At 35.0% G+C, this 69,712-nt stretch overlaps 8 protein-coding genes and 1 long non-coding RNA gene across 15 annotated transcripts; 6 read left to right on the top strand and 3 right to left on the bottom strand.

Annotated features, from left to right (window-relative positions):
- Window positions 1-1,120: 1,120 nt before the first annotated feature.
- Window positions 1,121-3,648, top strand: LOC122316855 (F-box protein FBW2). 2 transcript variants are annotated; one of them, XM_043133676.1, is made up of 3 exons: window positions 1,121-1,230; window positions 2,183-2,525; window positions 2,828-3,648. In XM_043133676.1, exons 2-3 carry the CDS (start codon window positions 2,218-2,220, stop codon window positions 3,489-3,491), a joined length of 972 nt encoding a protein of 323 aa, XP_042989610.1. In that variant the 5' UTR covers window positions 1,121-1,230; window positions 2,183-2,217; the 3' UTR covers window positions 3,492-3,648. The 2 variants fall into 2 exon arrangements, with proteins under 2 accessions (XP_042989610.1, XP_042989611.1); XM_043133677.1 differs by lacking the exon at window positions 1,121-1,230 and adding an exon at window positions 1,256-1,497.
- Window positions 3,649-15,468: 11,820 nt separating this feature from the next.
- LOC122315674 (phospho-2-dehydro-3-deoxyheptonate aldolase 1, chloroplastic-like) lies at window positions 15,469-19,883 on the top strand. Its single transcript, XM_043131737.1, has 5 exons — window positions 15,469-16,160; window positions 16,260-16,537; window positions 17,334-17,610; window positions 17,973-18,218; window positions 19,408-19,883. Exons 1-5 carry the CDS (start codon window positions 15,603-15,605, stop codon window positions 19,672-19,674), a joined length of 1,626 nt encoding a protein of 541 aa, XP_042987671.1. The 5' UTR covers window positions 15,469-15,602; the 3' UTR covers window positions 19,675-19,883.
- A 1,282-nt stretch (window positions 19,884-21,165) lies between these two features.
- On the top strand, window positions 21,166-32,465 carry LOC122315673 (F-box protein At1g78280). The gene is made up of 16 exons (XM_043131736.1): window positions 21,166-21,583; window positions 22,443-22,553; window positions 22,779-22,834; window positions 23,191-23,333; window positions 24,219-24,416; window positions 24,509-24,708; window positions 25,406-25,505; window positions 25,621-26,196; window positions 26,361-26,483; window positions 29,294-29,374; window positions 29,450-29,781; window positions 29,909-30,166; window positions 31,069-31,153; window positions 31,284-31,509; window positions 31,875-32,040; window positions 32,123-32,465. The coding sequence occupies exons 1-16, from the start codon at window positions 21,435-21,437 to the stop codon at window positions 32,259-32,261; spliced, it is 2,943 nt and encodes a 980-aa protein (XP_042987670.1). The 5' UTR covers window positions 21,166-21,434; the 3' UTR covers window positions 32,262-32,465.
- A 506-nt stretch (window positions 32,466-32,971) lies between these two features.
- Window positions 32,972-35,950, bottom strand: LOC122315676 (40S ribosomal protein S6-like). The gene is made up of 6 exons (XM_043131741.1): window positions 35,806-35,950; window positions 35,612-35,676; window positions 34,269-34,326; window positions 34,089-34,197; window positions 33,606-33,878; window positions 32,972-33,428 (listed from the first exon to the last, which is right to left on the bottom strand). The coding sequence occupies exons 1-6, from the start codon at window positions 35,809-35,811 to the stop codon at window positions 33,190-33,192; spliced, it is 750 nt and encodes a 249-aa protein (XP_042987675.1). The 5' UTR covers window positions 35,812-35,950; the 3' UTR covers window positions 32,972-33,189.
- LOC122315675 (serine/threonine-protein kinase SAPK2) lies at window positions 35,647-40,242 on the bottom strand. 2 transcript variants are annotated; one of them, XM_043131740.1, is made up of 11 exons: window positions 39,825-40,242; window positions 39,641-39,715; window positions 38,848-38,949; window positions 38,668-38,703; window positions 38,453-38,545; window positions 38,272-38,364; window positions 38,061-38,165; window positions 37,820-37,918; window positions 37,131-37,383; window positions 35,806-36,681; window positions 35,647-35,676 (listed from the first exon to the last, which is right to left on the bottom strand). In XM_043131740.1, the coding sequence occupies exons 1-10, from the start codon at window positions 39,942-39,944 to the stop codon at window positions 36,599-36,601; spliced, it is 1,059 nt and encodes a 352-aa protein (XP_042987674.1). In that variant the 5' UTR covers window positions 39,945-40,242; the 3' UTR covers window positions 35,647-35,676; window positions 35,806-36,598. The 2 variants fall into 2 exon arrangements, with proteins under 2 accessions (XP_042987674.1, XP_042987672.1); XM_043131738.1 differs by having other exon boundaries at window positions 38,668-38,721; window positions 39,825-40,240.
- Window positions 40,243-44,152: 3,910 nt separating this feature from the next.
- Window positions 44,153-46,327, bottom strand: LOC122316891 (plant cysteine oxidase 1-like). The gene is made up of 5 exons (XM_043133723.1): window positions 46,005-46,327; window positions 45,723-45,874; window positions 45,367-45,511; window positions 44,997-45,200; window positions 44,153-44,796 (listed from the first exon to the last, which is right to left on the bottom strand). The coding sequence occupies exons 1-5, from the start codon at window positions 46,126-46,128 to the stop codon at window positions 44,708-44,710; spliced, it is 714 nt and encodes a 237-aa protein (XP_042989657.1). The 5' UTR covers window positions 46,129-46,327; the 3' UTR covers window positions 44,153-44,707.
- Window positions 46,328-55,930: 9,603 nt separating this feature from the next.
- On the top strand, window positions 55,931-57,221 carry LOC122316395 (zinc finger BED domain-containing protein RICESLEEPER 2-like). The gene is made up of 3 exons (XM_043132915.1): window positions 55,931-56,224; window positions 56,330-57,074; window positions 57,160-57,221. The coding sequence occupies exons 1-3, from the start codon at window positions 55,931-55,933 to the stop codon at window positions 57,219-57,221; spliced, it is 1,101 nt and encodes a 366-aa protein (XP_042988849.1).
- Window positions 57,222-59,220: 1,999 nt separating this feature from the next.
- On the top strand, window positions 59,221-61,849 carry LOC122316810. The gene is made up of 2 exons (XR_006244311.1): window positions 59,221-59,786; window positions 60,029-61,849. It is a non-coding gene; the product is annotated as an uncharacterized LOC122316810 (long non-coding RNA).
- A 1,725-nt stretch (window positions 61,850-63,574) lies between these two features.
- Window positions 63,575-66,265, top strand: LOC122316809 (14-3-3-like protein). 5 transcript variants are annotated; one of them, XM_043133607.1, is made up of 5 exons: window positions 63,575-64,197; window positions 64,756-64,878; window positions 65,268-65,384; window positions 65,490-65,606; window positions 66,088-66,265. In XM_043133607.1, exons 1-4 carry the CDS (start codon window positions 63,721-63,723, stop codon window positions 65,556-65,558), a joined length of 786 nt encoding a protein of 261 aa, XP_042989541.1. In that variant the 5' UTR covers window positions 63,575-63,720; the 3' UTR covers window positions 65,559-65,606; window positions 66,088-66,265. The 5 variants fall into 5 exon arrangements, with proteins under 5 accessions (XP_042989541.1, XP_042989539.1, XP_042989540.1 ...); XM_043133605.1 differs by having other exon boundaries at window positions 65,914-66,163; XM_043133606.1 differs by having other exon boundaries at window positions 65,869-66,163.
- The last annotated feature ends 3,447 nt before the right edge of the window (window positions 66,266-69,712 follow it).

The following is a 69,712-nucleotide window of genomic DNA, read 5'->3' as shown; positions in this document are numbered from 1 at the left end:
GCGGTGTTACTTGGATGTAATATTTAAGGCGTACGAGTGATATTTTTCTATTGAAAACATTACATGACATCAATATAAAGTCACGTTCTTTTTTTTTTTTTTATTCCTCGCAAGGTCACTAACATGGATTTTTACGATCGAACCTTTGATGCAACTTCACTCACACATTTATAATTTATTGATGTGAATACAATTTTAAATGCAAGCAAACACATAAATGGATTTTTCTATTCTTTACTGCATATTTAATATTATTGAGAAAATTTATATGAATAATAATAAATATTTTACGCTTCTATGTGTCTCTCTTTGATTTTATATTTTATTTTTTATAAAGTATACATACTAGAGTTATCAACCAGAAAATAAAATGTAAAATAAACAATAGGAAGTTTTCTTAAGAAAGTTTTTTTTTTGTCACTCTAGTCAAGAGTCTCAACACTTTAGCTCCATTTAAATGTCAATTTGAGTTAAGAAGAGTTAAAAGTTTTTATAAATAGTAAGAAATTGAGATATTGAAATTAATTTTGTAGGATATACTTAAAATGTATTTAAATATTAAGATGATATTAGATATATTTATAAAAAAATAAAAAAATATTATGATTCATGGGGAAAAGGGTATTAAGTTGAAAAAAAATTTTTAAATCATATATATATAAAAATTTTAAATTGAGATAAATTTAATAATTTAAAAATTAAATATTTAAATATTAAATTTAATTTAAAATTAGAGTAAATCAAATTGTACCACTTTCGAGTTCCAACCACTGATTTCGTGAGTTTCACTGTTTCAGCACCTCCATTCAATTCCTCTAAACTACTTACCCGTGTCGGTCTCTCTCTCTCTCTCGTCAAGCACACAATCACACGCATCAAGTTTTACAGTATTTGAGTGTCACAATAACACTACCATTATTGCCTCTCCGGGCTCTCGCGCTCTCTCTCTCTCTCTCTCTCTCTCTGGGGTTAAAATCTACGGCCTTAATTTTTTTGTATTTTGATCTCAGCATACGTATACGTTTGCTTGTATTCTTTGTTTTTACTCTTGTTATATCTATTGTTGGTGCTAGTGGTTGCATTCAAGCTGTGGGTAGGTGGGGTGGATAGGGCCATCCGTAGCTTTCATTTCTCTCTGCCTTTTGCCTCCCCCCCCCCCCCCCCCCCCCCCCCCTTCTCCTCTGCCCCTCTTTCCTCTCCTTCCCCCCTGCGTTTGAGGCGGACAAACCGGTGAGTATTTGCATGATCCAAATCCCCATAGGCAGGGATTTTTTAAGGAATGTCTTATTTCTTTTGGGTGTATGTGTATTTTATTGGAGTGTTTTTTTTTCTTCCCACCTTTTGTACCTGAGGAAAAGAACATGAAGTTGAATCTGTGACTTGCATGCTTGATGTTGTCTGTGTTTCCAAAATATCAAAGTCCGGTACTTCTGAGTGAAGTAGTCGTTACCTGCACCAGTTCAGTGGGGGCTTGTGTTCCTTCCTTCAGAAATGATGGTAAATCTAGGAAATTAAAGTTGATTTTCCTTCCTTCTGCCAAGTTTTTTTGTTCCCCAGTAACTCACCAGAGTTATAGTTTCTCCCTATTTTCCTGTTGAGAGGTGCCGATTTTGTGCTTTATCTGCAATGGCTTAAATTACGTTATTTTTTTATATCTTCAGGTTATATATTTTCTAATATGACATTAATTTCTTGCTGATAAACTCATATGAGAGTTGACGGATCTGCAAATTTGCATCGTTTATTTTCTTTCCCCAAGATTTTGTTTTTGCTTCGTTTTTATCGAAAATAATTCTATTTTTTCTTGAACCGTTTCTCGGGCTGCTAAACCGGTATAATCTTTTAGGTTTTTCCTTTTTCTTTGCACTGTTCTTCTGGTTCTGGGTGCTCTACTGGGGATCTTTTCTATTGGTTCCTCTGGTTTCCTTCTGTGGATTTTACAGCCCCGAGTATCGTACTCTCCAAGTTTGATTACCAGCAATGATTGTAGATATGTACTTTTTTTGAACTTCTGCTCGTAGCTTTTATGCTATACTCTTTGTTGTTCGGTGTTTTTCCAATGGTTTCTCGCAAAATGTTAGGATTGGGTCCTATTTTGCATTAGAGATACCCCAAGGCAGATTCATAATGCCGTTTCCATTCTTAACGGAAGGGACTAAATGCGTTGTCGTTTTTTCCCCAGTTTATTCTCTTCCATTTTCTGAAGGCGGACGATAGATGGAAGAGGGAAATAATTATCGGCGCTGGGACGAATTGATACCTGATGCTCTGGGGCTAATCTTCAGCAATCTGTGTCTCCAGGAGACACTGACAGTGATTCCCAGGGTTTGCAAATCATGGCGCAAAGTAGTGGTAGGACCTTATTGCTGGCAAGAGATAGACATTGAGGAATGGAGTAACCGATGCCAATCGGACCATCTTGATCAGATGCTTCAGATGCTAATCACCAGAAGCTGTGGATCACTACGAAAGCTGTGTGTGTCTGGTCTCCACAGTGAGATGATTTTCACTTTCATTGCGGAGAAGTAAGCAGAATTGCACAGTTTAAATTAGAATTTCAGTTTTCATTCCTTGTTTAAGAATATATGCTCCTTACAGTTAATTTGTTCTGGAAAAAATATGTATGAATCCATAGTTTATAGTGATGCCTTTAGGTATACTTCCTTGGTACGATCAGGAACAGACTTGATTGGCCAGTTTAATGCTCTCAGTATGCCTTTGCATTTGAATTTATTCAAATAACTCCAGTACTGAAATTATAGTGGTGTTTGGGAACCTTTTCCAATTTACATTATGTAACTGGGTATCAATCTCTTGGTTTTGCAAGTGCTGGCTCCCTTCAGACATTGCGGCTGCCTAGAAGCGAAATGAGTGATCCAATAGTGGAAAAGATTGCTGGTAAGCTCTCTACGATCTCATTCTTGGATGTGAGCTACTGTGGTAAAATCGGTGCTCGAGCATTGGAGGCCATCGGAAAGAACTGCAAAATGCTTGTGGGGCTGTGCCGCAACTTGCACCCATTAGATACTGCGGGCAAGCCCATGCAGGATGATGAGGCATACGCCATTGCATCCACAATGCCTAAGCTCAAGCATCTTGAGATGGCTTACCATCTTATCAGCACTCGAAGCGTTGTTGAGATACTATCACGATGTCCTGAGCTTGAATTTTTGGATTTGAGAGGGTGTTGGGATGTGAAACTTGATGACAAGTTCCTCAAGGAGAAGTTGCCAAAATTGAAGGTTTTGGGGCCCCTAGTCGTTGACTATTACGAAAGGAATGAATGGGATGATTGCTCGGATTCCTCGGATACTTTCGAGTATTTAGCCTGGGAATTTGTTGCCGGTGACATGGGGGATTTTGATGAAGATGATGATGACAGTAGTTACTATGGGATGTGGGATGATGAGGGAAGGTTGGAGGAGCTTGAGCTGAGGTTTTATGAAGGAATCGATTATGCAGGGCTTTATGGTTGGCCTCCATCTCCATAAGTTATGTTCTCTTTCTTGTGAATTCTCTGTTTTTTATTTTTAACCTTTTTACTAATATCTGGGAACGGAACTTATGATTCTCGTTTGGAACTCAAAACTTCTATGTCCTATATTGATGTATATGTTTCAATGGGAATGGAGAGGTTTGTTTGTTGTTCTTCCATGAGTAGACAAGTGTTCCTTGACTGCCATAAGTCTATCTACCTTATCTCTTGAATAAGAAAGCCATTTTTCAGAAATCAAACTTGCAGATTAAGAAATGAATCTTTATAAGCATTAATCTACATTTTCTAGCATTATTATCCATACATACCGAGATATCTGCATCTACTTTAGAAAGTACTGAAATATAAAATTTGCACAGGCGGCCATCCGCTAGCCTCAAAGCCAAAGGGTTATTTATTCTCGAAAACATCCTACTTTATGGCCGAAAGTTGTCGATATGGATTTTGAAATGAAATAGGTCTCGAAGTGGCCCCCGCTTTGATATTTTGAAGAATGGGTCGTGTCAGGTCATGAGTGCCAGTCACTTTACGAGCATCTTATTTCCTTCTTTCTTTGTCACGGCCACAGTACGTCAGAGGGGTTATAAAGGATTTCATATATATTTAATATAATACAAATAAAATAAATAAAATTTTTAACAATAGTTTGAATATTAATATTATTTGGAAATAAATAAACTAAGATTCTACTGCTGTCGTTTAATCTTGATTCTCTAACCTGTTCCTCGATAATTTTTATTTTTTATTTTTCATAAAAATGAGTAAAGTATGTAAACGTTGTGTAATTTTTTTATAAAAGATAAAAATTTATTATTTAAAAAATTTTAAGAATCTTATATTTATTTATTTTTTAAAAAAATTTATACGAGATTTACATATTTTTCAATACTATTTCTCGAGTTTATATGGACCAATTAGGAACAACATTGTGGAAATAAAACATTTTTGAAATTATCATTACTTTTGAAATACCATGTTATGAATAATAAATTCAGAAATAAATGGATAGGCGCATGTGTTTCTAATGGAATAGGCAACAAAATCTCTTGCAGACAAGTCCTGATTCTGATCGCATAATTCAAATAAGAGAAGCAAAAACCTGTTGTATCCTTGTGGCATCCACTCGTGCCACGATATATAGGGAATCAATCCATGGGTCCTATACCATCAGAACAGGTTATCTTTTTCAGTTTTAAAATTCACGTGGTTCGGAGCGAGCTGTCATTTAACTTGTGACAGATGGTTGTCGTGTTAGCGAGATCATCTTTCCAAATGATAAATGTTAGTACATATATTGACGCGTGCGTCAAGTCGTCGAACAGAGCTCAGCTACTCAATAATTTATATATTAACCACATGCTGGTTCGTCCATCTTTGCTTCCTCTCTCTCTCTCTCTTAAAAATTTTATTTTTTGGAAAATTATTGAAATTTCTAAAATAATGACAATTCAATAGAATCAATGGCATGGATGGGGGATTCCATAATCGGAAGATGGATGAATTACAGCTCGAAATAGTCTTAGATGCATATATATACTGGCATGCGCACATTAAGCTGGAACTTTGGGAAACTGAGATGTTTGCTTGTTCGTTTTATGGTTTTGTTCTCTTGTATTTGTCATGAGCTCCGGGCGGGGTGGGTTTTCACAGATCTATATGAATCAGACCAGATTTAATGGTCACATGATTACATGTGACTTTCCTTTGGATCTTGCACCCCGACAACTTCAAAACACCATTTGAGATGTGAGTGAGTGAGTTTGACCTCTTTGTCTTGGAGGGCTCTGCAATTCTTTCCTCACACTTAGTGCTGCACAAACTTTGATATCACCTTCATCCCAATATTGGAATCCTATTAGGTTTTCATCCTACCATATTATATCAAACAACTAGCTCTTTTTGTTGGTACTACCCCTTTTTTTGTCTAATAAACCCATTTTTTTTGTCTAATTATTAGGAATACCAATGAAAAAATTTCCATACCTAACTTAGTTTACCAGTTCAAAAAAAATATATATATATTTGTTTCAACCTTATAAACATACTCAAAATTTTGTCTATAAACAATATAAGATTTATTACTCAACACCCTCTCTCACATGTAGGCCAATATTTTTTCTGATCATTGTCGCGAGATAAGTAATGTGGATTCTCATTTGTCTTATGACAAGCTCTAATACCATGAATAAATCTGTGGACTTAATTCATCTGATAAAACCAGTTCAAATAGAGGAATTTGCTCTAACCTTATTAACATGTCCAAGACTTTATGTAAAATTTATTACTCAACAACTAACACATGCTCTATTTTTGGATCAATTAACTTTAATATGGAAAATATGTATTTTGTTATCCACTTTTATTTATTTCATCATCATGATTGTTATGGACAATCATCCTTTCATCATCATCATTTGATACATCAAGTAGGTAAAATAATTGACAGAAAAAGAAAAGATAACAAGTAGTTCGAATCAAAATAAAATAAAGTGATATTAGTTCTGATAGACTCCGCTGGTCACGGTGAATTATTGAGACAATTATCATCACTTGGACCAAACAATACTCTGCCTCTTAATTTCTTTAGTGGCATTCACAAAAGAGAGATGCTATCTAACAACCTTACAGAAGAAAAAGATGCAAACTTTATGATATATTAACATCGTCAACACCAAACAAATTAAATAACATGATGTCCAAGATTGACCCTTCATTCCAGTTTTCATTAAACCATTCTTATATGGAGTTCGGATTACATAATTTATCCTATCTTTCTTTTTAGAATTTGCATCTAACTAATACCATGTATTTATTTCTTGTTACCAATCTCTCTCTCTCTCTCTCTCTCTCTCTCTCTCTCTCTCTCTCTCTCTCTCTCTCTCTCTCTCTCTCTCTCTCAAGCATATGGCATCTGAACTCGGTTGTGATCCTGAAGACCCCAGGTTCTATTTAGAGCAGGAGGGGTCCAATGCTGTGCAGGTTACCCTGTTGCAGGATTAGCCAAGGGATTATTACATGCACCTTTGAGAGACCTTTCATAATTCTTATCATAGATCGGACAATGGTCCCCCGTTTTCTTTCGCCTGACCCAACCACGCGCACGTCTTTTTCTTTCCCCCACCCCTTTTTACACCTTGTCAAATCCTTTTTGTTTTTTTCCCTTCCAATTTTTTTTTTTTTTTAAAAAAAGGGTGTGATATTACATAAAAGTGTGCTAGATTAAGAGATATAGACATATAAAATAGATCCCATAAGTTTTATAAACCAAAAGGGTGACAATAATTAATGTAAATCCTTCTCAAAAGGGTAAAATCGAACGGTAAGGGTTCAAAACAACCATGAATTATGATCAGCAATTGAAATGCCGGCATCATCGGCCGTAGAAATGAAAACCAAACCAGGGGGTAAGTGACAGAGACATAAGATGAGATTCGTGCACCCTTTCCTCAATGATCAAACTATAAAAGGGCCTACCCCTCCTCCCTTCCCTTTTCACTTAATAATTTCGCAGGACCCATTTGGGTACATCGTTGGATGGGCGTGGTTGCTAAATTTCTTGTCAACAACTACCAACTGAAAATGACTTGCACCATCCTACCCGTGAGTGAAGCAGCAGCTTTGGAATTTTTTCTCATGTCTTGCCAATAAAAAATCACTTTGTTTTTATAATCTTTTCCGAAGAAATTTTATAGACTATGCTTTCTACGAATGAAGTTAAAAAACAAAGGAATACCTGTGGATTTTTTCAACTTTATCATGATTTACCTCCCGATGTGCTGGTTATTTAGGTAGGTTCAGAGTTGGAATATCCGGTAACTCCATGCTATTATGCTATATTATGTCGTTAAAATTTAATGCTACTATGCAAAAAGATTTTAATAATATTTCGTTTTCTATAAAATGAAAGTGACGCATCTGTATATAATATACTGATAATTTTCCTAAAAAAATGACTATCATTTTCGATCAAGTAAATGAAAGACCTTAGGTTAGATTTTGATAATCAGTTGAGATGAGATAAATTAAAATGAAAATTAAAAGTTGAATAAAATATTATTATTTTGAAATTTAAAAAAATTAAGTTATTTATTATATTTTATATATAAATTTATGAAAATTATAACAATGAGGTGTTTCTCTATCTAAACTTAGGCTTAGTTTGGATACATGAACGATTTATTACAATTTTCTAAAATTTACGTATAAAATATAATAAATAATTAAATTTTTTTAAATTTTAAAATAATAATAATATTAAAAAATATATTATAATAACATTTTATTTAACGTTTAATTTTTATTTAAAACTAAATCATCTTATCTTAATATTTAAACTATATCGTGGTCACTTAATGCTGGTTTGAAGCATAAAGGCACAAGAATGGCTACCGATAAAGGTTGGGATACTCGGGCCTCAACCCGGCCCAGCAAATGAAATGACCAAGCCGCAATGTCTCGGCCTTTCGGGAAGGGCAGCCGGCTCCACCAACCCATTCGGGGTGGGTGCTGTTATTGCAAATTTTCCAATCGACAGACTTCCGATAAAAGCCGAAGCGCCTTTACCTGACGTGGTTTATTACATTGAAAAAAAATAAAAATGAACACCTTTATTTCAGTGGACTGTGACCACTACGTAGTTTATTAATAGAATAATATTATAGATCATATTCTTTATTATTTAATAGTAATAAATATTTATATTTTATATAGAAAAATAATATTTATAATTATAAAATATAAAAATATTATACAATCACTTAAAAAAAAGGTAAATACATTATTTAAATTATATAAAACTAATTTTTTAACAATAAATTTTATTTTATTTTTTAAAATTATACAGCATTTATCTAAACTATTATAATAATAATAATAATAATAATAATAATAATAATAATAATGTGATATATAAAATTTTATTTATATATGTATTATTTTTCAACCAGTTGAAAACGTGCTTTTGTCCTCGATCGCGTACCTACGTCACGTGCGTCTCTACTGCTCATGATACCTGACTCCTGTTATAAAAATATTCCTTCCCAAGCACTTGATCCTTGTTTGGATTTATACCGACGATCGGTCTAAACGGTAAAGAGTTTTATTAGATATAAATAAAATCGTATATTAATTTATATATTAATATTAATTTATTGATATTTAAAATTTAAATTAATATTATTTTTAATAAAAAAAAAAATTTATCTATCACATCAAATTAGTATATAGATTAGTGCATAATAATACTTACAAGTATATTTTTTCACAGGTAAAAGGAAGTGAAAAAAATACAGCTTCGTGTCGTTGTAATGTTTGTTATATGAGATATTTGTTTCTTCAAAACTTTATAAAAAAAAAAAATTTGAAACCCAACATCTACCTATAAATCTTGACCAAAACAACGTTAAAACAAAAAAAAAAAGGAAAAATATTTCAGCCCTAAGAGCATCAGCATCAATTTATTCAAAGTACTTTTCATCTTTAAATTTGAAGAATTTGTTCCATAAATCTCATACGTCAGATTAGTCAAGCACTTTTCATATAAGTTATAAGGTACATTAACTTCATCTTTTTTTCCAAAAATAAAAAGTTCTATACCAAGTCCATGCGCACTATTTAATAATTTCAGATGCCTCTCTCTCGCGTTTATTCATTTCTTTTCTCTCTCGCATCTCATCACTTCTATGATTCTTCACTCTTTCTTTACTGCGTCTCATCCTTTCTCTTTTTCTTCTTCTATTTTTTTTTCCCTTCTTTCTCTTCTTCTTCCCTCCTTCTCTCCCGCAGCTTTGCTTCTTCCCTTTTCACTTTATTCTCTCTAGCACGGCACCGCAACAACTTCTCATAAGGAAAAAGTTTCAACAACACAGTAAAATCTGAAACTCTAGCTTTGATTGTATTCTTGATTTTTTTGTTTAGGTTTGATTTTGTTGATGCATTTTGGATTTGTTTGGCGACGATTTACTCTAGTTTTAAGGCTTACGGATACTCATTCTTTATTTACTCTGATTTGTTTGGTGAAAATTTATCCACGATGTATAAATCTTTAATTTTTGCACAATCCCTGATCAAGAGATTTTCGAGTGGTATTGCACAGCTATCTTTCCTTACTTCCTCTTCATCGTCTTTATTTGTGACTTTTTTTAAGACTTATGGCAATGATAGTTGCTTGTACAACCTGTGATTTGGCTTTGAATTGTTGATCTTGTTTGTTCTCCGATGTGGGTCTTGCAAAAGATCGGAGAACTGGTTTATGAGGAAGATGTTGAGACTGATTTGGCATACTTATTTTCATTGCCATGTGAAACTGTCAAAATGTTCTTTCACATTTTGGGTTTTAAATGTTGAACTTTAAAAACCAAACTTCAGAATTTATTGAAGATAAAAATGAGTTTTATACGGAAGATGATTTCAGAATTTACATAATAATCTTCTTTTGTTATATTTTGTTGGTGATTGAATTCAATAGATTTACTAGACTCTTAGTGGCAGTGTATGCATGGCATATAACATTATGATATGGAGGGGAAAGATCAAACGCATCAAACTTAGCTTTTTCTTTTGTGGGCATTTTCCAATCTTTATTCAATGTGAAACATGATCATGCTAGCTAGTAAATTAATGTAGCCATTTCTTTCTCGCGATCTCTTTTCCTTTCCACTAGTACTTGAGTATTTTATGTTTACTAATTAAAGTAAATAAGGTTCAAGGAGCCAAGTGTGAAATTTAGGAGGAAGCAGTATCATATATATATATATATATTTGTTTCTAATTATTAGATTGCATTATTCTTAAAGAGCATTTCTAAAAATTCTATGCTCACAATAATCAATAGTAAAACACCTTCATGGGAAAGCATACATCTATATTCAACATATATCTATGTTGGATTCCAAGTAACACAATTGGCAAGTGAAAAAAGGCCTCTTAGTAAGAAAACACAATGAGGTGTGTCTTTTACCGTAGAGGAGGACAATCTCCTCGTGTTGATTTGGCTCAATATTAGCGTGGATGCTATCCGGGGAACAGATAAAAAATATTCACAAATGTGGAAGAGAATTAGTAATTATTACAATGAGTATAAAAAAACTGGCATGACAAATCGTTATAGGGGTCATTGACCAATCGATGGTCGATGATCTAAAAATGCACAAATAAGTTGTTTGCTGTTGTGACCCAAGTATAATCATTGCATTCAAGTAGTGTAACAGAGCAGGGCAAGGTATGAGTTTCTAACTATATTTGGTTTTTGATTTTTTTACTGAAATTCTATTATCACATTCTTACTACATTCGCATATTTAGATTAAAAGAGCCAAAATGACAATAACATGTTTCTATATTGTCAATGAGGAGGAAACCACGTGAAAAACGTGCTGCTGTTGCGGACTAGACTTCACTAGGAGACGACACTTTAGATGACAACGTAGAAGTCATTTCTGAGAGACCTTTAGGCAAGAAGGTTGAGAAAGAAAGGGAGAGAAAGAGAAAGGCTAGAGAAACTTATGGTGATGAATTTGCTAAGGACTTAAATGGCATGAGAAATGACAGAGCCATATACATTTCTGAGAAAAGATAGGAGATTAGCAAGATTAATTCTGAGAGGACTGAATTACTAGTGGAGAAAAAGTTGAAGAATGATATATTAAAAATGAAGATCGATATGAAGTTAATGAAATTAGATTTTGCCGGGATAAATAGAATGCAACAATAGTATTTCTTGAATATTCAAAAAGAGATTTTCAATGAATCACAAAAGCGATTTTTATCTACATTTCCACCTCCATATCCATCTTTTGATTTTGAATATGTGTAGCCATCTCTTTTTCAACATGTTATTATCTACTTAATATTATTTTGTTAACATAAATACAATTGGTTTTAGTAGTTGGGCAGCCACATGTGGTGTTAAATACATGTGGCTGGGAATCAACTATTGCTAGCTATTTCGAGGCTTTTTGTTATTTTGGGTTGTTGGATTGTATAGATATTAGCCTTTATTCTGTTAGGTTGTTATTTTGGACAGCAACTATTGTCACATGTAATGCTTTTTTTTGTCATATGTTTGTAATAATGTTGGATTCTCATATATTATTTTGTTATATGCTTGTCCTTGTGATCACTCCATGTCTTAGAATAAATGCAATCATCTATTTTGAAGTGATTGTTGGGATGTTAGACTGTTATGGAGGGTTGTTGGACAGACATTTTGTTAGAGATGCTGTTATTTTGTAGGGCTGTTGGGCTGTTATTATGCATGCAAATGCACACAAGTGATTGTTAGAGTTAGAATATTGTCACAAATCTGATGTTGCTTATACACACAAGTTGGGTTGTTATTTTGGGTAGCATTAAGTTGTCACGTGTAAATGTTAGGTTGTTATTTTATTATATGTTGTTGGACTGTGATTTTCTCATATATTATTTTGTTATATTTTGAGATTATTATACTATAGATATGAGATTATTATGGATTGTACACATAGAATTTTTATTTACATATGAGATTTTGTTATTTATATACATATAAAATTATTATATTATAGATTATTAGATTATGAATATGAAAAGGAATATGATTATGGGAGATTATCGAACATTATAAAAATAAAATAAATAATTAATTAAAAAATAAATAATAATAATATTTTATTATTATAAAGAATGTAATGTGTAATCTAATATAGATTTTAAGAGTTAAATAATTAGCTAAAAAATAAAAATTTACATATTTTTCAAATGTTAAAAATTAAAATAATCAATCTAATGTAAATACTCTAACAACTTAGAAGATAATCCAGCTACCGTTTTGAATTTGGTTCGTAAGTTAAGCCAGCATGTGAAAATGTTTTGAAAGCTCCTTCGAGTTGTTGACACGTCTAATAATTATTAGCACCTCTTTGTGTCGAATGATAACAGATACATGCACCTTAGCAGGAGAGATGTAAGAGAGAGAATATGCCAAATCATGTACCGGAATCAATAACACGTATACATAAAATGGAAGAGTTTATTTAATTATTGAATAAAGTTAGTATGTCGATCATTTTATCTCTTTATTTCGACTGCTTACGTATTTAATTCTTTTTATTTTTTTTAATTACTAATTGTTTTATAATTTTTTACGTACTAATTAATTTTTTTATTTTTTAAATATGTTTAAAAAATGCTTGAATTAAAAAAAAAATATAAAGTATAGTTTGCAAGTAAGTAAATTGAGAGACATAATAGCACTATCTTTATTTATTTATAAATGAGGAAGGATACACATCATTTTTATTTATTACATATTATATTTATTTTTATTTATATTTTTTACAATTAATTGAGTTTTTTTATTTATTATTTATATATTATATATTTAATAAGAGAAATAAATAAAAATATAAAAGATTCTGTGTGGTACGAGAATAAATATAACTATTTTTTTATTTAAATATATATATATTTATAATAAATTATATATTAATATATAGAGTAAGAAATGATAATAGAATTTTTCTTTATAAACAGGTGGGGGGGGGGGGGGGGGGGGGGTAGGAGAGGGTGAGAGATGTGCATGAAATGAAAGTGGGTAGGTGTGTGCGCGTCGGTGCGAGTTGGGATGGCTGAGTAACTGAGTTGGACTTCTTCCTAATTGTCCAGCGTCCCAGTGGAGGGGCGCTTTTGTCAATTTCCAGGAAAAAAGAAATGAGAACAAAGTTGTGGTCTTCAGGTCAATTGCGTACTCGGGAATCATGTTTTCGTATAATTATTAATTACACCATGCCATACTTGACATTATCCACTTGGTTTTTATTCTCTCTCCCTTTTGTTTTTTTGGTTGATGAGTACCTACCACATTCTCATATGTATATATATGTTTATATTTATATCCGTTGATGATCGGCCTAGTTTGTATGGATTTGATTAATTTTATAAAACCCTAAAATTAATGATTAGGTAAATCTACCGTGATGGTAAGGGAATTTAAATAAACTTAAAGTCTGACTAATTGAGATATCCATTAAAATTACATTTTCATATATTTTTATAAGAACATTTTTATGATTTTCATTCTCACATGATAATTATAATCTTTTTTAAGAAAATTTTATTTAAAATCCGCTTAAACAATATTCTCTCACGATTTATTTATTTATTATTAAATAATTTAATAATAAATAATAGATGATAAACAATTTTCTAATTATTTAGTGACACATTTGAATATAATAACAAAAATGAAAAACTGAGGGAAGGTCTCCCAATAAACATCACCACTGTCTTGACACCACGAGATGGTATTGGCCACTATTATAATGAGGAATGTTATATATAATCGTAAAATGCGTAAGCGTCATTCAATTGTTTTGAAAAAGAGTAAAATTTATTATTAAAAAATTAATTTATTTTTATGTTGATCATATATTTATTTATTTTTTAAAATAATTATACGGTATTATACTCATAATTGTAACTATAATTTCTTTTTGAATAAATGTTAGTGGAGATCCTTCATCACTAACGCATAATGCGCAATGCCTATTTAATTGAATTGCATTTTTTGCAAGAATATGCACCAAAAATAAAAATAAAAGGAGGAATAATGAATAGCACCGAAAGATTTTGCTAGTTTTGTAAATATGAATAAATTATTATTAATGTCTTTTTATTTTATTTTATTATATATTACGCATGAAAAAGAGGAAAAAACATGCGTTACCCATCCATCTCTCAGGGAAAATATGAAAAATACTAAATGAAAATATTCTATCTAATTATTATAAATTTTTTAAATTTTTATATAAAATGTAATAAATAATTTATTTTTTAATTTTAAAATAATAATAATATTAAAAAATAATATTTTAATAATATTTTATTTAACTTTTAATTTTCATCTAGAACCATCTTACCTTATTTTTTTATCCAATCAATTCATTTATCTAAATCCCAACCACCATTTCAAAATTAATGGTACGACACATTAATATTTATAAATTTACAGATTTATCATTCTTTGTCTATTAATTAAAAAGTTGACGGGATAAAACTTTTTCTATTAAATGAGTAATGTTATTCATTATCTTAATTTTTATTATTTTTTTGTTATCTTATGATATGATATTAAATGACTAAAAATTATTAAATGAAATATAATAAATAATCTCTAATCATCTAACATCACATCATAAGATGATAAAAAAATAATAAAAATTAAAATAATAAATAGATTTTTTTTCTAAATTTAAAAGGAGATGATGAAAAAGAAAGCGTCCACTTATCTAAATCATAATAACTTACTTTATTCATGGGTGACCACTAACCAGGTTGTTAATTAAGGAGAAATTTTATTTGCTGTTTTGAGTGGGGTATTGCGTATGTAATTTATTGATAAATGAGAGTAAAATTAGAAAAAAATATAATTTTTTTAAAATGATATTATTGTAAATTTTTTTATTTTTTATTTTTAAAATCTGTGTGCAATTTATTGCACGAATACACAACTTTATTTTCTCTTATTATTAGAAAAATATTATTTTTTATCCTAATTTTTATCATCTATTTTTCACAATGTGATATTGGCTAACGTGATCTTTGTTTGCGTGACTTGTTTACTGTTATAATGAAAAGAAAAATATTATTTATAATTATTTAATCATCATATTCTCTTCTCTCTTTTTTTTTTTTTTTTTTTTTTTTTTATAATTTAATATATTATAATAAATCATATTAATTTTATTTGTAAAAAAATAATAATTAATATGTAATAATTTTAAAATAAATAAATATAAAATTTACATAAAAAAAATTTATAAAACCTTTTGAACATGACGTTTCTTTGGACGGAGAGGAAGAATTAGAATGGAACGGCATTATTAACCCTAAAAAATATCCTTTCATGTAAACGAATTTACTATAATATCCCCACGTTCAACTACCCCCGTCCCTCTCTTTCTACCCACCAACCACCCCAACCCCTTTGTCCTCCTCCTCCGACCCACATAAGCGAAATCCTTCTCCTTTATAAAAACCCCCAACATTCGTCTCTCTATCTCTTCAGGTACCTCTGCATCTTCTCTGTCTCTCATATTTTTGCAGTGAGATATTGAGAGAGAAGCACAATAATGGCTCTCACAAGCAGCAGCAGCTCCGCGATTCCCACCAAATTTTGTATTCAAACTCAATCTTCTCTCCTGTTCTCCCCCAAACCCCACCAGCCATCCATCACCGTCAAGCCCAGATCACTCCCTTCTATCTCTGCTGTCCATGCTGCCGAACCCGCCAAGAACCCCATCGTCTCCGATAAGCCGCCGAAGCAGCAAATATCACCAACCCCAGCGCCGTCCCCGACAACGACCCGCAATGCGGTTCCCGGGACATGGAGCGTGGACAGCTGGAAGACTAAGAAGGCTCTCCAGCTGCCCGAGTACCCGGATCAGCAGGAACTTGATTCGGTGCTTCGGACCCTCGATGCGTTCCCTCCGATCGTGTTCGCTGGAGAGGCGAGGAGCCTTGAGGAACGGCTCGCCGAGGCCGCCATGGGCAACGCTTTTCTTCTTCAAGGCGGGGATTGCGCCGAGAGCTTCAAGGAATTCAATGCCAATAACATCCGTGACACGTTCAGAATCCTCCTCCAAATGGGTGCTGTTTTAATGTTCGGAGGTCAAATGCCCGTTGTCAAGGTCGAATTTTGTTTGTGAAATTCTTCGTAAATTAATTTAAAAATATTGTTGCCATTGGATTGGATTTGTGAATTTTTTGTGATGGTTGTTTTTGTATAGGTGGGGAGAATGGCGGGTCAGTTTGCGAAGCCGAGATCGGACCCGTTTGAGGAGAAGAACGGTGTAAAGTTGCCTAGTTATAGGGGAGACAATGTGAACGGAGATGCTTTCAACGAGAAGTCGAGGATTCCGGATCCTCAGAGATTGATTAGGGCCTACTGTCAATCTGCAGCCACTCTGAATCTTCTGAGGGCCTTCGCTACCGGAGGTTATGCTGCCATGCAAAGGGTCACCCAGTGGAATTTGGATTTCACGGAGCACAGCGAGCAGGGAGATAGGTATGTGCCATCTCAGAGCTCAGATTCATTTTGAAGTTTGGTATTGCTTTGATGGAAGAAAAATTATAAGCATACACACCACTTTTTTATTTTTATTTTATTTTATTTTATTCTTTTAGCAAATGTTTGATATATGGATAATGAATAACTAGTACAAGAATTTAATTAGTTTAAGAAGAATAAATTTTAAAAAATAAAAAAATTGTGGTGTGCGGTGTGCAAGTGGCAAAGCTTTATCCAGAATAGCCTTCAAGTTTAATCACACCTTTGTACTTTTTTTTTTGGGAAAAAGACCTTATTAATTGCTATTCTATGATTGGTCATTTCTTAAAAATCTGTCTCATATATATATTTTCTTGAAGTGAAAAATCTGTCTCATATAGAATAATGGACTGTTTCGCTTGTTTTTTAATTTTTGGCCTTTTATATGGTTGGCGAATGGACAAATTGTGCTATTAAGTTCATTTACCATCCCATCGGTACTCTATGTAGTTAATTTGTTCGGAATTATTGCCTATAAAAAAAATTGTTCGGAATTATATTTCGCTATGAAAATTCTTTGAACTTTTTTTACTTATCAAAAAAAAATTCTTTGAACTTTTCAAAACCCCCTTGTATTTTTTTCAAATATTTTTAGATAGGTCTGTTTCTCTAATAAAATGGATAACTAGATGCTTAAAAGTGTCGGGAGTTGAATTGAATTGGGTTCTGAGATTCAAAATTCAATTATGTCAAGCTTGGTTTTCCTTCTTGTACTACAGATAAATTTAGGTCATTCATTGTTTTGACATGGCAGGTACCGGGAACTAGCCAATCGGGTCGATGAGGCCCTTGGATTCATGTCTGCAGCTGGACTCACTGTTGACCATCCTATTATGACGACAACTGAATTTTGGACATCCCATGAGTGCTTGCTCTTGCCATATGAGCAGTCGCTTACTAGGATGGATTCAACTTCAGGCCTTTACTATGACTGCTCTGCTCATTTTCTTTGGGCCGGGGAACGTACCAGGCAGCTGGATGGTGCCCATGTTGAGTTTCTAAGAGGGATTGCTAATCCCCTTGGTATTAAGGTTACTATGCCTTTTATTCTTCTTATTCAGCAGTAAACATTTAACTGATAATTGGATTACTAACAACATCAACATGAACAAGTGAATGAGTCCATGTATTTTGAGAACTTCAGGTTGGATGTAACACCCCAGCGAACTTGATTTATATCTTCGCCCAAGCTCTTCTTAATTTTTTTCACGTAGTTCTGTTCCAAGATTGAACTAGTAATAAACTCGAAATCCTGTGGATCATTGTTCTAGTCCCTACTCTTAAGTTGAATAGGATTTGTATTCAATACCTGTATATGTGTGCAAGTTTCTGATATTATTTTGGGGTGAGTTTCTGAGGTGAATAACATGGTATATGGCACTTGCCTCTGCAGGTCAGTGATAAGATGGATCCAAATGAGCTTGTCAGGCTCATTGAAATTTTGAACCCTCAGAACAAACCTGGGAGGATAACAATAATCACAAGAATGGGAGCTGAAAACATGAGAGTGAAACTTCCCCATCTAATTAGGGCAGTCCGCAGAGCAGGTCAAATTGTCACATGGGTTAGTGATCCAATGCATGGAAACACAATAAAGGCTCCTTGTGGTCTCAAAACTCGCCCTTTCGATTCCATCAGGGTACGTTTCTCATTGTTTGCTTCTTTTTAAATATGCTCAAAATTATTAGGAATTACATGCCTGCTGCAAAATGGTCTCATTTGTTGAATAGAAATGAAACCATTTTTGTTTCCAGGGCATATTTGGAGGCATCATCCTTTACAATGAAGTTCAATATAAGAAAGGGAGAAATTAAAAAAAAAAAAAAAACCACAACGAGAAGAATAATTCTCATAACTGGAATTGATTTAAAATTAATTTCCTTAATGTAAATGCAACGCCTTCATTTATTTTTTCAAGGGCTATAACAACTATAATAACTCTAGATGCCCTCCAAATTGAAATCATTCTATGGTTTCTGAACCGCTTATGATGATGATGGAGTTACCAATACTTTAAACCCGGTATTCTGGCATCTGGCATTCGCTATAGTGGTTGTTACCTATGCCACTTTTGTCACGAGTTGATTTTGGTTTCCTTAACGCATATAGATAGACACAGTCACCAATCAGTGTTTGTTCTTAATATGGTTGCCGGTTCATTAGTAAATAAGAAAATCCTTAACATAGCAGCACAATCTATTGTCTGTCCCCCAGGATAGCTTTTGAATAGCTAGAGGATTTAGCGAAAGGATCATCATTACATGGGGCAAAGAGTCAACTGTCCTGATTAGCGAGCATCCAGTAACTTAAGAAAAGACAATTTCACCTGAGACTTATTTGAAGCAATACAATTAGGTGTAGTAGGTGGGGAAAGGGACAACTTGTGTAACGTGCTTGGGTGGAACAGTCAGGTCGGCTTTCTTAATAATGTTACGTAAGAAATGCCTTTGGTAGGTAGGTGATCATATTTTCCTAGCTGTGAGTTTGTCTTGGACCTTGAAAAACATTTTGCTGTATATAAAATCCTCAATTTTGCTGTAAAAAAAAAAAAATCGTTTGACTGCTTCACTTCCAGTTCAAATTTGCCTTCTTCCTATTGCTGTATGTATGCCACCCAATTATTATTGGGCCCAACTGAAGTTGGGCTACGCTGCAATGATTTAAGACCCTTTTGTTCTTGGTCTTTTTCGATTTGTTAGTAACTGAAACTGTGAAAATTTTATTGTTCCGCACCACAATTATTCTTGATTATCTGTGTCGTGGTGAGTCGGTGACTCTCTTTTAATAATAAAGTAAAATACAATTAATCCTCTGTTTGGTCTGGACAGGCTGAAGTGAGAGCATTCTTTGACGTGCATGAGCAAGAAGGAAGCCACCCAGGAGGAGTTCATCTAGAGATGACGGGCCAGAACGTGACAGAGTGCATTGGTGGGTCTCGAACTGTGACATTCGATGACCTAAGTTCGCGGTACCACACCCACTGTGATCCCAGGCTCAATGCATCACAATCTCTTGAGCTTGCTTTCATCATCGCCGAGCGCCTGAGAAAGAGGAGGATCAGATCTCAGCAATCTGTTGACTCCTTGGGGATCTAGAGGGGCTTTTAAGTGCTCTCAACAACATGTTTGTTCTCTAAATAGTAGCTGTGCTAGCATTATCACTTTTGAATCTTTTTTTGTTTTGTTTTGTTTTCTAGTTATTTTATGTCGTGTATTGTATGTGTATACTGAAAGAAATCGATGGTATGAGACTATTAAAGGGAAGCGGAATAAGTGCAAAAGATTTGACCGCATTTTATACTTTATTTGTTATGTTTGGTTGGTATGTGTCTTGTATACAGTATGCTAGGCTGTGGTTATTCTAATGAAGATAGCATTGAGCATAATGGGGGGTCTACCTTTTCGCCACTTGGACGAGCTGAGGAATGGGCCAAAAGTTTGTTGGATGAGTACCAAACAATACAAATAAAAATGACGAATTTTCTTTATCCTACGTTATCACTCTTTTCCTTCTTTGGGGGGTGGTTGTTTCACCTCCAAAGTCAGATATTTTCTCAAGGGACCAGGCCAGCAAAAAGCTATAGAAGGTTAGAGAGATATGCCGAGCGTGTAACCATCTTCTTGTTGTCAGCCTTCCTCTATTTACAGTTAATTTATCGTGAATTTTTCTGTTGTTGTAATGATCACCTTTATATCGGATGGCATGGCGTTGCATTTAATGTGGTCGCTTCTATCTACTACGAGAGTCCAACGACTTCAACCTTGGGGCTGGCCGCTCTGAGCTACATTGATCCTGCAGGGGATAGGATATTGGCCTATCTATTTTTTGATTAATGTGTGTTGATTGAAGGAACTGCCTATTGCCTTATCACTTCTTGGGCCCTTGGATTCGCTTGAGCTTCTCCTCGTTAGGGTTCGTGGGCCTCAACGCAAGGAGTTTGAGCCTAGCTCGGCTAAGTATGAAAAATCTCCTTTTAAGGTCATTCCCAAAAGGCTCTCTTTCTCTAAAGCCTCATCGGAATCCATTCTGGACTAGTGTAGCACGGTTCTAACCACACTCACTAAAAATGAATAAATAAAATCTAAATCGAAAATTAAAAGTGTTTAAGTGACTGCCATCCTTTCTAGGTGCGGCTTGGCCACCCATATTTTGGGTGCAACCGGCCATCACATGTGGAGAGGCGAGAGAACCACCACCTTGACCTTGGGGTGTTTGTTTTTGTGGCCACCCCGCCGTCGGTCACCTTGGTGGAGACTTTTTATTTATTTATTATTTATTATTTTGCTGATTTTTTTAATATTAATAAATAATTAAAAATAAGTTTCAATTTTTGGAAAGATTGAACTTTTTGGTGATTATGAAAAAATCTTCACAATCTCCCAACATTTCAATACCCCACATTTTTTTAAATTTTTATTATTTTATCTTTTATCAAATATTTAATATATAAATAATGAATAAAATAATTAAATTAATTTAAAAAGAATAAATTAAAAAAAATTAAAAAATTAAAAAAAATTAAAAAAAGGTGGAGTGTTGGGGTGTTGGAAGGTTGTGTAGTAAAACCCTATGATTATATGGCGTAAAAACACAGCAATCGGTGCCCTCAAAACCAGCCTGTGAGGAAGCGTGAAATCACGGTGCAGGTGCACGCGGTTGAACCGCGCAAGGAACACGTTCCACGCGTGGGAAGTTGCAAGCTTTCGAAAGCTCGTCCTCACTGCCAAGCTGCCGCGTTGTTTCCAAGCAAGAAGCAAACTGAAAAAAGATAAGAACGAACAATGCCCGGAGACGCCACCTTGTAATTCAAATCGCATCCAATTTCTTCACTTCGGCGACTTCTCAAAGGCCACCGATGGACAATTCTCAGGCCCAGGCTTTCGGGCCCAGAGATCGCAGACCAGACGCCCTCGGAGACCTTCGGGTACTTCCTGATGAAACCATCTGCGCTATATTGGAATACCTTACTCCTCGAGATATCGCTCGCCTCGCTTGCGTCAGCAGGTTCTTTGCCGTTTTCATTCCAATTAACCTGCTCTGCAATTGATATCTCTAGGGTTTATACGTTAGATTATGCGTAGTTGTTTCAACTCACAAGTATTCGGGATTTTACACAGCACATTTGTTTTGTTTCTTATTGATTGCTAAATCCGTATCCTAAATTTGATTTTTGTTACATAAACGAGGAACTAGACTATTTTGACTAATCGAGAGCCAGTTACCAGGAGTTCTTAGAATGTGAACAATAGGAGATGTAATTTAGGAGATGTTAGAATTGGTGGTTTATAGAGGATGGCAAATGAGTGAGACATTGTATCGATGATTACTTGTTTGCACCATAATATAGTCGTCTGATTATGGAAGATGAATTCGATCAAGTGAGAGAGAATTGGCATATCGGCAAGATTTAAATGCCAAAGTTAAGCCTTATAACAGTCATTAGAGATTGTTGGGTTAACGTTCTGTACTGATGACCATGCGTTTGTAAATATGCAATGGATTAGGTACAGTTGCAAACCAAGTTCCTTTGCGTATGGAATCTTTGTCCATATTCAATCTGCAAAGAAGTGTTGACTATGTTTTGAATACCTACAAGGGAAATTTAACTCGTAGGTTCTTTTGAATCAAGTTTTTATCTGGGGAATGCAAATATCGTAAATGTAATATCTTCACGCTCTTCAGTTCAGAATAACCATGGAGATCTCATTATAATCACAATTTTCATTTTGATCAATGATTTTTTTTGGTCTTGGTTCACCTATTTGTATGTCACTTGCTACCTTAAAAAAATTGTTGAAGTTAGTTTAGGTGGCAGATTTATGTTCTCCCTAATATAATTTTTTTTCCCCTTTCTGATATGCAGTGTGACGTACATACTATGTAATGAAGAACCACTGTGGATGATTCTATGCCTTAAAAGACCAAATGGTTCGCTCCAGTACAGAGGCTCATGGAAGAAAACAGCTCTGCATTTGTATGCCTCACAATTTCTGCTTGAGTGTTTCTGATATCAGGGTTACTTCTTTGGATTTGAAACTAGGTTTAGTTATTTATTTATTTTATAAGTGAAACTAGGTTTATTCTTTTGAATCATTTTATTCTTGTGATTTTAATGAGCTATAAAAGTTCTAGTCCAAGTTTATTTTACATGTTCTGTAAATGACTCTTGAATTTTTTTTTAAATTTTTTTTTTATGTAGGGAGAGTCTGCCCAATGAATGTGAAGAACCTTGCAGAAAACCACTACATTTTGATGGTAACTATTTCCTTACCATAGTATCTTCAGTACTTTATCCACTCATGGTGTTGATCTTTTTCAGAAAACCCAAGTTCAAGAAACATCATTTAATTCATTAATTTTTTTTTTTTAAAAAGGTATACTGATATTTTAGGACATCCCAAAATGGTATAGAGGAGTAACAATATGTGATGGAGGGGAATTGTTCAATAACTATTCCCAGGGATTCATTTTTTGATTTTTTTGGTCATGATATTAGTAAACTGACATGGAGGAAATGTTTCTGAAGCCATTATGTGACTATTGTCTGAAGTATCTTTTGTTAATTGTCTCTGAAGTGTTGAAGTCATTGTTTATAATATACCTTTCTGCAGGATTCAACTCTCTGTTCTTGTACAGAAGATTATACAGGAGCCATACTTCATTGTATGGGTTTTCTCTTGACAATGGTACCGTGGAAAGAAAGAAGGATCTCTCTATAGAAGAGTTTTATCACCAGTATGATGGGAAAAAACCGGTAATGTGATAATGGTTGACATTTGATTAATTAGATTTATCTGGGACCATCGTCTTCCAAATCATTATGTGCAGACATTTCTCATTTAGATTTATCATGGCATCCTCTGGGCCATTTTGCTCTTGATTCCTTTAATCCCTTTTTTGTGACAATGTCACATACATGGACCCTGATTGCAGTTGTTTCTTCTTGTACTTTATACATCCATGATTGTGGGCTTTATTTATAAGTTTTTATGTTGCTATAGTGATACTTTCCCTGAAATAAACTGTCACTTTTGCCACCAGCGCCATACTGACCTCCAAGATAGTTGTTACTGCCACTGGAGCCATTGCCTCACTGCTACCACTGCTGGCACAAGTGATCAGCACGTTTCTGTAACTAACAATGCCTCCATTATCATTTGCATCTTACCACTAATTTTTGGTGCCTACAATCAACAAAACTGCGTCTGTGCCACCTTTACTTGGCACACAACATCACCACCAGACAACCACATTTGCTAGCATTGCCATCAGCCCCAACACCTGTACCAACCGAATGACCATTACTCTCTGGCCTACCTCTGCCATTCCACTGGTTTTACAACTATGAATACATATGTAACAACTTCCACTATCTGTGACTTCAAAAATTTGTTGCCTGCACTTACCTATTATGCTAGTCTTGTTTAAATTCCAGGACCAAATTTCCCTTACATCTTTTTTTCAATGATGAACTTAGGTAAACAGTAGAAGAAATGATAAAACTTTACCAAGATGTGTTGGTTTCTTTTCTGTAATACACTCCTATATTATATCAGTCGGCAAATTGGGAATCATTCCATGTGATTCCTAATGTGTTGTTTATTTTATTCACATGGAGTTTTGTTGAAAATTCTACCAGGTTTTGCTCACTGGACTGGCAGATTCTTGGCCTGCGAGGCTTACATGGACAACTGACCAGTTTTTACTGAACTATGGAGATACGGCATTCAGGATTTCTCAGAAGAGTTCACAGAAAATCTTGATAAAATTCAAAGATTATGTCTCATACATGAAACTTCAGCACGATGAGGATCCCATATATATTTTTGATGACAAGGTGCCCCTATATTTGTGCTAAATTATCAACACTCTATTATGATGTTTCTTTTTTTTTTCACATTTTTGAAAATATTTTTATTGTTTTTGCAGTTTGGGGAAGTTGCACCAGGTTTGTTGAAGGACTACAGTGTCCCACATCTATTTCAGGAAGACTTTTTTGATGTCTTAGATAGAGATCAACGACCTCCATTTAGATGGCTTATTGTTGGGCCAGAGAGGTCTGGTGCCTCTTGGCATATTGATCCAGCTCTTACCAGTGCCTGGAATACCCTTTTGTGTGGTCGTAAACGGTAAATCTCATACTTAACTGGTTGTTAACAGTGAGTATTTGTGCAGTGGTTCTACCCAATTTAATTCATGGTTGTCAGTGTAACTATTACCTGTCGCAGCTTATGCATGTGTACTTGGTAGTTGATGAGTATGTGCACATAATGAAACTATTTTACTGTTTTGTTTGTTGGTACTCCAGGTTTGTAAATAATTAATTACTCAAACAGCTCTAGGATAGAATATATTGTCAACACCGCCCCCCCCCCCCCCCCCCCCCCCCCCCCCCCCCCCCCCACAAAAAACCCTTCTTTCTTTCTTTTTTTCGTAAAACAGAAATGGAAATTCATGGGAAAATGTAAGAATTGGATCCCACATTGGGGAAAACTGAAGCCTGTTGAATTTGATTCATGCTTGGTGTCCTCCTCCATGTGGAAGTTGATGGATTTGAAGTCATCTCATTCTTAGGTTGTAAGGAATACCATATAATCAAGAGGTGGCTATTCTTTATGCGCTTAATTTCTGGAATATCACCCAACAAAATTATCTAGTATTTTCCTTAATCCATTCAATGCTTAATTGGAGTTCCACCTTTATGATTTCTCTGCCATGGGTCATGTGTATCTTATCCAAGTTGCTTCATGATATCTTTTACATTTTGTTTCGCTTTGCTATGATCGGAATACCTGGCTTGAAGCAATATGTCTACGTGTTGAATAGGTGGGCATTGTATCCACCAGGAAGAGTACCCTTGGGAGTAACAGTGCACGTAAATGAAGAAGATGGTGATGTCAATGTCGAGGCTCCATCGTCACTGCAGGTATTCAATGCAGAATGTGGTTTACTTTGTGAACTGTTCTGATATTCTATTATATCTATTCAACTTACAATGAATAGCCTTTTTTTTTTTTTTTCTTTTCCTTTTGTTTGTATAGTGGTGGCTTGATATTTATCCATTACTTGCTGATGAAGACAAGCCATTCGAGTGTACCCAATTACCAGGGGAGACAATTTTTGTTCCAAGTGGATGGTGGCATTGTGTCCTGAATCTGGAAATTACCATTGCTGTCACACAGAATTTTGTGAATTCTACAAACTTTGAATTTGCTTGTTTGGATATGGCCCCTGGTTATCGCCATAAAGGAGTTTGCCGTGCTGGATTGCTTGCTCTTGATGAAGGCAGTTTCGAGGATGCAGATAAGAACATATGCTACAATAATGATGATTTCAGTTGCTCCGACCTGACTAGGAAAGAAAAGAGGGTCAGAGTTCTGAAACCTGGAGATGATCCTAGTAAAGAAAGAACTACCAATGGTGCCTCTAAAAGATATCATTTGTGGAAACAAGGTTTTTCCTATGATATAAAATTCTTATCCATGTTTTTGGATAAGGATAGAGACCACTACAATTCTCCTTGGAGCTCAGGCAATTGCATGGGACAACGAGAAATGAGAGAATGGTTATCCAAGCTTTGGGTTGGAAATCCAGGAAAGAGAGAACTTATATGGAAGGTGAGTTTTTAGCCAGTTCGGTTTTCACATTTTGTAGCCCACCTTCTTGATCTATAGTTTTGTCTGCTAGATATTTCTGGACTTTCCTTGTTGCTAAATGTGAAGTGCCTGATTTATTTATCTTCTCAACTCCCTTGTTAAATATTCTCTCTGAAATGTCTTAGGGAGCATGTCTTGCACTAAATGCAGACAAATGGTTACAATGCCTGGCAGAAATTTGCACCTTCCACAATTTACCTCCTCCCACAGATGATGAGAGGCTTCCTGTTGGCACGGGTAGCAATCCTGTAAGTTAGTTATCAATTTTCTGGTTAGTCATTATTCTCTAAAGATCCATGTGTTTTTTCTGTACTGTAATGCTTCAATTATCTGTATTTCATATCTTATGGTATACTTTTTTTGATCTTATAATTCATGAAAGATCTCGTGATGTGTTTGTGGGATCAACTAGGTCGTGCATAGATGTCATATAAGATTGGAATGAGGGAGCAGTATGTGGCTCATGATAATCACATAATGTTTAGAATCAGGTTGAGAATCAGATATCTTCTGATGTGTGGGATTCAGATGTTTGATAATTTGGTACTTGAAATAATTAAAGGAATGAGCAATTTAACAATATATAATTTTTACTTGGCATCAAATTGCAACCGAGCAAGTGATTTCTTATATAGTGGCATTTTGTGCGTTTTATTACTATTTTAGTCTTTTTTTTAATAGTTAATAAGAGTTTTATTACCATAAATAGGCAAAGTCCAAGTACACAGGAAGTATACAAGAGGAACTACCTACTTACAGCGGCTAAGAAAAAAGGAAAAACTAGAAAAGCTCCAACATTTCATCACTATCCAATAAAAAAGTCTTAGCCTAAAGACAGAGTTTTAAGAAAAAATATCCCTAATATCTTCCATCGATCGTTCTTTATCTTCAAAACATCTACTGTTCCTTTCAAGCCAAAGACACCACATCAAACACAACGGGATCGTTCTCCAAATGGAAGTGAAAGGAAGACAGCTAGCTAATAAATTCACCACATTCTTTGGCATCACCCAAGAAATACCCGTCCTTCCAAAAATATCATTCCACAAACTTAAGGCCGCCTCATAAACAAGTGATTAACTGATTCACTGTCTTTCTTACACATAAAACACCAATCAACAATGCAAAGACCACGTTTTCTTAAATTTTCAGTGGTCAGAATTTTGTCATGAGAAACAAGCCAACAAAAGAAAGCAACCTTATTCGGCACTTTGACTTTCCAAATACGTTTCCAGGGGTAATCACTTACACCACGACTGGTTAAGACATTATAATAGGAATGAACAGAAAATCAGAAATTTCTCTTGGGAGTCCACATCAAACTGTCAACACTGCCTTGGACTAACTTCATCCCGCATAATCTGCAGAGAAGGTCTGAAAATGCAGTAACTTCCCAGTCATTAGCATTTCTCACAAAGTCGACAGACCATTGCATGCTATTGTTCAAAAAAGAGAAATAATCTGCCACTGTTGCATCTTGCTGCCTTGCAATTTGAAACAGAAAAGGAAATTCATTCTTGAGGGTTAACTCTCCACACCAATGGTCATACCAAAATCGAATTCTTGATCCATCCCCCACCTTAAATTTGACATGTTTAACAAACTCCCCCCAGCCCATACGAATAGACTTCCATAATCCCAACCCATGAGCACCTTTTACTTCATTTGTACGCCAGCTACCCCTCATACCCCCATATTTAGCATCTATCACATTTTGCCATAAAGCATCTCTTTCTAAGTGGTATCTCCATAACCATTTCTCGCAAAGGGATTTATTAAACAGCCTCAAGTTACACATTCCCAAACCACCATATGAAATCGGTTGACATTCCTTATCCCATCTCATCAAATGAAATTTCTTTTCCTCCCCTTTACCTCCCCACAAGAAATTCCTATAAATCTTTTCAATTTTCAACGAGACCCCAGCCGGTAAAGGGAAGAGAGAAAGGAAATAAGTTGGAAGATTGCTCAACGTAGTCTTGATTAATGTAATTCTGCCCCCTTTAGACAAATATATTTTTTTCCAGCTGGCTAATCTCCTCTCAATCTTCTCAATCATACCTTCCCAAATTGAAACTGATTTATGCTTTGCACCTAGAGGAAGACCAAGATAAGACATAGGCAGTGACGAAATTTTACGCCCCAGAATATTAGCCAGATCAGCAATATGAGGAACAGAGCCCACTGGAACAATTTCAGATTTAGATAAGTTAATTCTCAACCCCGACACAGCTTCAAAACATAACAAGAGAGCTCTTAAAGACTGAAGTTGATCTGGATTGGCTTCAAAACTTTTTTTTTTTTTTTTTTTTGATAACTATTTTACAGGTGAGTGATGTTCATCTCATCTTCTTGGGGTATTGTACCTGATACTCCTAGTGTTCTGGCCTGATTTTAGTTTTTTACCATGGCTGTGGCACATGGTGGAGGTTGGTTGAGAGAGTAGGGAGGAGAGCTTGAGAAGGGAGAGAAGAAAAGTGGTCGTGGGAAGGAGGGAAATTCAGAGGGTATAATTGGAAAGAAAAATGTCTGTTAGAAAGTTAATGGAGGTCTTTGATTAGAATATAAGCAAAGTATGAGGGGTGTAAGCTACAATTTGCCTATCTTCTCCAGGGAGAGAAGCAAGTAACTAAATTAAAATTTATTTCTGCATGGATGGTGGTAAGATACATTTCTCGCTTGACTTTTCTTGAGTAAAATCTGACCTGTTATTACCAAGAAAGCCTCTGAAATCATAGCATGTTAACATCAAATGAAGTTGATGCTCCAGTGACAAGTAGTTTGGTCGTTATTATCTGTAAGCCAGAATGAACTAGCTCTCTTAATATTAAGAATGCATGTGACCTACATTACTTGGATGCATTTTTAAGCTTCTTAATTATTATATTTAACTTTTTTAGCTAGGTGATTATTAAAAGGATCTCCTCCAACACTAAAATAAAAAAAATAAGGGAAAATAAAATGACAAATGCATATGATATTTAGTCAACTTATAATTCGATACCACTACAGTGGACTTGTGTTCTAACTCTGGTAATGTCCTGAATTTTCTCACCAGGTTTATCTCATAGGAGACTCTGTAGTCAAAATTTTTGTTGAAGGAGGGCTGGAAGCTTCAATGTATGGTTTAGGCACTGAGGTATGGTCTTACATTTTCTTTTGAACTTGAATATTTTTATTTTCATGCATCTAATGATTTTTCTGCATTTAACAGCTTGAGTTTTACAATCTAGTACATAAAGTCAACTCCCATCTGAAGAAGCACATTCCAGATGTTCTGGCTAGTGGGATTCTTTACCTTGAAAATGGGTCTTTTACAGTTGTTCCTTGGGATGGCAAAGGAGTTCCGGATGTGATTGCTAAGAGCAATCTTATTCCAGAAAAGTGTGAATTAGATGGATTTGCTTTTGGTTTATGGAGCAAGAAACAATTTGAATATAGAAAAGCGGCAACTTCAATTCATGAATCAATTAGTTCAGCAGGATGCATGACAATATGGCCATATATTATTACAAAACGATGCAAAGGCAATATTTTTGCTCAATTGTAAGTTACCATGAACAATATATTTTTTATTTTTTGTGAAAAAAGCAGTGAAATTTTGGATTTTAATATGTGAAAATCAGCATAGTTCCAACTGATTGGACTTGATTTCATTCTGTTGTCTTTGCAGGAGAGAGAGATTGTCATGGGAGGATACACTAAACTTAGCTTCTTTTCTGGGAGAGCAGCTCCGTCACCTTCATCTCTTGCCCCTTCCACCTTTTAATTATTTAATTTTTTCAGATATCGGAAAGGACTTGGAATTGACCTATACTAACAGCTGTATGGAGGTTGTGCCTAGTAAGTCAAATGCTCCAGCAGAATGGGAAATTTTTGTCAGAACTTTAATCAGGAAGAAGAAGGATGTAGCAAGCCGCTTGTCTAAATGGTATGCCTATGTCCTTTCACATAAGAACATATATCTACAACTGTTATTAACAAATAATGAAGAAATACCAAAATTGAGAGGCAAAGACTATTGTATCAGACACCTAGAGCCTATATTGGATGCTGAGACCAAGAGTGTGTTCGGTTTTTGGAGGTTGTCATGTTGGACAATCCTATGCCCTCATAACTCATTACTAGATGTTCAAACTTCCATATCTAGTAATGATTAAACTCAAAAAACAAACATCTTTTGTGAAAAAGATGGCGTATTGGTTCATTTGAAAAAAGGCTACGGTTCCAGAATTATTCAGTAATCTGCGGTAGTTTTGATTAAAATTGTGTTTTGAACTCCCAACTTTAGCTGAAATAAAGACGTTTTGGTTAAACTTGTGAGTTCAAAACACAATATTAATTGTGTCACTAACTGTGAGATCATGCTTCAAAACATGATTTTTAAACAAGTTATGCTCTAGTTGACCAAGGGTGTTCAGATCCGATCATTATTCTGTATATTCTTGAGGGTTGTAAGTCTGCTTTAGTGGACTCTCTAGGAAAAGGTTAGTCGACTGAATAATCTCTTGCTGTAGGGGTCGTTAATTATATTGAGATAGTTACGTCTGAATAACATTCATCAGCTGCGAGCTGTACAGGCGTACCTATGTTTTCTTTCTTTCGCTGATATGCACAGGCGTACCTATGTTATCTTTTGCAAGCTATTTTTCCCGTACTGCTTAAGGATTAGTTTTTAATTACAACTGATCTCTGTTTATTGAATCTGTGTCCTTGAGATAATGCTGATTTATATATCAGTATGAAAATTAAGCTACATTTATGCATTTTGTAATATGGCATTATACAGCTTATTTTGAGAAACCTCTGATATTCTTTTGTTGCCCTTTGTAGGGGAGATCCGATTCCTAACACACTGATAGAGAAAGTTGATGAATACATCCTGGATGATTTTTCCAAGTTGCTTCATAGAAATGAGGTATCTTGCCCATCCAACCAATCGATTGTTAAAGACATTTTTTTTAATCAAAATGTCCTTTGATATGTTAGTGTATGTTTGTGATGAACGTATATTTAGTCCTTTTAAGTCTTACTTTATTCCACTACAGGGCAAAAATGGTGTAAATAAAGTTGGTAACCCTTGCTCTTGGATACATTCGGATATTATGGATGATAATATTCACATGGAGTTGAGGTCAGTTCCTTTATGCTCGGGTGAAAGTGCCAAAGATGCTGGTGGGGTGGATGATGGCTCTATGAATGGCTATGATGATGGTCGAAAGGGAGACTCATGGAGTCCTAGCCACATTCTTGATTTCAGTGATCTTTCTTTAGGTTAGAGCTTTCTCTTATTCATTTATAGTTCATCATTTACTGCTGTTCAGTAGTCCTATTCACTTGTCTAGGCTTCTCTACCTTCATTAGCATAGAGCCAACTATGGTCCTGATAGCATGAGATCACTGGTATTATTGGGGGAAAAGGATGGTTCCTGTGGCAGGGAGGGGGATGGATCATTGGGGGAAAGAATGTACTAAATTTAAACTATTCTCCGATGGTATTATGGAAGTCTTTAGTTTAGGGTCGTGTAGAGTCGTGGCTATGGAACTTCAAGATGGTCTTCTATGTTGGGAATTGAAAATATAAAAATAAAAAGATGGTGTTTATTAATCTCAAATCTGATTCTCTAATTTATTTGCAGGTGATCCCATTTTGGACTTGATCCCCATATATTTAGATATATTTAGAGGTGATCAGAGTCTCCTTAAACAATTTTTGAATAGCTACAAACTTGCTTTCAGAGGAATGCAACTGCATGAATCGGTGGAGGGTGGCGATAAACTCGGACGACTATCATACCTTGTCATGTAAGTAAACATATCTGCATAATTAAATAACCTCATAATATTTATAGTGGTGAGATTCATTTGGATGTTTCCTTGCATATAGGTGCTACTGTATTTTGCATGAAGAGAATATTTTGGGAGCTATCTTTGATATATGGAAGGAACTCAGAACTGCCGAGTCATGGGAAGAAGTTGAGCTGGCTGTATGGGGAGAGTTAAATACTTACAACGGCTTTCCCTGATCGCTGTCTGTATCTATATCCAATTCCATGATCCTACGGTCCTCTCTAATACGGATAGAAAATTCAGGCACAATAATCGTTCCTTTTGACAATGTTGTATTTTATCGTATGGTGGGTCGGTCTCTTCTCCTCATTCTTTAATTTACTTGGTAATTTATTTTAAAACGAAACTAAGATATATATAGTAGCACTATATTTATTACATTCTCTGCTTATAGAACTTTCATTTTATTTTTTATTGCACCCCGGGATCATTCAAAATGAGAAATTAGACAACAAACACATTAATCGAGCAAACTGCATACCCTAGACTAAGGTCTTAAGAAAAAAGAGAAATAATATTTGCTCTTTGAAAAAAATAAATTAATACAAAACTCATGAAAAAAAAAAAAAAAAAAACTAATATTTTAATTGTGAACTCCTCCACTCATTTTTAATATGATTACACACTAAGCAAAGCCTAGCAATCTCAAATATGGAAAATTCAGTTAAAAATATATTAGGATTCCTTTGACTATGGAATGATTTGACCATCTCACCAATGGCCTAGTGCTTCATTTGTGGCACCTCTCTTTAGAAGAGGCCCACGACTCTTTTGGATGAGTTATTAGATAATGTGAATTCATAACTATTAGGTAAAACAATGTAGAAAGAACAAGGAAGCATCTACGATCAGAAAGCATATAAAAATGATAAATTAAAGAAGAAAATTACGATGCAACAATCGAAAACCTCCATTTTGTCATGATAAAAACATCCACTGAGCCAAGCACAAACAAAGACAACTCAAACGAAAACGGCAATCATAATAAAGTACTTTCGGAAATGGAAAAAACAACTTAGAAATTTCATTTATATTCGACTTCTAACCAAAATTTAAAGACTTGAAGAAAGCATGGACCCGCCGTGCTCACAGAGATGCACGAGCCTATGCTGCAACAGATGGCTTAGATGCGGCAGAGAGCCTGGATCTTTTCTTGGCTAAGCTCTCACTACGACGCTCTCTTTGCTCCTTCAATCTTGTGGCAAGGAGCTTCTGGTACTCGGCAGCCTCTGACTTGGCCTTGGCAATTCTCTTCTTCTTCTCTGCAATCCTTCCTCGCTTCCTCTGCAAAGTCAACGGGGTGACCAACCTCTGAATTTTGGGAGCTTTACTTACTTTCTTCCCTGCCAATCAAACAAGCAGCATTGAACTTAACAATTAAAGAAAAGAAAACATGGAGCCAACCATTTAACAGCAACCTCATTACAAATTGAACCTTCCTATTAGAAGTTTTCAAAGCAAAAAATATTCACAGGCTCTTCTGTCCCCCAAGAATTCAATAATAAACCTAGAAAACTTACCAGCTTTCGAAGTAAATGACCTGCGATAGGTGTTGACATACTTTCGAACATCATCCTCCTTCGAGAGATTGAAAAGTTTACGGATCTTTGATGCCCTCTTCGGACCTCGCATTCTTGGTTTCTCAGTGTCAGTCAGACCAGGAAGATCATTCTCACCCTTCTTCACAATAACCAAGTTCAGAACAGAAAGGTCTTGGCTGACAATGCATCCACGTACAGACTTCCTCCTCCGCTCTCCATTGCGCCTACCATACCCACGGAAGCAAGGAGTGCCTGGCCAGTCAAATTTAATTATACCTTAATTTTTTAGATAGGAATTATACCTTAAAATTTCCCTCTAAGAAAACCTAAAAACAATTCTTATTTACTGATCAGGAAAAAAAAAACCTCCGAGCAAAACATGTTAAAGACCATGAAGAAACAAGATGCTTCAAGGTATTTGGTGAATCATAGCATGGAGTTATAATAAAAAGTTTGGCCAACCTCTCTGAAGCAAGAGACGAACACGACCTGGAGTTAGCACTCCCTGCTTCATTGGGAACCCTTGCTTGTCACAGCCTCCCATGATTTTGAAAACATAGCCCTTAAATTCCTGTCAAACAAACTCTTTCAGAGATTTGGAATCAGTATCTAGCTTTGGGAAGTGACATGGATGATGCATACCTCTCCAAGAGAATCTCCACTGACTTCCTGTGAAATCCTCTTGTCAAAAAATGCTCGGCTACAAGGTCAAGAAATATAATAGAACATGAGGATTTAGCACAAGGAAAAAATCTAATTAAACTAAATCTTCTATTTTCGATTGACGAGTAAGTAAGCCAAATATATAATCATGAAGCAAGAGACGAACACGACCTAGACTTCCAACCAAAGCCTAGATCTTCGTCTAATCGAAAAAATATATAAATTTTATTCTTTTAAATAAATTGGAATCACATAAGCACACAGGAAGTGTAGAAAGACCAACCCTGAAAAGGCCAGTTAATAAGAAAAGTCCATGATTATATGTTTTCAGCACCTTTCTTTTTCAGAGCAAGATAATACATACTAATAATTACTTGTAAAACTAAAAACATACTAATACTTTGATTTTGTCTTCCTTGGGCTATGCCTATTACTATCTTCAATAAAGTCTTGTTCACATATAAATAATAATAATTTTCATTTTTTCATAAGTAAGGAATTTATAGTTAAGATGAAGATGAAGAAGAAATAGATACAAGGAAATCATGCACATTGAACCCATTGAAATATAGAACCATTGTCTAAAAAAATAAGAATCTGATAAGAAAAACCTTAAAGCTCCTCTAAGGAACACTCCTTGTCTACCATAATTTAAAATTTTCCTTTTTCAAATCTTTGTACAGATAAGGAGTTATTTTTAAGATGTTGCCTCCTGACAACATCACCAAGCTCACATTCATATATCAATAAGTAACAGTGAAATGTAACTCTATACACCAGATACCAAATTATACTTTTCTATAAATGGGACGTGAGTGAAACGACGTGTAATTGTAATGTTAAGCAGATTTGCATATTCCTTTTGACTATACTGACGTAAGGATGTCTCATGGGGGTAATAGGGAGCCGTCTTGATTCCACAATGTTCAACACAACTTTGGCTTGGGCTCTGCAACAACGCACACGGCATCAAGTTCGTCTGGTAAATCCATTTTTCAATCCCATTTAATTTATTTTATAATTAAACATGTAATTTCATCTATTTTCCTCATTAAGAACAAAGCATATAAAAAAAAAAACAACTAATAGCTAGGACAGCCATACTTATCCATCGGGCCCATTGCCTTGGCTTATATTAAAAAAAAAAAATCCCCAAAGGAGACAACATGTTTGATTCAGCTCGACCAAAATCCATTGATATATAGGGTTCGAATAAAGGGAGAAAAACGAGTCCTGTTTGGCACGAGAACTTTAAAGGAATAGTAACTGAAGCTACACATAAAACAAAAATGTTAAATTAGATAGAGGGAGAGGGAACTAACAGTTTCTGGTCATCGTCGATTTCAAGTTTCTTTTGGCACCCCGTAGTAGGGTTCGCAATGTTGAACTGAAAACATAAACGTCGCCACCGTTAGCAATGCCTGCGTATGTGAGCGTGTGTGCGTGCGTGTGTGTGTGTGTGAGAGAGAGAGAGAGAGAGAGAGAGAGAGAGCGAGGGCGAGGTTAGGACAGGAACCTTCATCTTCGAGGAGAGAAACTCTGGAGTACTGCTGGACTGGGAACGAGTTGAGGCAGCAGAGGCGGCTGCAAACGAAGGCGAGAAAGCGAAAGAATCAAGACTGCCTCGTTCGATCTGATTTTAGGGTTTTGTACAATGCGCTCGGCCTCGGAGCCGCTCTTTATTTATTTATTTTTAAAAATGATTTGATTATTTGTTGGGCCAAGGCAGAGCCCAATAATAACAAATGTAGTCCACAACTATAGAGAGCAGAGAACAATGGGGAGCTCGGCCCATATAACGAGTTCTCATACGATAATATAATAGTAGTTTAGTTGCTAACATTTTTCTCCTTTGTACCCTCCCCCGATGTATAATTTGAACGAGATATAGCAAAGTAATTAAAGGATAAAACGCAGTGCATCGAGGCACCGAAGAATATACTCTTTTAAAAGAATAGTTATACAACTTAAACATGATTACTTTTTTCGTCATTAATATGGGATTAAGTGATTGATAGATAAGTGAAAAATAATAAATAATTCTTGAATTATTAAATTTTTTTATTAAGAAATGTTGAAAAAATAATGATTAAAAAACAATAAATAATATTTAAAAATATTATATGAGCATAAGAATTTCAATGAATAAAGTTTTGATATTCGAAGCCCATTGGGATGTAAAAGGGATCATCGTTCCAGTAATGGAAGGGTCTCTCTATGGTTTCAAGTCCCAACCAGGTGCATCATGGCTAATGGCAAAGCCAACATCAATTGTGTATATTTAAGCGTTTTATTTCCCTTCTGGCTTCTCAACAGCTCGTCTCAAAAAAGGCCTGTCTCTTGCATTTGAAAGTCATTCTCAACAGAGATCTTGATGATAAGACTCTGTAATCTGTATCCACAAAGAGAATATCAATTATTACGAAACACTTCATATATTAATGAAACAAATGAAAACAGGTATAACAGCATTTATATTATATGGAGTTGTCTGAATCATGCCCACAAGGTGGCGCACGCGTCAATACGTAATGGACACGTCTTCTATTATATACAAGACTTTTCACAAAGACTGTCAATTCTTACTAGTCTTCCTCCCATAAAGGCTATAAAGCAAGGGGGGACCTTTCAAAGTCCAATGCAGAGCAAGTAGCAAAACATATATAAAATAGAAGATCTTTTATGAGAAAACTATGAAAGGCGACACTTTTCTGTGTCCTGTCCAACTGGTGGACAGATTACAAGGAATAGTGGATACAATATCTCAACTAAAAAAAGCACTCTTTATATATATTTTTAATTTTTTTTACACTTCCACTCATAGTGGGCACACGAAATCACCACTTATTTCTGTATCTTCAAGATCTGCATCATCATCCAAGTCATCGAGATCCATGCTGCCTCCAAGGATATTCGCACCAACCTTGGGGACCTCGAGAGGTTTCCTTGCCTCCTGAATAATGGACAATACTTCCTCGATGCTCTGTGATGGGTTATTTACATCATTGCTCTGCCAGCTTACACCTTCCATCAGTTCTATAGGCAAGTTCTTCAAGAACCAGGGGTGGTTTGTAATTTCTGGGATTGTTATTCTCTGCAAAGGGGAAAAGTACAGGATATGAATAGAAAACTAAACACATATAATGGCAGGAGATTTCGCCAGGCTTACCCGCATGTCAACAATAAAAACTAATTTAGCTATGACCAGACAGTTGCACCATAAATTTATTGGAATGGTAATATTCAAAACCTCAACATCCATCAAGGACCATAAGGGGAGTGTTAGCTATTGAAACATGAGCATGTTCACTGACCAAAGAGAAGAAACTCCTGAACTTAAAAACATGTATTATAAATCCGCCTCTGATTTTCTACAATAATAATTGGGTCTGAGCAATACTACAAGACCCTTATAAAAATGTTCCAAGAGTTCAGATTTTATATCAAATTTGGCAGACGGGCTGCCTAAGCCAAACCAGTTAGAAGCATTCAAGAAACCAATATTCGGCATGAAATTGAATTTCATTTACCTTTTCGGGGTTAGCTACAAATATCCTAGATAGAAGATGTCTACATTCCATTGAAACTCGAACATAATCAGGAATTGAGTAGTGGACACTAAGTATCCGCTGCAATAAGCCATAACCTTCAAATTAGAACACCAAAATAGAAAATCAAACCTGCATAATGGTGCTACATTTATGAGATGAGGGGTAGAAAACAAGACAAGGGCGGGGGGAAAGGTTGAAAAGTTTATGCCTCAATAATTACCACAATTGTTTTTCTGAAATTTTTCGGGTCAGCAGGATCTTCAAATGGATAAGCCCCAACTAGCATCACATATAAGGTGACACCACAGGACCAAACATCTGCAATCTATATAGTTCACAGATAAGCAATAAATTATAATGCAGTGCAATTTTTTTTTTTTGGTGTTAGGGGGGGGGGGGGGTGGTTTAGCGAATAAAGAACTGAATATCACCTTTCCATCATATTCTTTCTTAGAAAGGACCTCAGGTGCAATGTAAGCTGGCGTCCCTACGGTAGACTTTGGTTGTGAATGGAAGACTGATGACTACAACATGAAGTAAACTGGTTAGTAATCAACAGCTAGTAAACACCAGCGTTTATGCGGTTTGGTTGGACTGTTTAGGACTGTTTACCTTTGAGTACCCAAAATCACATATTTTAACACGTGGTGCGGTGCTGCCATCCAAGAGTGTGTTTTCAAGTTTAAGATCTCTATGACAGATTTGCTGCATTGCATGAATTTCTTTACATCACACACTATCAAAGATCATAGATACATAAATAACCATTTGCATTATAAGTCACAATACACATGTATACACTCACAAAGAAGGGTCACAGTTCTTACCATTGAATGACAGTAGCTGACCCCTGATATCAATTGCTGAAAGAAAAACCTTGCCTGATACGAACGGACAAAAAGAAAATAATACATATGGAATGAAATTCGAATATTCTATTTCAATTTATTATGGAATTATTAGACTCTCATGGGACATCCAAAAACCAATATGTTGCCACAGAATACCTCATCCTCACTAAATCTACCAGCATTGCATATCCTCCCAAAGAGTTCACCTCCAGCAGCATACTCCATTACTATCGCTAAATGTGTTGGTGTTAGCACAACCTGCAACAATCATCCCTGTAAGCTCTTCAAATAAACCCCCCATCCAGAAATGGCCATAATAAAGACAGTAACGCCCCCCCCCCCCCCCCCCCCCCCAAAAAACATAAAAAAAAAAAAAAAAAAAAAAAAAAAAAAAAAAAAAAAAAACTTCCCCGTACCAAATTGGGCAACAACCAAAAAAAGATGCTGTAAAGCGGCATAAAATGCTTCATACGGAATAATTTATCACCTTCCCATTAAACCCAAAACACATTCTGATGATGAAACTTTGTCTAAGTTCCAGGTCCATCATTCACCACCATTCAAGAGTTCTACCACAACTCGGTCCGAGTGAGAAGGGATACAAAAGCGGCTTCTATTATCGAGATTTATCAATCCCATTTTATTTTATATTTCATCGTCAGCTAGATTACTAGCTTCATTGTTCTTACACATACAAGCCACGTTTCTAGCTAATTGCAATACGCTTTGGTATCGATTGAGGAGACCTGTCCAAGAGCAATTGGTATGGAATATCTGTCCGCTAAATAACAAAGATTAACCGAGACAAGTCTTGGGAGCAAGAACGGGTATCATTTTTCAGATAGATACCAAGTTTTGTTCTTTTATTTGAAAGGCAACGCCCAGAACTACAAAGAATATCCCCTATTACTATGTTGAAGGAATGGTATCGGCATAATAGATTGCATACCTCTTTGAATCTAACAATATTAGGATGCTTCAGTGATCTGTGGTTCATGATTTCCCTTTGCACATGTTCATCAATCTGCAACATTTTCGAAAGCCCTCAATCAACCAGAAAGCAAAAACCCGTATTGAAAATTTATGAATACACAAATAAAAACATGAAAAGTTCGAGAAGAGAAGAAGCAGACCTTCTGGCCTCTCTCAATAAACTTAACAGCAAAGAGTTCCCCGGTCCACATATCTTTAACCAACTTGGCTACCCCAAAATTCCCAGACCCAATTTCTTTCAAAATCTCATACCGTTCCATAGTTTCAAAAATACCAAAAAAGAAGACTATCCAAAGCAAGCTCGATCTTTCCCCAGCCACCCACTGTCTTCTTTCCCAACGCTTACCCGTTTACTGACGGCTAGGAAAACCAGAGGAGAACAAAACAGAAGGAAAATCAATGCTTGTGTTGGAGAGGCTTAAGCCTAGTGTGGGTGTTGCTCAGCTCATTTATTATCATTTGAGTCTTATACAAGGCAGAGCTCTTGAAAAATGGAGAGGGAGCAAGAGATGTAAGACACGTTGAGTATGGTACAGGTTAGAAGGGAAATGTTGGGCGGTGTATAGGCCAAAGAAACGAAAAAATATAATTAGTATAATTATATATTAATGTGATGTGATTGATTAAAAAATAAATTTTATTAAAAATAATATTAATTTAAATTTTAAATATAAATAAATTAATATTGATATAGTGCGTAAAACTCTAAAGAAATTGACCACAGGCCCACAGACAATGAAAATGACGACCGAACACGATTACTACAGGCCAAATTTGTATAGCATGCCATGGAATATTTTTTTATCCTTTTAACTTGGGAAAAAATATTTATAATTGTGTAATCGTTAAGTAATTATTTTTTAAAAAATAAATAATATATAAAATTTCTAAAAAATTAATTAATTTTTTAAAAATAAATTTTACTTTTTTTTTAAATAATTATACCATAATTACACACTTCATAATTTAATTACATAAAATTAAAAGTTCTTTGAAATTTTGAATGGCATGAAATCCAGTAGCAGATTTTCTTTTCGCTGAGAAAAACTTTTTTTTATTAGAAGTTAACCGAGCTAACACGCGTGGGAGACATGACTCTAATCATTAATATTTTTTTCTCGGCAGGAGACAAGAGTTTTTAGCAGCAAACAGAAAAAGTTCGATGCACGTGGGCTGTGGCTCGTTCCTACGTAATCGATATAAAAAGAGATTTTATAAAAAGAGTTTTATAAATTAATATGATTTGATGAGATAATAAAATTATTTTTAATATAAAAAAAATTTAATATATTATATTAAATTATATCAGTTTATGAATTTACTTTTATTAAATTTAGATATGGCAAGATATGACATGACCTGTTAATTCAATACAAACATGATAACCTAATACAAATACAATATAATAGTAACGGACTTGGATTTAGTTTTAAAGAGTTTGGATCAAAATGGATTGACATATTAAGACACGATTGTTTAACGGTTTGATAACTGGTCAATCTCGTTTTGACATATTATAACTCATTAAGAAAGTTAAAGTTGCAATTATACCATTATATATAAAAGTAACATTTTTAAAATTTTAATTTCAATATTTTTATTGTAATTTTGGACTTATAATTAATTTTATAATTTTTATAAATATTATGATTTTAACATTTATATAAAATTATACTAAACTTAATCAGGTCAAACTAATTAATTTTGAGTCCATTCAATCTCTTTACATAAAAAGATTGACATGACACGACTCGTTATATTAATAAATCATATTAATAATTGATAATTTAATAGGTCATATTAGAGTTTGATAATTTGACATGATAAACTTAATGGATTGGGTTCGAATTTATTCATATGGTATAATATACATGTATTAACACGATATGAATACAATCCGTTAATACGATTTTATACATCTAATTAAATCTTTTATATATATATATATATCACTTATTTTAATATACTAACCACTACTATAAACTACTTAAGTTTATGTCTAATAAAAAACTCAATAGAGATATCATGTCAAAAGTAAATAGATAACAAGATATTATTTACGAGAAGAGTTTTGCTCAGTGTTTTTGGTACCGTACCGTACCGGCCGGTACGGGTAAGGTACCTGTTTCGTACCGGCCGAAATACCGGCCTGTATTTCAACCTGTACCGGCCAGTATTTCGGTAATTCGGCCTTCATGTTTTTTTTTTTTCATTTTTTTAAGTTATAATCTTATTTTTTTATCCTAATTCATATTAAACTATTTATAATTTATATATACATGTGTATTCATGTATAATTTATTCATATATATATTATTATTTTGAAATCTAATTTATATATATATTTATATATATAATTTATTTATATATCGACTATCTCGAAACGGTATACAAAACCGTACTGGTATCGAAATATTTCGTTTCAGTACCTTGACTGGTACGCCATCCGGTACGGTATTCAAAATATTAGTTTTGCTACATACAAATACAGTCACGCATTAATCTGTATATCAATGCTAATTTATTTATATTTAAAATTTAAATTAATATTATTTTTAATAAAATTTATTTTTTAATTAATCACATTATATTGATGTATAAATTAATATATAATTATACTTGTAATTATATTTTTCAAAGAATATCTTCAAAATGGATTTGTCATGTAAAACGCGGCTTTACACCTTCTAATCATAACATGCCACGTATACGATTTAGGAGAGGAATTCATGGGTATGGTCTAGCGAAACCCTTATCTTCTCCCGGCGACATCAGACTTTTCCCTTCTCCCTTCCTCCCCTCTCCATTTCTTCTCCTCCATTCTCTCTCTCTTCTCGTCTCCCTTCTCCCTCTTTTCGGAACCGAATAGGTTTGGATCAAAACCCTTCAAAAAAGACCAAGAGTGGCTGGGTATTAAGTTTTTGATAAACTTAGTATGAGAGATTGGATCTTGCAGTAATTTCCCATGAAAAAAGAAAAGAAAAACCAAATAAGATTTAGAACCCTGCACTAAATTCCTAAATGGAAGCCATAAGCTATGTTCATGTTAAGGGAGGAGAAAGGTTCTGATTTAATGAGATTATGAGTTGAACGGAGAGAGCCTCTAGAAATGAGTCTCACGGGATTTTTTTCATACACCTAAATGAATTGTAAACTTGGTGAGAAACACGTGTTAGATTATAATTAGTAGATGATGTAAGTATGGCTTTCGCACCTCGTCCGGTTTGTAGACTCTCTCATTATTTATTAGGAAAATGATCCTTACATCTTATTAACAATTTGTATACTATGTAATAAAATAATATTATTTTAAATTTTATTTGGACTGTTTTTATGATTTGATATTTTTAAATATAATAAAAAAAATTTATTATATTTAAAGTTATTTATAAATTATGAATGGATTATTGACTTGTCATTATCTTATTTATTAATCCAGAAGGTATAAGAGGTTTTCATGGATAAGAAATATTCTAATCATCAGGAAATTACATAAAAATAATTTTATAAATTGAAATGACTTAATGTGATTTGTTAGATTATAAAATTATTTTTATTATAAAATAATCTAATAGATGAAATTATATTAGTTTGTGAGATTGTTTTTATATAATTTTTTTTAGAGCAATTCTCTTAACGGATTAGGCCTTAAAAGTTATGAGTTACTTAAGAAAGTTACGACCACAACCTATGGGGACAAAGAAATGAGAGAGGCAAATCGAGGGGCAGGAAAACTGAAATTTGTGTGCCATAAAAACACATCCAAAGCCTCAGGTTAAAGTTTTGATTAAAAAACTAAAATATTTTAAGATTTTTGGGGACTTAAGATTTTATAGTTATTTGAAGTGAAATTTTAATTAAGATTTTGGAGATGCTGTGGGTATTCTTTTATATTTTTGGAAAGCAAAGGCGCTAGGAGAAGTATTTTACGTCGTTTTAGAGACTACAAAGAGCTGATTGTTTATATTTGTTCTTAAAATAATCTTTTACTTCCGTCCACTCCTCATTTTCTTTAGGTTTTTTCTTTGTGGGGGCCGGGAGATGTAAGTCATAAACTCATTTCACAGCGTACTATTGTACGCAAAAATTTTACACGAAAAAAAGAAGAGACATAATATTTGAATTTTGACCCATTCATGCACTCAGCCGAGTGTTGCGTGCAAAATTATGAGATAAATTTTTAGTACGATTTAGCGTCTTATATATGCATTTGAAATATACAAGCAACTGTGACTTTTAATATTCTCAGTACAGTACGACATGATCTCACATGATTAGGAGAGGCCCATCCTTAATCATATATAATAATTATATATAATAGGGCTCATGAACATCGATCTAAGTTTTTATATCTTAGATCATGACGACATATCATGTAGACCAGAAAAGACGTTAGCGGCTCTTATTTTCCCTTGGAAAAAGGCGCGCGCATGAATCATGTACCTCAATGCATGACTGAACCCACACATGACGATAATAAAAATATCTTTTTGTCCATAAAACATCTCTTTCAATTTATGGCTATCTGTTAGCTAGCTAGAGACTCGTGATATGAATTATACGAGATCATCCAATTGGAGATTAACAACATATATCATGCAAAGAAAAAACAGTAGCTGGGCCATGGAAAACTTTCTTAATCTACGAGATTTTGATAGGTTATATTCAGGTTAGCCCACGTGACATGATCTGTATTTGGGACCAAAATGCGTGGAATATTTCATTGACGTGTGTTTTGGATGTTCCCTAGAGTCCTTCCAAAGGGAACATCCAAATCCCCGACGCAGTCAACTTGTCATAAATTTATAATTCCCTTATGGCAACGGCAGTTCCAAAACCTCGTCTCTATTCTGCGTTCGGTTAACAAACATCGATCCCATGCTCGTTGCCAAATCTTCGGCGCGATCAGCATACACATGCCGCATGACGCATATTATCTGAGCCAAACATGTACGTATTACATACACATATACACACCACATATATTTTAGGCACTCTGCCTGGCAACAAACAAAGGTCCTTTTTAGGCGACATTAATTCGAGGGCCAACGTAAGGTGCTCCGGTAACGACTAGATCGTCTGGCAGGTCCTTTTCCTCGAGCATAGCATAGCCTGTACGTGCCCCAACGAAAACAAACGAATTATAATTTAATATGCACTGTGTGAGTGAAGAGTACTCGATCTATTCGATCTACTCAAATTTGGAGCTTCGAGTTGGAGAAAGTAATTACATTTATGAAATAAGTACTTAATTTGAAATTGGAAATTTTTTGTCCAACGATCATGAGTTGGCTTATTATGTAATTACGTACCTGGCAGTGATGGGATGTGGAAGTCTGAGAAGTAAGTGGAAGGCCTTCCAAACTCTTCAGAATATGGTGGAGATAACACATCCAAGATGGCACAAGGAGTCAGCGCTGTGAATGAATGAATGTTACCACCACTTCTTGGAAAGAGGACAGAAGCTTCACATGGCGCCTTGAAAATGCCATCTACTGCTCTGGATGCCAATCCAACTGCAGCCACCATTTTAACATGATGTCAATGTTTCTCACCAGGCCCCAGGTTAGCTCAAGTTAAACAGGAAACGAATGCATTTTAGCAGCAGGCAAATGTCGACAGAGCATAAAAAATAATAATGTTATTGCAGAACGTATGATTCTTAATTGGTTTCTAGCTTACACGTTTGGCAGCCAGAATTCACCACTTTCACCCAATCGTAAGCTTTGATATAAACAGATCCATAGAGGAGTTTGCTCAAGACAGTCATCCCAGGGTGGTCATGAAGAGGAAGCACCCCGCCTGCTGGGAAGCAAAACACGCCCATCTGCTCAAAAATCCAGATAACCTTAAAACCTCGTATTGGCTTTGGCCGCAAAACATATATAATTCTTTCATGATCTACCATGAAAGGAACACGTCTGTCTAGTATTTACTGTATAGATCGTCTGCCCAGATCAGCACATGTAACGCGAAAGAAAAAAATATATCCCTAAGCTAGCTAGGAATAAACATACATCGATCATGTTTCTACTTACAGAGAAATTGTCACATTCATAAATATGAATGTAAGTGATGTTACGGACGCCTTGTCCACAAATCAATCCCTCGACAGTACTTTTTGGGCTTGTTGACGGAGATCCACAGAGGCCAAATTCATCAATTCCAAGATCTATGGCTGAGGTTATGTCTACGTTCACGATTCAAAAAAAGAAAAAATTACAGAAGATCTAGCTGATGGCCTAAAACCTAGCACGCACAATGATCATGCAAACTTATGACCGACCGATCCATAAATTAAGAGTAACATGCAATAATACCTAGGAGATTCCTCAGCCATTGAATTTGTTGGAAACTTGGAAGCTGATCCTTCTGAGAAAATACAGCATTACAGGCATCATATATCAGTTGTATTTTGCTGTTCTGCTCCATTGTTCGGTCCATAATTTTTTCCTTCTTTTGAGCGTCGGAAAATTAAATGGTGTGATTAGATTTGCATCCCTTCCAAGTGATGATGACTGTATATATAAATGGTACAAGATGACCGAGAAACAGGAGTTTCTAAATTCAAAGTGATGTAAAACTAAACCTGGGGCATGTATTGACTTCCACCTTACAGTGGGCTGGCTTTTCTTTGGTCTGGTTTGGAATGATTATTTCTGTAGGCTATAAGTTACAGTGAGCCTTTTTAAATCGATTTTCACACACACAATATCTGCCGGCCCTTTGTTTCAAAGTAATTATAGCGGGCTGTGGACTGTGGAGCGTGGAAATCATGTGAGAGTGCGTTTTCCAACCGGATCAAGCTTTGAACGCAAAACTGTATTACGGCTTGCTTTGTGGCGCCTTAAGAGATATATATTTCTAGATGCTGGCCACGAAACAGGTAGAACTATTTTAATTTTTATTTTATTTTCTTATATTTTAATCACAAAGTAAGATTCCTTGTGGTTGTTCAGGTGCATCATCAACCAAAAGTATACAATAAGGTGTACTGTATGAGAAATTGGATTTGTTTCTTTCCTTAACCACATAAAACAATCCATATATTTTTAGTTATTTTTTCCTAGATACCATAAACAAAGAGTGCTATAAGAGCAATATTAAATGCACTTTTATTAACGCTTGGAAAAACTTTAAAAGTCTACTTCTATTAATAGAAAATCCGAATTACAAACTATTAGTACCCATAAGTAGGCACAGTCTTTAATAAAAAAGATAGGTGGGTCTTTTCAACTATGAAAATTTAATAGGTAAGGAGGAACAAGGATTAAAGGTATGCTTCCAAAAATTAATTTGGATGCTGCTCATTGCGCAACAGAGTGTGCGCATTGATTCTGATCTCGATGCATTTTTCTCAGCTGCTAGCTGTTTAGTGTACTCAGCATATGACGAATGTCTTGCGTTACCAGTTGAGTCATTCAATCTGGGTTGTGTGATGCTTCCTTTGCTACCATAATTGTATTCAAGGAATCACCTGTAATGATTAGATTTTGTATATTTGCCTCCTTTGCAGCTTTAAGTCCAATGAGTAATGTTGTAGCCTTTCCTTGATTAGGATTTGTGCTGTGGATGAATCTGGTTTGAATAAAGTCGATATCCCCCTCATCTTTCCTATAGATTGTGGCAGCAATACTTCCCTTTTCTCTTACTGCTATGTCAAATGTTAAGATGTGATGATCTTTTGGAACAGTTTTCCAGTTATGGCTATTGTTAATCATAACATTATCTCTAGCTTCACAATGTTCTTTAAGAATTTTCAGTGTTTGAGAAATGAACATTTCAAGATCTGGTTTAATAGTATCATGGACAACTTTATTCCTAAGAAACTAGATACTATCCATGGCAACAAGTGCAAAAATCTGGAAAGAATGCTCTTCATCTGGAAAAATGCCTAGTGTTTTGTTAGGACTTAGAATGCATTCAATCCAATGGGTCATTGTCTCAGCCAGATTGAAAATATTAAGAGGCCAAGGGGATTGCCTCCAAAGCATCCTAGTAAACCTACAGTTCAGAAATAGGTGCTCTTGACTTTTTATTCCTGTTTGGCAAATGGGACAAATGCAATTGTCACTATCAATGGGGAAAAAATTCTTTAGCAGCTCTTTGGTTTGAATTATGTTGCTAAGAATTTTCCAGCATAAGTATTTCAGCCTATCTTGAACTTTTAGTTTTCAAAGATTTTTCCAGGTATTTGAGGGAATGGAATTGTTTGTACTATTATCAGAACTTGAAGTGATTGCGGCATAGGCTGATTTAACACTAAATTGCCCCAAAGAATGGTGGATCCAAATGGGTTTATCATCAACATTCTGATAATTGTGTTGGGCCAAAGAGATTTTTAAAATTTCATTCACTGAGTTTTGATTAAAGAGAGCTTGGAGTAAGATGATATTCCAACTTCTAGGATTTTCCATCATGAGTTCAGAAACTTTTAGGGTGGGATCTTTTTGAATGGTCTCATCTCTCGGTTGTGGAGTAAAGTTTGGCATAATAGAGATCCAAGGGTCATTCTAAACATTCACCCCTACTTCATTGTTTATTTTAAAGTACAAGCTTTTTTGCAAGAACTCTTTTTGTTTAAGAATACCTTTCCATATCCATGAATCATTTTGCTTTTGATGGGTGGAGAAAAAGGAATTTTGTCTAAGATATTTTAATTTTAACATTTTACTCCAAAAACTTTCCTTTCCTTGAATTAGAAGTCAACCAATTTTTGATAAGAAAGCTTTGTTGAAGTTTTGAGTTAGACGAAGACCTAAACCTCCCATGGTTTTTGGTTGACAAATCGATTTCCATGATTTTTGTAACAGCCCGCTAGAAATTCAATTGTGAAATTTCTATTAACTTTAGGAATCTCATGAAAACCCCATAAGTTTTCACGAATCCATTAATCGTATAGGTTTTTATCTAACTACATAGTTAGTGTTATTATTTACTATGGTATCAGAAGTGTGTTTTTGATTATTGGAGATAGTTAGAAATGTCAAAATGTATTATGGTTTGTGTCATTAGACTCAGAGGGTTATTTAAAGTCTTATGGCTCAATAACATTTTTTCATATTTTCGGACAAAACGTCTGTTCAAAACTGTAGATATTATTGGATAAAAAGAAATATATTGAGGTAATTTTCATGAATATTATTGGGTAAAAATATTTTGAGTTGATTTTTATAGATATTATTAGATAAAAATATCTTAAGTTGATTTTTTGTAGATACTATTGGATAGAATATTATGAGATAATCTTTTATAGATATTTTGGGTAGGAGAAAACTACACTCAACTCTCAACTCCAGCCTCATCTCTTCCATATCTCATCCATAAGTATCTCCAGCCACCTCTCCCCACGAAATTATCTTCATTTACACTTTCTATTGAAAGAATATCAAACACTCTCTCTCGGACAGCTTTTAGGATGTCTTTTGCACACCCATTTCGAAGATTTTGTAAGTATTTTATCATAAAATCTCCTTCATATAAGTTGTTCTTTTTTTAGTCTAGTTTACGTGGATATCTTATTTGTCTCATTTGAAGATCATTTGGTTAGTCAAATATTGTATAAACTATAGAAAGGTCATTCTGGGAGATAAACTGGAAAATATGTTATAGTTTGGAGTTTTTGACCAAGCTAATGGATAAATATTGGTCCGAAATTTTTATGGAGTATTGTTAACATGTGTATATGATTATTGGTTGAGGATTTTTGCATGATTAAAGGTTTTGATGAAAGATTTTCTTAGATTTAGAAACTTAGAAACTGGAAGAGGAAAAACAGTTTCTATTTTGAGAAAGTTTAACTCTTTGGTGGTCTAAACCTATTCCAATGACTTTGATAATTTTATTGGAGGATCCTAAGCATCTTATATACATGTTATATTATTATTTTGAAGATATTTGATGTTAGTTTCAAAGATATGAAATTTTATGCAAAAAGATATTCAGATAAGCCAAAGTGTGGATATTCTTGGCTAAATTTATGTTTTGATTAATTTCTAACCATGTGATCTTGAATTAGAAGTTTATATATATTTTAGGACATCTTTTTAAACCATGTGATGGTTTGGTTAGAAGATCATATATTTATAAGTCATAGATCAAGAGATTTATCAAAACTAGTTGAGGAAAAAGTTTTTGTTTTTGAATTAAATGTAAAACTATTTTGTGATTTTGGTGACTTTAGTTTGATGATTTAAAGCATGGTTGATGTTAGGATGATATTATGAATATGTTAGAAGTAAGATTTGATTTTTGAAATTCTTGGAGATGTTTTGATTTAAGGTCAAAACTTGTGATTCAAGTGCTTGGATCTTTTTACAAAAAAGTTTGGTGTTAATTATTAGCTTTTTCTAAATGGATGTTTTAAGTATGGTTTTGAACTTAGGATTAGAAGATGTTTGTTGCAAAATTTTGGTTTAAGCATGAGTTTTGAAGTTGGAAAGAATTGCAACAAAAATCAAGGGAAATGGCCTATGGATGTTTCGGCCACAGTGTGTTCTTCATAGTTGTATTTTGTTTTAAATTTTTCTGAGTTGATATTTAAGTTTAGGACAAAATTTACATGAGGAATGTAAATTTTAGAAACTTTTGGACTTAGTATGCAAAATGCTTAAGTTATGGGTAAAACGGTCATTTTCCCACATGTAGAGAGTAAAATGAAAATTTTACTCTTTAAGTTAGTATTTTTCATATTTCAAATATTTAGTGATTTAGTTCTAACTTTTAGAATCACTAATTACATTTCCTCGTGGTCGCACTTGAAGTTTTATAAGAAACGCGGAGATCGAGGTAAGTTAGTTTTTAACTTACTAGCAGTCTACTGTGTATCTGTGCTAAGTAAAGGAATTACAGTGTATGTATGTGTGTTATCATATATGTCATGCCATGCCAAGTTATCACGTAATTGTCTATTATACAGAATTTATTCTGTCGTCAATTTTTATCTGTTACATAATATATTCTGTCATGTATTACTGTACCTTACAAGTACGTCATGCTAAGTATGCCATCTATTACATGTATGTCAAGTCATGTAATATTCACTGTTGCAAGTATGTCATGTTAAATATGTTGTCTATTATATGTTATGCAATGTTACGAAATATTTCTATCTCAAGTTGGTCATGTATTTCAAGTTATATTCAAGTCACGTTATGTTACGTCAAGGCTTCAGTCATTTCGTATTCCAGTCACGTTTCATCTTGATTACTTATGTATGGGGTCACAGCAATTGTGATGCATACACTACGTGAGACACAGCAATTGTGACACGTAGAATACATGGGTTCATAACAACTGTGGAGTATGTATTTAAGCAGTTAAAGAATAAATTTTCGTATAATACATGGGGCTACAACAACTGTGGAGTATGTATTTACACGTAGAATACATGGGGCCACAACAACTGTGGAGTATGTATTTTTCATGTTAAGTCAAGTTTGTGTAGAATACATGGGGCCACAACAACTGTGGAGTATGTATTTTTCATGTTAAGTCAAGTTTGTGTAGAATACATGGGGCCACAACAACTGTGGAGTATGTATTTTTCATGTTAAGTCAAGTTTCAGATCAAGTTTATGTCAAGTCAAGTTCAGTTCAGTTCATGTTTCAATTTAAGTTATGTCAATTATGCTATGTTGTACGCCAAGTTATGCTTTAATTACTTATGAATCTGATTATGTATTTATGCTTTTACTGTCATGCATGCATCATTAGCTTGTGTGGAAGTTTTTTGTTAACTTACTGAGATTTGTAATCAAATCTCATTTTGGTAGTCCCAACTACCATTCCCCCCGAATGGTAGATCTTGTTACAGGACCTGAAGGAGAATCAGGAGCTGATCATCTAGACACAGTTGACTAAGCGACGGTGCGACGTCAATGTTAATATAGTAGTTAACGTAAATTACTACTTGTACAATGGAGTTGCATCTTTAGTATTTTTTGGATCATAACCATTTTGGACTAGTGTTGTGATCTACTCAATGGGTCTTTATGTATGAAGTATGTTTTAAGCATTTGAGATATTTTCAATTTGGTGCATAGTATTGCTAAAGAAAAAAATTATCCGCTGTGAATATTGCATAATGTTAAATGCATGTTAGGAACATTGCATCTTATATGTTATGAACGGGGGCAGGTAACCTTGTGTTGCATGTCTCGACGCTTCAAATGTTCATCCGATCCCAAACGGAATTTGGGGACGTCACAGGGTGGTATCAGAGACCTCGACTAGGTTTTACAAAACCTCTTGGCTCACCATTGATAAGAATGGAATATGAAACCGTTGTGATGCATTCTTTTATCTAGTTAACCCATTTGGAAAGAAATTCCAGATTTTTCATGATTTTTAAAATGAAGTTCCATTCTATAAGGTCAAAGGCTTTTTCCATGTCAATAATCTTTATGGTCATTAATCCCTGCTTCCCTTTCTTTTTCTTGAGATGATGAAAAATTTCCTGAGCGATGATGATGTTTTCTTGGATGGTATGGCCTGGAACGAAGGCCGTTTGATGAGGAAATATCATTTTCGGAAGGATCTTCTTTAGCCTGTTTGCTAAAATCTTTGTAATAACTTTATACCAAACATTTGAGAGACTGATCGGTCTGCATTGATGGACAGTGTTTGGATTGTTTGTCTTTGGAATGGGGGCAATATGAGTGTGGTTCATTTCTTTTAAGAGTCTTCCATTCATAAAGAAGTTACGAATAGCTTCATTAAAGTCAATTTTTATGATCTCCCAATAGTGTTTATAGAAGAATCCAGAAAACTCGTCAAGTCTTGGAGCTTTTCCAGAAGGAATTTGTTTAATGGTGGCAAAAATTTCTTCATCCAACGGAATTTCACACAGGAAGTTGTTGTCTTGGTCCGTGATCTTACCAGGGAAAAGGTTATCAATGTCATCATTTAGTTCATAGTTTGTGGTTTTATAAACATCTTTGAAGTGATCAATGATGGTTGCTTGGATGAAACTAGGATCAATTGACCAGTTGTTTGGTCCAATCTTGAGTGAATCAACAGTGTTTCTCCTTCTACGAATGGTGGTTGTGAGATAAAAGAATTTGGCATTCAGGTCTGTTGTGGTGAGCCAATATTGTCTTGATTTTTACTTCCAAATGATTTCTTCTCTTTTTAAGAGCTCATTCAGTTTAGCCTTTACATTGTCTTCCACCATTCTATTGTGAGGGTTTGGGTCTTTTTCTTGAATATTTGAGAGGATTACTGTGGCCCCCTTTATTGAAGATTGGATGTGGCCAAAGTGATGTCTATTCCAGTTAGCTAGAGCTTTTTGAACCAATTTCAGTTTTTTTTTTTAATTTTTTTGTGAAAATGAAACTGGAGGTGCCATTTATGAAAGTGTTCCAAACTTTTCTAATAACCATATGACTAGTATGATCTCGTGACCAAAATTTCTCAAATTTAAAGGTTGATTTATGAAGATTGTTTCCCAAAGTATCCAAAAGAATAGGAGCATGATCCGAGGCATTTATGGGCAAATGTTTGATGGTTGCATTAGGAAATAAGTCTAACCACTGAGTATTAACAATCCCCCTATCTAGGATTTCTCTTATATGATCATTCCCACCTAGGGGTGGGCAGCGGGGCCCCGCCCCGCTGCCCTGCTGCCACCCCGCCCCGCCCCCGTGTGGCTGGGCGGATTACACCACCCGACAACACGGGGGCGGGGTTTACCCCGCCCGTATGTAGGGCCCTGGGCGGGGCCGAGGGCGGGATGGGATGGACCCCCGCCCCGCCTCGGCAATATATATAATTAATAATTATATATATTATATAAAAAAAATCCCTTTAGGTCCAAAACCGCGTCGTTTTGGCACCTGAAGGTTTTTTTTTTTTTTTAAAAACCAGCAAACTGAAAACGATGCCGTTTTGGGTGCCGGTTGCCCTAAGGCCTAAACCTCCCCCCCCCCCCGGCGATACACTACCCAGAAGTTCCCCCCAGATTCCAGAAACTTGAAACGGCGCCCCCCCCCGCGCCCAGAGGCCAGAACAGCAGAACCCCCCCCCCCCCGCCGCACTTCCCCGTCGCCGTACCCCCCCTCCCATCGTCGCCGCACTCCCCCCCCTTTCCCGAGTTCTTTTTCTTCCCCCCTCTCCCATCGTCGCCGCACCTCCCCGTCGCCATCGGCCCACCGCAGGTCCGCAGCTACCTCGCCAGCCGGTATATCTCTCTATTTTTATTTTTTTTTACATTTAAATTTTTTGTTTATTTAGTGGAGGATGGGATTAATGGATATGGAGGATGGGATTTGGAATTGTGTGCTGTGGAGGATTGAATGTGCATGTGTGTGAATCTATGATGATTGTTCGTGTGTTTTAATTTTGTGCTGTGGAGTGTGGAGGATCCGATTGTTGATTTTGATTTTGTTTGAGTTTGATTTTGATTTTGTTCGTGTGGTTGATTTTGATTTTAATGGAAGAAGTTGAAGAACCCATAATCAGCAAAATTGTCTCTGCCTCTATTGTTTTTTTCTTTTAACGTTTTTTTTCAGTTGTTTTTTTCAGTTGTTGTAGTTCATTAGTCAAATTGAAAAAAAAAAATAAAAAATACCATCTTCAATTAATTTCTAAAAGCTTGATTTTCGAAAAAACTAAAATATTAATATTTCTAATAAATAAAAATATCTAAAGAAACAAATTAAAACCAAGATGATCAGAAATTCATGCCTTTTATTTTAAATTTAAATTTATTTTTGAAGATTTTTTGTTTTTCAAATTCTTTGAATTCAATTTGTTTATAAAGGGAATTTATTGTTGCGGGTATAATGGGGGTACGTAATTGTAAATTGGTGGTACGACGTAGTTTGAGGGAGGTTTGTGTATTTTTTTTTTTCAATTCTTACTATAAAAAGCCGTATAGATCATGTGTGTATGGAATTACCTACGTAGTCGTAATGTATTTACAATGAATACAAGATATATATTTTAGAAATAATATTGTTAGAATAGCATTGAATAGTTGGTTCGTCTCGACTCTAAATATTGTTCACAGTTCACACGACGCTCACTTTAGTTGAAAACCATTCGATCTTTTCACGTGTAGTCATTTTCGAGCATGATATTCTAATATTTCAATGACCTCGTATAATTGACTGCATTATTTTTTTAATATAAAAGAATTATTTTTAAAAAAAATTCAATTTAAAGATTGGATTAAATTAAACAAAACAAAATTCTTACACTAACGTGTTTATTTGGTTGTTGCTGTTGGATGTTAATACTTTTCATGTTTGCTGTAATTTCAGATCTATTGTTTGTTTGAGTTCATGGAATTGCTGACAGATTCTAGTGCGAGCTCCCCTATTGAGGGTAGCAATGCCTCTACCCCTACCCCAATTGAGGGTAGCTTTGCCTCTACCCCTACCCCTACCCCTTGCCCCGCCCCTAAGCCTAACAAAAAACCTGCTTCCATAGTTTGGTCTCACTTCACCAAACTAGAGGGTGGTGATCCTAATAACTTTCAAGCCAAATGTAATCATTGTGAAAAAATTTATAGATGCCATTATAGGAGACATGGCACCTCGCAATTAGAGGTGCACTTAAAAGAGCAATGTAAAGTAAGTCCAATTCTAAAATCTTTGCTAGAGAAGAGTCAATATAGGCTAGAAATTGGACTTAAAAAAATGGAGGATGGGAGTAGAGGGGGTATTGAGTTGAAGGGGTACATGAAGTATGATCCTGAGCAGTGTAGGTTACACTTAGCCCGTATGATAATCATGGATGAGTTACCTTTTCAAGTGGTGGATGGGTTAGGGTTCCAAGCGCTTTGTCACTACATGGAACCAAGGTTTCAACTTCTTTCTTGTCACACGGTGGCAAGGGATGTAAAAAACATTATCAATATGAAAAAGAGAGGTTGAGGGGTTTTTTGGCGGGTCAGTTTGTTTGCCTGACCACTAATTGTTGGACATCGGTCCAAAATGTTAATTATATGTCAATGACTTGTCATTTTGTTAATGAGAAATGGACATTGCATAAGAAAATTTTCAAATTTTGTCAAATCACCGATCACAAGGGTGAGACAATTGGGAGGGCCTTGGAGGCCGCTATAAAGGAGTGGGGGTTGACACGCGTTGTGACATGCACAGTTGATAATGCATCGTCCAACGATACCGCATTGGGATATCTTAAGACCTTTCTTAGATAGGCAAATAAGACAATCTTGGGTGGTCAGTATTTGCATGTGAGGTGTGCGGCACATATTCTTAATCTTATTGTCGGTGACGGTATGAAAAATCTTAATGACTTTATTGCTCGGGTCAGGACTGCTATAAGATGGGTGAGATCTTCTCCTACTAGATTGGAGAAATTCAAGGTTGATGCGCGGTCTGCGGGAATAACATCAAAGAAGGGGTTTTGTACTGATTTGGCTACGCGATGGAACTCAACATTTTTGATGTTGGAGGCAGCCCAGGAGTATAAGTTGGCATTTGCCTTATTGGGTGAGGAAGACATCCAATATGTAAAATATTTTGAAGATCAACCAGGATTGGGGAAGCCGATGACTAAGGACTGGGATGTTGTATCTACTTTCGTAGATTTTTTAAGGCTTTTCTACGAGATTACGACGATTTTATCTGGTTCTTTGTATCCTACATCCCATCATTTCTGTCAACAAATATGTAAGGTAAAAGAAGAATTAGATGAGATTATTGCATGCGGTCACACTAGGTTGCAGGAGATGGCATTATTGATGAGGGCGAAGTACGACAAATATTGGGGGGGAAATTTCGATAGGGCTAATATGTTGTTATATGTAGCTGTTGCCATTGACCCCCGGTTTAAGATGGATGGCATGGTATATGGATTGGGTATTGCCTATGAGCAAGTATGGGCGGAGCATATTGCATTAAGGGTTAGGGAAACCCTTGATAGATTATTTGATGAGTTTACCATCTCGCGGGGTGGTAATATTACGGCACCTACTGCTATCCTCCCACCGGTTCCAGATGCTAGGGGTGAAAAAAAACGTAGAATGGACTGGGGTGATAGGATGGAAGGGAACCCATTCACGAGGAGTACTATAGAGGCTAAGTCAGAGATAGACAAATACTTTGGTCTAGATCTTGAACCATATGTACGAGACTTTGATATCCTGACTTGGTGGAAGATACATGCCCCCAAGTATCCCGTCCTTGCACAAATAGCCCGCAGTATTTTGGTCATCCCTATTAGTACCGTAGCATCGGAGTCGGCCTTTAGCACTGGAGGGCGCGTATTGGATCCATTCCGGAGCTCATTAGATCCTGACACTGTTGAGTCTTTGATTTTCACCTCAAATTGGATCACAGGGAGTTCAATTCATGTTCCGGATGTTATTGATTATGATCATGTCAACGCCGACGATGAGGGTGATGATGCACTTGGATCTGGTAATTGCCTATGAATTCAATTATATTATTTTTATTTATTTATTTAAAATTAATTTATGTTAATTTCTGCTTTTAATTGTTGTAGTGATGCATGCATTACCTAGTGTTGGGACGACGTCTACAGCTACATCCTCCGTTGCAGTATGAATTCTTTTATATTAGACTCTACACCCACCATTGCTCATGGTTTGCAGAATTGATCCCTTACTTTATAAGTTAAAACTTTATATTGATAATTTTAATTCATTTTATTTTTAATTTATTATTATTGCAGGATTTATGTATCTGCCCATATCTCAACACAATGGAATGTCTCAGTAAACTCACCGCCACAAAAAATTGATCAAATTTCCGAATGTTATGATTATGTTAATTTATAATTAATTGTAATGTTAATTATTAATGGTACAATTTGTAGTATTTATTATTTTTATGTCTTTGTAATTTTCTAATTGTTTATTAGTTGACATGATTTTGTAATTTATATCATTGTAATTTTGTAATAGCTTAGTGCATGCCTTAGTTACTTAATAATTAATAGGCTAATAGTATAAGACTATAAGGTTGATCATTGAAGTTTTTGAACTTGGAATTTAGTAATTAATATTTGTATTTGTATTCTTATTTTTTTAAAAAAGTTTTTTTAATATAGAAATATAGTTGTAGTTAAATTTTTCGTCTATAAACAAATTTGGATTGTGTTTCTGGATTATTTTGAGCCTAAAAAACTTATTTGATCTCAAAATGACCCAAAATATTTCAATGGGCCAAGGGCCCATCACCAAAGCCGGGGGCTAGACGGGGGGAGGGGCTCCCCCGCACCCCCGCTACCGGACGAGGTACCCCGCCCCATCCATGCGGGGGCCGGGGAAAAAAAGCCCCCCCCGCATGGGCGGGGGCGGGATGGGGGGGGTAGCACCCCTATTCCCACCTCTATTATTACTCCAAGTGTATTTAGGCCCAACAAGCAAAAGGTCTACCACCATACTTTTCCTCCTAGCTGATAATTGAGTTAAAGTCACCAATATCTAGCTTAGGACCTCTAAAGTTGTCCACTATGTCATTTAACTGATCCCAAAATTTCCATTTTTTTTCATTGTGAGCAAGGCAGTATATTAGATTAAGAAACCACGGATTGTGAGTGGGAGCCGAGTACACAAACATAGATATTATATTACAATGCACAAAAATCGGTTCTACATCAAGTCCAGTTATCCACAAAGCCAAAAGACCACCCTATTTTCCACTTGGGGATGCATTTACATACATATTATAATTTAGTCTATTTACAAAAGATGAAATATTCACAGTGCTCAAAATAGTCTCTGATAAGAAGACCAAATCAGGTTTATAGGACCTGATTGCTGCCCTAAGATTTCGAATTGCACGGGTTCGGGCAAGATCCCAACAATTCCATTCCAATATTCTCATTTCTGGCTTTGTGGCAGCATAGGCCCTGCCACTTCAGCCGCATCAACTATTGTGAGTGAATTGAAGAGTTGAGTTTTGGATTCAGTACCAGAGAGAGTTGTGTGTATCAGGTATGGGGAAAACCTTGACTTTTGAGTTTTGAATTGAAGAGACTTGCTATTGGTACATTTTCTTCATTTTCCATTTCCTTCCCATCTTGGTTCATTTTCCCTCCAAAAACCTCATGAATCATCTCCGATCCAGTCCCAGGTTAAGCCACGAATGCCATATGATTTTTTGGTGGTGGATTTTGGTTTTGGGAAAGGGTATTAACAGAGGGGATGTCTCGGTTTAAGCCTGGGTGGAAGGGATAAGTATTCAGATGTGGGCTTGTTAAATTCTGAATGGACATTGGGCTTTTAGGATTCTCAAAGTGAGCTAGGTTTGCATTTATTGGTGGGTCTGTTTGATTAGGCCTTATGGATAGAATTGATTTTCCGGATGGGCTGACTGGTATTGAGAGTGAGTGATTTTTTAGGCTTAAGTTCGTTGGGCTTTGAAGGTTTTCAAATTCGGCTAAATTTGATGAAAAAGACTTTGATCTTCAGGCCCCTTACCAATTATTTGGTCACTCTGATCTTTTGATTTCATCGGTTGGATACTGTAAGGTGATAAGATAGAATTAAAAGGATGTGGGCTGGCTTTAAAGGCTTGAGGCTTGATTACTGCCGTCAGATTTGTTTTGTTAGAATGGGTGGTTGAGAGTTGATCTGGATATTTTCTTCCTCAGTCGAATAATTTAAATGGCCATAATCATTGTTCTTAAATACCTCTGACTGTTTTGTCTCCTTTGTTGATGTGCCTCCACATGTCCTTGTGAACATGTCTCCCATCTTCATGCTCATGCAGCTTCACAGGCCAATTTTCACTGGTTCATTGATACTATTCATTCCCAATACTTCATTATTTTCCATGGATTCCTTTGCGAAAGTATTTTGGATCATTCCTTTCACTTCTGCTGGATGTACTTTTTCTTTTCTTTCACTCGATCATCAAGGAAGAAATTCCTTGTTTCGTTTGCCTGATGAGAAGTTCCAAATGGGATGATTTCAATTGGGAAATGCTCTTGTGAATATTGCATATTTTCCATGCCATTGTTACGTCTAGTGAATTGACTTTCCGCTCTCATCCAAGGGCCATAGTTTGTTACCTCAGTTTGATCCTGTAGGAGAGGGTAGACTTGTTGGATATGTCCAAGACAGCCGCAAATTCGAGAGTCTTTCATATTTGAAGCTAATCCAGGTAGCTGCTCTTCTTGGCCTTATAAGTGGGAATCCCCCTGGTAGTGGTTTTTCCACATTTATCTCTACTTGAACACGCATGTATCCTCTCAAAAGTATTCCTAGATGCCCTGCTCTTTCTACTTGAATGAATCTCTCAAGCTTCATTGCTATTTTATTTGCATTTTGGTTTGTCATAAACTCTAAAGGCAATCCATGTATCTGGATCCAAAAAACTGATTTCTTCAGATCTACTTCTTGCAGGCTTGCTCTCGAAGGCCAGTCGCTAACGAGCATGTGGAATCTTTTTATATTCCATAGTCTTTGATCCACATCTCTTAGTTTTTCTTGCTGGTTTTGAAAGCGAATAAGAAAGTGTTCACATCCAAATCTTTAATATTTAGCCTCCCTGCAAAACTCCAAGCCATTTTAATTGTTGCATGCAGAGAATTTCTATTCAAAGGCCTGGATGATATAACTCTTCCTATAAGGACATGAGCGGACAGCTGAGTAGCAATATCTGTTTCTGGCTGCAAGTCAAGGTCGTTTCAGGATGTAATTTGGGTTTGAGTTCCTGTTGGTTTCGTAGATGGAGATGCTGACATCTTGTTTTCCGTGGGAAGTCAAAGAAAAGGGGATGCTGGTTGTTGGGAAAGGTAGGTGGAGGGAGAGAGTTTCTTGAAAGTTTTAATTAGTTATTGGGTTGGATTGGGATGGATTGGGCTGTTTGATGGCACTTAAACCTAGTTAAGGTGGATTTGAATTCTATATTTATTTATTTTTTTTAAAAGTAGTGCGCAGTTATGCATTTTATGATTGTAAATATTATTTTTCATTATATTATATGATAGATTCATTTTATTTATTAATATCTATAAATGATGATCATAAATCCTTTGTTTTTTTTTAAACAATATTTGATTTTAAATGGTGGCAGCATCTTCAAATACTTATACTTGTCAAGCAGCTGGGCCTTTTCTAAACCATCCGTTTTTAGGTGCAGCCTAGTCACTGGGCAAGGTTTGGTTGCAAAGATGGCTGCATCAATTGCGAGCTGGGCCGAAGGGCATTAAAGGCCTGAATCTCATAGGACTACTCCTTTTCCGACCACCTTTATCTTTCTTTTATTTTATTATTATTATTATTATTATTATTATTATTATTATTATTATTACTTTTAAATTTCGTTAATCAGATCGACCGGTTTGATTAGAGCATCCCCATTCGGTTCTGCATATGGTTTTCTTCTCTATAATTTACGGAATAATTTAGGGTTTTCATCAAAAACCCATCTCCATCCCAATCCCCATTTTACGGACTTCATTTCCGGTCTATACAGGAAATCCCTATATTTGTTAAAATACTGTACATCCGCATCGGTCCTTGGCTCCAGCGATCTCCCCTTCATCCCGCGTCTTCTCTCTCTGAAACGGTTGGCCCTCCCTTGCACTTCAGCACCATCGATTGCAGATCTCCATTGTCAAATTTTGGTAAGTTCAAAATATTTTCTCTTTAAAGATCGTATGTACCAAAAACCCTCATTTTCTTTTATTTTTCTTTTCCTCTCTCTCTCTCTCTCTCTCTCTCCCCTTCTCTGTTTTTGGCTGCCCATCTTCTTCCTCCCGATGCCATGATCAATTTTTGTGAGAGAAATAATTATCTGGTTAGTGTAAAAATAACTGTATGTGTTTTGCTTGATTTGGGGGAGTAGTTTTTGGTGGATTTCCCATTGATGGGCATGGGTTTTCTGGAGAAAGATTGTGGCCGCGATTTACTATCCTAGTCTATTTCTCACATGGGTTTCTTTCTATTTTCTATAATTGTATATTTTATGGTTTGCATGAGGTTTTTTCTACTACATATTGGATCGGTTGAGAGGTAATTACTGTTGGTATGATTTTGGGTTCAATTTTTTTTTTTATTGTGTTTATTGTACCAGGATCTTTATTTTTTGGCTTGGATATGAAGCTCCTTTCGTTGTTTAACCTCTTATCCTGTAGTGAAGGATTATATGTGTAGCTATAGGATGTTATCTCATGGATTTTGTCACAGCAACATCTCAGTGCAGAGATTTTCAGTTTCCAAGTACTGATTGCAGTGGTTATTTCTTTTGGGTAATTTTGGATTTCTTCCTTTGTTGCAAATAGAAGGAAAAGCAAATGACAAAGTGGAACCTGCCTCCGCAAAAGATAAAAGATAAAAGGCAATCAATAATTAATAAATAAATTTTATTTTAATAATACGAATTTCAATTTATAAAAAAAATACTATATTGGATAGTCAAAATCTCTAATAAATATTTAGTAGAAAGTGATATTTTAAAAAATATATAATAAGATAAAACAGTTGGTAGTTAAGATTGTAAATGGAAGAGAGAAAAAAAAGTAATAAAAAAAGAATAGATAAATATTATTTAAAAGAATAGAGATAGGGATGAGGAATGGGATGTAGGAGGTTTTTAGAAGATAAACAAATTTTAGGGAATAATTTGAAAAAATGAATATTTGAGTTAAATTATAGGGATGTAGATGGGGAACCTAATGGGGATGCTCTTAGAGAAGATAAAATCTAAGATGGAAAGAGATTACTTGTTTATTTTTTACAAAAAAACTCCCATCCGAATATAACTGAAAAAGATTTAAAAGCATACAAAAAATAATCAATTACTTGAACATTGCTACATACTTTTAGGGCTTGTTTAGGATTGTAGTAGGAGTCTAAAAAGTATTTAAATAATTTTAAAAGTTATTTAATAAAAAAATTAGATTGTTTAGATCTTATATATTAAAATACTATAAATCTAAAATAAGTTAAAAATTACGTTTTGACACGTTTCCTCAAATATATTTTTTTCAAATAATGCAAAATATAATTTGAATTTTAAAATTATTGTTAATGGACAAAAATCTCCATTAGATTTTATTTAAGATAATTATAAATTTCAAACTTTTAATGATATAATCATAATTTTTAAAAATTTAAATAATCGTCATTTCTACTTCAGAAAATATTTTTTTAGTTTATTTCCAAACAAACGTAATATATTTGAAAATGTTTTAAACGTATGGTTACAAAACAGTAAATAACTTTTTAATAGTAGAACTTATGACTTAAGTTATAAGTTATAAATCCTAAAATTATAAGTTATATTTCTTATCGCAATCTCAAACATACACTCAATATTTGATATATAATTTGTTTCATTTTAAAATCCTAACATTAATCAAATACATTTATGACCTTTTAATAAAAAAATATCTTTATGATAAATATGAAGCTGTTTTATTATTAAATATTCTCTTGTTTTATGAAGAGTAGTGCTAACTGCTATATATATTTTTACTTTTACTTATAATTTTATTTAAAATATTCATTTTGTTAATTTTATTTTAAAATTAAAATGTCAAATTTCAAATTTCATAATTTTTAAAATATTAATAACTGACGTGCGAGTAAGTTTTTTAAAAATATATTTAGCATTTTTCTTTTATAAAACCTGGCTTTATAATCTTATCTTAGTACATTTTAATATAAGAAGTATTATAACTATAAAAAAATTTCATAAAAATAAATTGGTATAATTTTATATGATACGTTTGATATATTTTATAATAAAAATAATTTTATAATCTAACATATCATATCAAACCACATCAATTTATAAATTTATCATTGTAAAATATTTTTGTAGTCAACATTATTACTCGGACATGATATAATATTGCTAACCATCCGATCTGGAATTAACCCAATTCCTTAGATCCAGCGGCCCGCATTTAGTTTATAAAATCAAACTCCCAACGCAATTATCGTTCCGAGTAGCACAAAAAAAGGCCACCTCTTCCCCCAGTTTACTATTTTTGTTTTGAAAGTCCCCAATATTTCACAACCTAGATCTAACCGTCTAATTTGTAATTCCCCTCCCTTTCTCTCCTCTGTGTTATTGAATCAAGAAAATGGCGACAGCTCGCGAAGAGAACGTGTACATGGCGAAGCTGGCCGAGCAGGCCGAGCGCTACGAGGAGATGGTGGAGTTCATGGAGAAGGTCACGGCCGCGGTGGAGAACGAAGAGCTGTCCGTAGAGGAGCGTAATCTTCTCTCGGTGGCCTATAAGAACGTGATCGGGGCGCGTCGAGCCTCCTGGCGCATAATCTCCTCCATCGAGCAGAAGGAGGAGAGCCGTGGCAACGAGGACCACGTGGCCACGATCCGCGACTACCGATCCAAGATTGAGTCGGAGCTCTCCTCCATCTGCGACGGCATTCTCAAGCTCCTCGACTCACGCCTCATTCCCTCCGCCTCCTCCGGTGACTCCAAGGTTTTCTACCTGAAGATGAAAGGCGATTACCACAGGTATTTGGCAGAGTTCAAGACCGGAACCGACCGCAAGGAAGCCGCTGAGAGCACCCTTACTGCCTACAAATCCGCTCAGGTCACACTAATTCTTCATCGTTATCCTGCCTTTTGCTTGTAGGGTTCCAGATTATTATTTTTAAATGCTCCTATATACTGTAACTATAATTTGTTTTAATGTATAGGCTGGCTCTTCGGCTTATATTAGTAATGTTTTGTGGATGTGTTATTATGCTTAGGATTTAGATCGACATTGACGCTGCATTTGAAATTCTTGATTTTGAATAACTTTGTGTTAAATTTAGATATGCATGCGAAAGACAAAAGAGTTTTAGGTGTTTACTGTTTTGATAAATCTTTCATTTTCTCCTGTAACTGACCGTTGGAGCGTATATTACGCGAATGCATTTATTTATCGCAGTTTTATGCAAAACTTTACTTCTGCATTTAGTTTCTGCTTTAAATTACTACTATTTATTTCGTGCAGAGAACTTTGCTGATACCTTTCTTTTTTGTGTTTTTTTATTTGTAACTTCGATTATATGCTTGATTATAGGTTCCGTTATGATCATAATTCAGGTTTCGTTTGCTGCTTCTCTGTGTTATAAACTTATCGAATATAGATTTCTGTCTGCAGGACATTGCCAACGCTGAGCTGGCTCCTACACATCCAATCCGGCTTGGGCTTGCTCTGAATTTCTCTGTGTTTCACTATGAGATTCTGAATTCCCCTGATCGTGCTTGCAATCTTGCTAAACAGGTTGGGGAACCTGAACATCATTATCTTCATATTAATATATGTGTATGTGTATATATATATATGTATATTTGAATAGATGTCTGGCACTTTTTTTTTTCTAGATTGATCATCTCTAGCTACGCAAGCAAGCAAGTGTTATTTTTTATTGAAATGAAAAATAAATTTACCTGATTGTTTCTTGGGTTTCCAGTTCAAACAAATGACAAGGCCTCTTTTGTTTAGTCTTAAGGTGGTTGTGTTGTTTTGACCACGATCTGTTGGACAGCCTAATAGTAGAACTGGGTCAAGCAAAAAAGATATAACTGATATGACTTTACTCTATTTTGATTTCAACTATTAGTTTCATACGATTTCTTTTAATTTGTGTCACCTTTGAATGTGCCAATCAGGCTTTTGATGAAGCAATTGCCGAGTTGGATACCCTGGGTGAGGAGTCATACAAGGATAGCACTTTGATCATGCAACTTCTCCGTGACAACCTCACTCTTTGGAGCTCTGACATGCAGGTTTTGTACTAGATCCTTCTTGGTTATGCCCTATTTTCACCTCTCCTGCATCACTGTTGTATTAATATTTGTTTTGATTCTGAATTGTTTCTGGATTCCATGTAGGATGATGGGGCAGATGAGATCAAAGAAGCAGCACCCAAGCGGGATGATGAACAGCAGGCAGCTCATTGAACTATGTGTTAGACTCAACTTCTCCTCTATGCGTTTTAACTGGAGAAGGTGAGAAGGTGCTTGTTACTAATTTTGCTGCTACCAAGTTTTAGGCATTTTTTTTAATTGTTATCAAATTGATGGGCGTACCGAGTCCATTTAGCCTGTCCTATCACGTTATTGTGTTTCTGGATGTGCCTTCATTTTGAAAATATATTTTCTATCATTAGCTTCTTAATTTTTTTTGTTTTCTACTTGTGTAAGTTGATTGATCCATCAAAATGGGTATGTCTTGCTTTAGTTTGATTAAAATTTTATTCTATCAGATCAGAAGGTTCATTGATACGTTTGTTGGATGTTTGATGAATACTTTCAGAATACCCACCATGAGCATAGTTAATTGGTTCCCAGGGCATGAGCATGATCTCATACCGATTTTCCTTTGATGGTTTTCTCCACACTACTGCAGTCCACTCTTTGACTTTCCTTACGTTTGCGTTTGAATCGAAAATAATTATGATAGCCTGTTTGAACTGTGATTGGCATCCAGTTAAATATTCGTTGGTGTTGGGCGATGAACCTTATGAAAATTATGGTCGAAAGCTGAAGCTTGTGTTGTCGACTCATTATGAGTTGTCTGCGTGTGATGAGGCATAACATAGTCCATCATTGACATGTGGTCAATTACTTTTTCTAAAGGAGCGGGAGGTTGCAGCATTGCCGTATGACTTCTTCTTTTTTTTTTTTTTTTTGGGCGGACAGTGTGTCTCGACCTACTGGTCCCCAACAGATTGACATGTGGCCCGGTAATATAGTCACATATAAAGTGATTGCTAAAGCTCATAATTGTTCGGTATCTTTTAAACATGGAAAATGCTTTTTGAACCGATTAATTGGACTGATGAATTGGACCCATTAAAAAAAAAATCTTAAATTTATTAAATTTATGTATTTTTTTTAATGTTTAAAGATGTTAAAAAGTATTTGAAAGAGGAAAAAAACAAAAAACAAAAAAATCAAAACTGAATTGCACTGATCGGTTGGGAGTATTGGTTGGGACAATCGGTCCCAGTCTACATGATCCTTTAAACATTTATATGATCTACATCTATTCAATGTTCCCATGGGTCTCTAACGAGCTTTGTGCTGATGATGATTACTGATAAGGCCTAATCATGTGTTTTGTACGAGGGATGGAGAAGGACCAGGAGGGGAAAGAAGGGGTTATAGAAGATGAAAAGTTGAAAAAAAAGAAACAAAAACAAAAACAAAACAGGATAGCGGACTGTTTAGAACTAGGAAACAAATATAAACTCCCAACAAAAAAGAAAGATATAGCCATTAAGCTCATTACCTTCTTTCTACCTCTTCCCTGCACTTTTAGAGGAGGGGTATGCTCCAAATGGTGTAAATATATTTGATGATGGTTTTCATCACATATTAGCGAGTTCTCTTTTCTTTTCTTTTTTTTGAAAGTTCATATTGGTGAGTTCTTGTTCGACCCTTGAGAAACAAATGAGCAACTGATTGGACAATCTAAGAATTGTTAATGTTGTAAACATGCCTCCAAATTTTGGAGTGTTAAAGGTGTGTTTGGATAGTGAAGAAAGTTGAAAAGAGTTGTGAATAGAAAATAGTGAGTTTGTGGGTCCCATTGAGATGAATTTGAAGTGTTTAGATGTATAAAATATGTTGAGTTATGTTTAATTTTTATTAGGAAGTTATAAAAGTTGCAGGTCCTATCAATTATTGGTTTTATTAATAATATTTTTTAGTGCATGTGTTTTTGGAAAAGATGGACTACGAAGGAGAGAGAGAGAGAGAGAGAGAGAGAGAGAGAGAGAGAGAGAGAGAGAGAGAGAGAGAGAGAGAGAGAGAGAGAGAGAGAGAGAGAGAGAGAGAGAGAGAGGGTTGCTGGGCCAGGGGGCAATGATGAACAGCTCCTAGCTCCTCTGTCTCAGTGGAGTGGATCCTATAAATAGTGCAAAACTATATATTTTCTAACTAAGATCAATTTCTGAGATGAGCTCAACGTGTTTGGATGTTCAAATACTCACATCCGTATAAAGTTACTTGAGATCATTTGAGATGAGTTAATGCCTCAAACACAACCTAGTCACATTAAAGCATCATCTTACTTAAAGTTTTATTTGTCAACTGTTAATCTATTATATTATAGTTATAGCTTTTCAAATGCATTCCATATTCAATTGTCTATTTTTTTTTTCTCTATACTATTTTATTAGTTATCTATTCAAATGTACTCTACACGAGATTCCAAATACCTATTCCATTGAAGACTTTTTAGGGATTTTTTTTTTTTTTTTTCATGGCAAGACTTTTAGGTTATGAATTAAAAAAAAAATGTTGAGATTGGGCTTGAAGTCTGTGTAGGGATACAAAAATCAATGCAAGAAAGCCCAATATATGTGAAAAAAAGAAAAAAAAGATAAAAAGAGTCAGTGCTAGTTCTCAGTGAGGGAGTTCTCGGTTCTTCCATTGTATTGTGGGTGCGGTGTGCTGGCGATGTTCACTCTTCATCATGTTTGTGGACTAATCAGTCTGTGGTACGATAGACCGTCTACCATGGGATGGGACGGTCAACGGCATAATAAATTAATAATATTCTGAAATTTTGTTTTCATTGTCACATTATGTTTTGTCCAATCAACCAGTCACGTTATATGGGTTGAATGCAATTCGGAAAGGTGCGTTGTTTCAACATTTCGTGTTTAATGGGACCTCTCTCTTGGAGAAATTGGTCCTTATGTGGTGCCCACTTTAAACCTTATGTTTGTAGAAATAAAATCATCTTGAGATAGGATTATCCGGAAAATTATAAAAAATGTTGTAAAATAACATTGTTGTAAAATAAATTGTATGATCACCTTGAGCTAGCCGTCAAATACACAGTGCATAGTGCTAGCATAGTGACAACATAGTACTGGCATAGTGAATGGCCGATATATGCACAGTGCATAGTGTTAGCATAGTGCTAACATAGTACTGTATAGTAACTAACATAGTGAATGGCCGACATAATGCACAGTGCATAGTGTCAGCATAGTATTGCATAGTAACTAGCATAGTGAATGGCCGACATATGCACAGTGTATAGTGCCAGCATAGTACTGCATAGTAAGCTAGCATAATTCCCTTTGTACGCCTATATATATCGTTGAATTTTTTAAGAAATTCATAAGTTTCATAACTTCTCTGAGTTCTATCTCCCTCTCTCCTTTTAGAAAGTTTTATAATAAATCTATCTCTCTCTTTACTTTTCGATAGTTTCATAACACGTTATCAGTACGAAAGTTCTGACGATCTTGAAGCTAATAGTCCTCTACTTCAAAATCATGAGTCTTATTGATGAACTTTCTATCTCCGAGATGAATAATAAAGATGTATGTCTGGCTGACAGTGCTACAACTCACACAATTCTTAAAGATAAAAAATATTTTCAAAATCTAACATTGAGTAAAGCCTATGTTCATACCATTTCCGGTTCATCGAATCTAATGGAAGGCTCCGGAAGAGCTTATATTGTGTTGCCTAATGGCACCAAATTTTGTATTAATGATGCTCTATTTTCTTCACAATCCAGAAGAAATTTATTAAGTTTTAAAAATATACGTCGTAATGGTTGTCATATTGAAACCATTAACGAAGACAAGAAAGAACATCTTCTCATTACTAAAATAATTTCGAGCCAGAAGCTCGTATTAGAAAAACTGTCTACCCTCTCATCTGGATTGTATTATACAGAAATGAGAACAATTGAATCACATGTTGTAATGCACCAGAAGTGCATTGATCCCAAAATATTTATGACTTGGCATGATCGCCTTGGACATCCGGGATCAATAATGATGAGACGAATAATTGATAATTCGTATGGGCATCCCCTAAAGAATCAGAAGATTATCTTATCCAATAAATATACATGCTCTGCATGTTCTCAAGGTAAATTGATTATCAAACCATCTATCTCAAAGGTTGTTTTTGAATCTCCATCTTTTTTACAAAGGATTCAAGGGGATATATGTGGGCCTATTCAACCATCAAGTGGACCGTTCAGATATTTTATGGTTTTAATTGATGCATCAAGTCGATGGTCACATGTTTGTCTACTTTCCACTAGAAATGTTGCATTTGCTAAACTTCTTGCACAAATA

The sequence above is a fragment of the Carya illinoinensis genome, chromosome 7, assembly GCF_018687715.1.
Source record: "Carya illinoinensis cultivar Pawnee chromosome 7, C.illinoinensisPawnee_v1, whole genome shotgun sequence".
Lineage (NCBI taxonomy): Eukaryota > Viridiplantae > Streptophyta > Magnoliopsida > Fagales > Juglandaceae > Carya > Carya illinoinensis.
The sequence above is the reverse complement of the archived record's forward strand: the minus strand, read 5'-3'. Positions and strand labels throughout refer to the sequence as shown.

Bases quoted from the DNA above. Each gene is read 5' to 3' on its own strand.
- LOC122315674 (XM_043131737.1), top strand. From the start codon at position 15,603: ATGGCTCTCACAAGCAGCAGCAGCTCCGCGATTCCCACCAAATTTTGT. The intron at 16,161-16,259 runs GTCGAATTTTGT...GTTTTTGTATAG, and splicing joins GTCAAATGCCCGTTGTCAAG to GTGGGGAGAATGGCGGGTCA. The intron at 16,538-17,333 runs GTATGTGCCATC...TTGACATGGCAG, and splicing joins CACAGCGAGCAGGGAGATAG to GTACCGGGAACTAGCCAATC.
- LOC122315675 (XM_043131738.1), bottom strand. From the start codon at position 39,944: ATGGAACGGTATGAGATTTTGAAAGAAATTGGGTCTGGGAATTTTGGG. The intron at 38,722-38,847 runs GTATTCTGTGGC...CGTTCGTATCAG, and splicing joins GTAGATTTAGTGAGGATGAG to GCAAGGTTTTTCTTTCAGCA. The intron at 37,384-37,819 runs GTAAATGAAATT...TCCCCTTTGCAG, and splicing joins TTGTAGCTAACCCCGAAAAG to AGAATAACAATCCCAGAAAT.
- LOC122316809 (XM_043133607.1), top strand. From the start codon at position 63,721: ATGGCGACAGCTCGCGAAGAGAACGTGTACATGGCGAAGCTGGCCGAG. The intron at 64,198-64,755 runs GTCACACTAATT...TTCTGTCTGCAG, and splicing joins CTGCCTACAAATCCGCTCAG to GACATTGCCAACGCTGAGCT. The intron at 64,879-65,267 runs GTTGGGGAACCT...TGTGCCAATCAG, and splicing joins CTTGCAATCTTGCTAAACAG to GCTTTTGATGAAGCAATTGC.
- LOC122315676 (XM_043131741.1), bottom strand. The intron at 34,198-34,268 runs GTATGCATCATC...TTTGTTTGACAG, and splicing joins GTGGAGATTCTCTTGGAGAG to GAATTTAAGGGCTATGTTTT. The intron at 33,879-34,088 runs GTTGGCCAAACT...TTGACTGGCCAG, and splicing joins TCGTCTCTTGCTTCAGAGAG to GCACTCCTTGCTTCCGTGGG.
- LOC122316855 (XM_043133676.1), top strand. From the start codon at position 2,218: ATGGAAGAGGGAAATAATTATCGGCGCTGGGACGAATTGATACCTGAT. The intron at 2,526-2,827 runs GTAAGCAGAATT...TGGTTTTGCAAG, and splicing joins TTCACTTTCATTGCGGAGAA to TGCTGGCTCCCTTCAGACAT.
- LOC122316891 (XM_043133723.1), bottom strand. From the start codon at position 46,128: ATGGACCGAACAATGGAGCAGAACAGCAAAATACAACTGATATATGAT. The intron at 45,201-45,366 runs GTAAGCTAGAAA...TGGTGGCTGCAG, and splicing joins GAATTCTGGCTGCCAAACGT to TTGGATTGGCATCCAGAGCA. The intron at 44,797-44,996 runs GTACGTAATTAC...GGGCACGTACAG, and splicing joins CCACATCCCATCACTGCCAG to GCTATGCTATGCTCGAGGAA.
- LOC122315673 (XM_043131736.1), top strand. From the start codon at position 21,435: ATGGACAATTCTCAGGCCCAGGCTTTCGGGCCCAGAGATCGCAGACCA. The intron at 22,835-23,190 runs GTAACTATTTCC...ACCTTTCTGCAG, and splicing joins AAAACCACTACATTTTGATG to GATTCAACTCTCTGTTCTTG. The intron at 29,782-29,908 runs GTAAGTTACCAT...TTGTCTTTGCAG, and splicing joins GGCAATATTTTTGCTCAATT to GAGAGAGAGATTGTCATGGG.
- LOC122316395 (XM_043132915.1), top strand. From the start codon at position 55,931: ATGAAAAATCTTAATGACTTTATTGCTCGGGTCAGGACTGCTATAAGA. The intron at 56,225-56,329 runs GTATCTACTTTC...CAAATATGTAAG, and splicing joins TGACTAAGGACTGGGATGTT to GTAAAAGAAGAATTAGATGA. The intron at 57,075-57,159 runs GTAATTGCCTAT...TAATTGTTGTAG, and splicing joins TGATGATGCACTTGGATCTG to TGATGCATGCATTACCTAGT.